This window comes from Carettochelys insculpta, chromosome 1, assembly GCF_033958435.1.
Source record: "Carettochelys insculpta isolate YL-2023 chromosome 1, ASM3395843v1, whole genome shotgun sequence".
NCBI classification, from domain to species: domain Eukaryota; kingdom Metazoa; phylum Chordata; order Testudines; family Carettochelyidae; genus Carettochelys; species Carettochelys insculpta.
This window is the reverse complement of record NC_134137.1, coordinates 270,343,859-270,415,256: the sequence shown is the minus strand read 5'-3', so window position 1 is coordinate 270,415,256 and position 71,398 is coordinate 270,343,859. Positions and strand designations below refer to the sequence as shown.

Below are 71,398 nucleotides of genomic sequence, written 5' to 3'. Positions count from 1 at the left end.
CTCATAAAGCACATAGACAGCACACTGTGAAAAGGTGCTTAAATAGAGCAAACAGGAGCAAGATATTTATGTCTGGATGGGGGAGGACAAAAAGTCTATGTAAAGATTAGACACAACAAAAGGCACAGGCTGAATGCATTTGCAATGAAAACTAATTGATGTACATGTAACACCAATTGATTTCAAGAGTGTGAATGTGCAACAGCTGAAGAGCTTGCTGAACACTACGGCTATGTCTACACTAGAGTGCTAGTTCGAAGTAGCGTATGTCAAAGTAGCAACATCAAAATGCGCTAATTCAACACATAGCATCTACACACCTGCTGCAGCTGGCGTTGTTGACATGCAACGTTGCAATGGTGATGCAGCACGTCAAAAGGACATCAGACGAGAGCATCTACACACATAAGTGGCCCCTTTCAAAATAAGGGGCCATGAAAGTCTGAGGATGGGGTCACAGGGCAGAGAAGCCTTTCTGGGGCAACAGCAAGCCACTCCTTTAAAGGGCCCCTCACAAACACACACGGCCTGCACAGCACGAGGCCTGAGGAGCTGCCACAAGCCCTGCAGACAGACTGCCCGCAGACATGGACCCAGCGCAGCAGAAGCTCGACGTCATGCAGGCTGCCACTCCTGGAGCAGGCATCCTCCTAAGTGCCGCACAGGTGGCCACCCAGCAGCTCCTGGCAGGGGGAACCCTCCCTGGGGGCACAGAAACCCTCCCTGGGGGCAGAGGAGGATGTCCCAGACCATCAGGGCCACCTGGCCCCACACAACAGGTCTGGAGCAGTCCCACCAGCTCTAAGTGGTGGGAGAACCTAGTCATGGGGGAGTGGGATGACATGTGGCTACAGAACTTCAGGATGAGGCAGCAGACATTTCTGGAGCTCTGCCAATGGCTGACCCCCACTCTGAGGCACTGGGACACCCGGATGTGGTGCAACCTCCCTGTGGAGAAGAGGGTCACAATTGCTGCCTGGAAGCTGGCCATGCCAGACAGCTACTGCTCTGTAGGACACCAATTTGGTGAGGGCACAGCCACAGTTGGGTCTGTTGTCATAGATGTAAGGAGGCCCAGGCACATACCCATTGGGGGGTGGAGGGGCCAGGAGCTGGGGAGGGAGGCTGGGGTGGGGGGGGCAGACGCACCCTGCACACCCTCATAGGTGCCTATGTCCCCTCTCAACAGGTGGCCACACATTCAACGCCCTGCTGCTCCAGAGGGTCATCTGCATCAGGGACCTGGATGTGACCATCATGGGCTTCAGCGCACTGGGGCTCCCGAATTGCTTTGAGGCCCTTGATGGGACCCATATACCTATCTGTGTCCTGGAGCACAGTGCTAGGCATTTTATAAACAGGAAGGGCTACCAGTCGGTGGTCCTGCAGGCCATGGTGCACAGCCAGGGCCGGTTCTGGGATGCATACGTGGGCTGGTTTGGCTGTACCCATGATGCCTGTGTGCTCTGGACCTCAGGCCTGTGCCTCTGGCTGGAGGCGGGGACCTACATCCCCCAGAGGGAGATCTTGCTAGGGGACACCACTGTGCTCCTCTGCCTTGTGGCAGATGCTGCATATCCACTCCAGCCCTGGCTCATGCACCCCTACATGGGCTACCTCACTGCCAGCCAGGAGCGCTTCAACACTCAACTGAACCACACCCGGCAGGTGGCTGAGTGGGCCTTTGGGCATCTCAAGGGTCGGTGACACTGCCTCCTGGACCGCCTGGAGGTCAGCCTTCCCAGTCTCACCCAGGTTGTCGGCACCTGCTTCACACTGCACAGCATTATGGAGAGTAAGGGGGAGGCCTTCATGCAGAGATGGGCACCCAAGGCCGGCACAGGTTACCCCCAGCCAACCACAGACCCTAGCCACCAGGCCCACTAGGAGGGGTCCAGGTCCAGGAGGCCCTGTGGCAATATTTTGACCAGGGACCTCAGTGAGCACCATCCCGGCCTCTCCAGTGGGCCTCCTGCACATTATAACCCCCCCCCCCACACACACACACCACCCCAAAATGAGCACATAGTACACAGGGGTTTGGGAAAAATGAAACTGTAAATATATTCCTAACTATTAGAACTTCGTATCAAACATATTGTGGGAAAACAACAATGAATAGAACTATTTACACCATGGGGGGCAATAACTGTATGCAGGGGAGAGTTGACTATTTACTGAGGGGGGAGGGTTCAACTATGTACAGAAAAAGCGGGGAGTAGGTGGCCCCACCACTGGCCCATCACTTCGGTGAGGGAGTGGCAGGGTGTGACCCCCACCAGGTCTGGGCTCCAGGCCCCCACCTTGGGCAAGGTCCCCAGAGATGCCAGGTGGGGGCAGGGAGCACTGGGAGGTATGACCAGGGCTGCTCCTTGGCCTGGCATTTGGCCCCTGCAGCCTCCTTTCCTGGGGGGCTGGCAGGTGGTTCAGCAGGGGCGGGGGGCAGAAGGTGACAGCCAGGCCACTAGCTCCCGGTAGGAGGCAGCAATGTTAACAAAGGTGGCCATAAAGGCCCCCCTAAGGCCTCCCGGTGCCAGGTGACCTCCTGCTCCTCAAACTGCACCCACCACTCTGCGATTTCCACCTGGTGCCGGAAGGTGGCAGACATGTTGGAGTCCATGCCCATTCACCCCTGGCTCTGGTGAGGGTGGACCCATCCCAGCACTGATGGTGCTCCTGGGCAGTCACAGTCTGTGATCTCAGGCCACCAATGGCACAAAAGCATCCTGGCCCTCAGATGGTACAGCTGCAGAAACAGGGGGAAGAGAGAGCAAGTACATGAGTACCGAGCCCTGCCCCATGGCCCACGCTCCCCGTGGGCACCGGGTTCCTGGCGCATGGCCCCATAACAGGCCCTTGGCCATCCGGGAGAATTCAGCCACATTCTGCCTCTTGCTCCCCATTACACGGAGCACCTCCTCCTTGCCCCAGAGCCCCCATGGGTCACAGAGCTTGGCCTCAGACCAGCAGGGGCCCCATTTCCTGCCCTGCTGGCTGGAGCCTTTGGAACCCTGAGGTCCCTTGTGGGGGAGCACCAGGGGCACTCGGGTGGCTGGCTGGCTGCCATCTCTGGCACGGGTCTGCCTGGGCTGTATCTGAGCCGGGCAGGGGCACTGCATGTCACAGCTGCTGCCCGCACGGTCTCATCTTCCTGCTATGGGGTTTCTGGGTCCGTGGAGCTTTAATAGCCACTGCAGGCAGAGATCACAGACCCCCACAGGGGCTGGGCAGTATGCCTCCACGTCCCAGCTGACTGCCGCCATGGCGGACCCCTCTATTTCAAAGTAGAGGGATGCGGATCATCTATGCACATCCTACTTCAACGTTAGACATTGAAGTAGGGCGCTATTCCCATATTCTCATTGGAATAGCAGTTTCACACTTCAGCTTCAAAATAGCGCGTGGCATGCGTAGATGCAGCATGTGCTGTTTTGAAGTTATGCCTGCTACTTTGAAGTAGCGCTGTAGAATAGATGTGGCTTAAATGTGGAGTTTCTGAACAACGTTAATAGCAAATATGAAGCAAAAGGATATTCAGTGCACCTTTTTACAAAGACAGTTTCAGCACAGATAGAGGAGGCAGGAATAACTGAAGCTGTAGTTCAGCAGATTTACTGCTGTTGTATCCTCATGGGTCTTTGGCTCTGCTGATGATAATCAGAAGGCTGCTTGCATGTGTGTATGGGCCCAACAATTGCAGCAGACCCTGCAAGGTTCTCCAAAGACCACAGACCAGATAAGGATGGAAGGTGCCCAGACAGTGTGTATTGCCAAGCAAGGTACAAATAACAGTTGTCAAGTACATGTTACTAGTTCACTGTGCATATGTACCTGCAGCAATGGACTGACATTGTCAGTGGGAATTCCACTGCCTCCTTCAGTCAGCCAAAGACTGTCGCTCCAATACATCACATTACTTACAGTACAAACAAAGCATGCCTTGCTGCTAACATATCAGGTTACCAACCATTACCCTGTAACCCATCATGCTGTCATTTTAGACCTGTTCCTGAACCTATATCTGTGTCTGTGAAGAGTAGGTACCAAGATAGTTTACGATGAGCTAGTGGTACCATGTGATTTCAACTTGTAGCAGTTATTGTTCTGCACCTGGTCTGATTACCAATTAGTGTTTTGTACTCTCAGCCCTGTTGGAGTCAAGTTCTGTTAGCAGAGGCCTGCCTCTTGATCACATGGATAGCTTAGTTCATACTCCAAATATCTGTTAGCTTATATGGTGCAACAGGTAATCACACAAAACCTATGCCCCCCAGGAAAGGCAGGGGAATGAATTAGCCACATCTGACCAAAAGCAGAAACAAGTCAGGATAATGGGGACAGGACTGTCTCTCCTGAAAGCAAAGGAAGGGACTTAGGTAAACAGGGGGTTTTCAGCAAGTTTTTCATAAAGCAGTGGGTCACAACCCTGAAAGTAAAAGTCCCTGCCTGGTATATAGCAGGCCAGACCAATGGGGCAATTGCCCTGAGACCCAGTGATAACAAAAGGGTCAGGAGCTCCCAGCCACTCCTTCTGTGCCCTTTAAATCACTGTTGGAGTGCTGCATTGAGGGCTGCCTACCAGGCCATTCCCTTGCCTGGAGTGTGGAGCAGCCCCCACCCATCTGCCCCAGACGGGGCCAGGCAGCATGTAGAATGCAGGACACAGTGTGGCAGTGGGAATCCTGGAGGGACTCCCTGTGCCTGAGAACAGAGAAGGAGCAATGTCCTCTTCCACCCCCTCCTGCTGAGCCCTTGCAGAAATCATTGCAGGAGTTAGCAACTAGACACAGCTTCAGAGGAGTAGCCTGGAGAGTCTGTAGCTTCCAAACAACAAGCAGTCCTGGGGCCCCTTAGAGAATAACACCATTAGTAGGTTGCAAGCTTTTGTGGGTAAACCCACTTCCTCACCCCAAACAAAGCTTGTTTGTGGGGAAAGACCCCTACAAACAAGTACACACCTCCCCACACACACCTTCCTTCCAGGGACAGCTGGATGTATAATTTCTGGTGGTGCCCAGAATGATTCCAAGTCCCCCCACTACCTACCTTGTAAGCTGATTATATATATTTAAAATAACAAACGTGGACTGGAAAGAGTCCCCTCCCCCTCCCCCCACAGCACAGCACAGCACAGCACACCCCACCCCGGCATACCCCACACTCGGGTCATTTCCCCACCTGGGCTGTGTTGATGCACCAGCTGCTGCGTTCTCCTCCCTTTCCTGGTGCAGCCCCTGGGCTGCTTTAAGTGAAGCAGCAGCAGTGCAGGGCAGGAGTGAGCAACAAGGCCAGCTGCTTGGTGCACCTAGCAGGTCGCGTTCCCTAGTGGCTGCCACAGGAGGGGTGCGTGAGTTAGGGGTGCAAAGGGTCGGAGCGAAGGGGCACGGAGCAGGGGTTGGGGCGGTGGAGGAGTTAGGGGCAAAGAGAGCATAGTGCCTGGGGGGAGGGGAGTGCAGGCAACCTAGGGGGGGCCGGGGGCAATGAGGATCATTTCCCAGGGTGCCATTTGCCCCACAGCCTGGCCGGTACCAGCCCCTTGTCCAAGAAACCCCACGCAGGCAGACGGAAGGTCTAGCCCCTCCTCTTGGGGGCGAGCGGGCTGCCAATCACTTCACATCCTCCTCCTGCCCCGGCAGAAGGCCGCTGACCCCAAGGCGCCAGCCAGCCGGCCGCTCCCCAGCCACTAGGGGCCCGCGGAACGTGCGGCAATGCCCCGCCCCAGCTGCGGCTCCCAATGAGGGCGTGTGGATCCCGGGCCAACCCTACGCGTGGAGCTAGCACCCCAGATAAAGGGGCCTCTGCCCCACGGCCCGGCTCGGACGGGCAGGTGCAGCCGGGCGCGTTCTTCTCCGCAGCATGAACACGGCGACGGCGGCGAACCACCGCACCCCGCTGAGCGATGGCAACAGCGTCCCCCTGCTCGGGCTCGGCACCTATGCCGACCCCCGGCAAGTAAGTCCCGCCGGTCCGCCCGCCCGTTCGGAGCCCCCGCGGCGGGCAGCCTTGCTCCCAGCCTGCCTAGCTCCGAGCACCTTGCCGCGGTCCCAGCCACGCGGGGTCGGTCCACACGAGGTCGTCCTCCGCCGCTTCCCTGGGCGCGCTTTGAAACCTGCCCTCAGCCAGGGGGCGCTCGGAAGCAGGAAGGGCCCCGCTCTGATGGCCGCGGGGAGGCTGGTCCTCGCTTACTCCCACCCAGCCCCGACTCGGCGTTGCGCCCCCAGCACGCCCGAGCCGAGCTGCGGCACTCGTAGGTCTCTCCTGCCGCCGCGAGGGATGCTCTCTTCGGCGCTCCGGAGTCAGCCCTGCCACTGCCCAGATCCCACATCCCCACCTCGGCCCTCTTATGAGCTCCAGCCTGCTCCCAAGCAGCCTCCTCCTATACGCTGAACCTCTCGGTTTTGGACCCACCCCAGAGCCTCCAGGGGGCTGCAAAATCTCCTAGCCTGAAGCTCCTAGGAGAGTTTACCTGGACTGGGGGTAGCACCGAACCTCTGCCCTCTCCCCTCAAGGGGCTGGAGCATGAAGGGGGTGAGGTGTCTGTCACGGGTTGCATAAGTGACGGTTTGTTGCTTCTAACTTCTGTGTGGTCCCCAACTGATTTTTTTTTCAGCGGCCCACCAACCCCCCACAAAAGATTCCCCACCTCTGATTTAACAGACGCAGTTATAAAATAATTTGGGGCCTTGCTTCTTCCTGTGCCTCTAAGTATCATTGAGGCTCCACGTGGGACTTCCTAGCTGCCTTTGGTTTAAGACGTTCTCACTCACCTCACTTAACATACTATTGGTGCTTCCCTTACCATCAAACCGAGCTTCTGCCAACTTGTTAGCTGAGTTTTGCTCTTGGCCAGGCACTAGGAAAGCAAAGATGCTGCCTCATTTGAGTTAGGTGGGAAAGAAACAGAGCTGTGCCCTGTGCATCTTGGAACTATATCCCAAATTGTTTTGTCACACTGAGGAAAGCATGCTGGAGGGGGGGAATCAGAATCTATGTGGCAGAATGTGCATGAGATATGTCTCTGGACAGGAAAGCAACTGATCAAAATCATGTTCTCTGATCTCTTGTGGGCCAAATCCTGTTCCCAATGAAATCAAAAGGAGATCTGCTATTGAATTCTGGGGACCAGGCTTGACAACTGGAGAAGAAAGAACAAAACCATTGAAGCCTGGAATATGTGGCTTATCTCACAAAGATCAAAATCTGTTGACTCGTGAGAAAGTCAACAGACAGAGGATCTTTGTCCACTGTAAATGAGCAATTAATGAGGCTAGAACAGTCTCTGTACTGCATTCAACATCACACAGTACATGGTAGGCTGGTGGAACTCCTTGCCAGAGGAGGTTGTGGAGACCAAGGCTGTTTCTACACAGGCCACTTGATTTGGAAGTGGCATGCTAATACACGGAGCAAAAGATGCTAATAAGGCAGAGATGCAAATTCCCTGCTCCTTATTAGCATAACATTATGTGATTTGGAGTCCAGAAGACCGTTCTTCCGGACTCCAAAATGCCATGTAGAAGCACAGCCCCTAGCAGGGAGAGGGCTTCCAGAAGGATGTGCTTCATCTGGAGGCCCCTTGGAAGAAGGGGCCCCCGGAAGAAGCACATCCTTCCGGAAGCCCCTCCCGGGGGCCACGCTTCTACACAGCATTTTGGAGTCTGGAAGAACAGTCTTCCAAACTCCAAATCACTTGATGTTATGCTAATGAGGCATGGGGAATTTGCATCTGCGCCTCATTAGCATCTTTCACTCCATGTATTAGCATGCCACTTGCGAAGGAAGTAGCCTGTGTAGAAACAGCCCAAAACTTTAACAGGGATCAAAAAAGAACTGCAGTGAACACTTTCATATCTGGCGGGACTGGGAGGTCACTAGATACTCAAACATTCTGGAAGGGTATACCTAGCAATGCATAACACTAAAGAAAAAGAATATTTAGATGTTAAGAAACACACCTAAATGTATGCAGAGTACTTTCTTTACCAACGACCGTAATATTGTATACTGTGGACTTACACTGTAAACACTGTATTTATTTGTATTTACTTTCACTATACTTATGGAAAATGTAACTAACATTTACTTATGGTTAAAATGTCAGTTATTTGAGATTTCTGGATGATAGAATGCTGGCTGTGAAAGGGGTTTACTGCAGATAAATTCATGACGGTTAGGTCCATCAATGACTATTAAGCAGGAGAGGTAGGAATGGTGTCCCTAGCCTCTATTTGTCAGAGTTTGGAAACGAAGGTCAGGAGAGGGACTGCTTTTGTGATTACCTGCTCTGTTTACTCCCTTTGGGGCATCAGGCATTGGCCTCTGTTGGAAGACAGGATACTGGGCTAGATGGACCTTTGGGCATACTGGGGTCAGACCATTCTCATATGTCTATCTGCAAAGAATCAAGGAAGTACAAAGGCTCTATATTACTTTAAAGTCCTAGGCCCTTGGTTAGAATACTCCCATCCATGTATGTACATAGTCCAGAGGCAACAGCAACAAAGAAGCAAAATAGAGATGTTTCCAGGCCACAGCCTTTTAGCTTCTGCCACGTAAAGGGAAATCTGTTCCCATTGTGAAAGATGATGTTTGGTGTCATATGGGCAATTTACTTATCCATCACCACAACCCATGTTTTCACTTTTGTGCAACCCCCAAAGGAGTGTTCACAGGAAAAGTCCATGAAGTGTAGACGGGCGTTTTCCAGGGCCCATTGTGACCTAACTGTTCCTTAAAGGGCCATTTAGCTTGACCTGTCCCTTCATGTGCTGGCTAAATACCTTGTGAGTACTGCCACAGGAGCAAACATATTGTAAACATAGCTAATTTCACATACCAACATGAATAGAAACAGCACAATCATTAAGTAGTGGTGATTTCACATCAATGACTATTTCCAAAAGAGAGTCTGAAAAATGACACCACTTACTTGGTATAGGGATATGGTGGTTTTTTTTTTTTTTTTTTTTTTCCTGCAGCCATATTGGAAGGCCTAAGGCCTTCATCCGCAGCCAGACTGAAAGAGCAACAGCTATTGGCTGTGAAGCAGGGAGTCACAGGTCCATATTGCACTTAAATTACATTTAAAATAATGTAATGCCAAGGTGTTAAGAGGGAGGCCTTGTCCTAATAGCCCCCACTATCACCAGATAAAGCAACAGATCTCAAGATGGTTACAGAAAACTTAGGTTAACAGCATTTTGTCTGGCAAGAAAGTCCTCATCAACAGCTGGGGTTGTGGAATCCTCATTCTGTCATTATGGTCCTCACTTCACTATTGTTTGTGTAATGTCTGGTTTTTAATTGTTTCCACCTGCCATATAATTAACTTTGCTAGATGTAAATCTATTAAGGGGGTGGGGTATGACTGGCTAGGTAATTCTCTTACAGTACGATAGGTCTGGTTAGAAAAACAATTGGTCAAGGCAGGGGTCTGCAACTGAAATCACAAGAAGAGCAATTTTTTCAAAATCAGTTACAAAATCAGTCCTACAGGAGCCATAATTAACATGAATAGGAGACAGTCATTTAATGAATAATGTTAAACTGTGCTTTTTGTCACCACTATGTTAAGAACAGCGCAGGTGCACACACAATGATTTGTACTAGTTAGAAAGTTGTTAATCCCATCTCCAGGCTTTACCCGTCTCAGCCCCCAAATCCACCCCAACCTCGCCCCGTCCAGAATTAACTCACTGCTGCATAGTTATGCCATGGCTGCAGCCTCCCCCTGTTGTTCCGTGCTGCCACCGTATCCTCCTCCTCCTCCTCCTTCTCGGTGGGCTGCGAGGCTCAGCTGCCCCTCACCACTGGCGCTCCTGCCAGCTGACTTCCAGCCACATGGGGGCGGGGCTCCCTGCCTGGCTGGCTTTCACTTCCTGCCTCCCAGTCTTGCCACCCCAATGGCTCAGCAACTCCAGTGCTGCCACCACTTAAACAGAATTTATTTTTAAATAAATAAATACATTCTGTTTTAAGCAGTGGCCACCTCCAGAGCGGCAAGAGGGGTCAACGGCCGCAGCTCTCGGAGACGCAAGTAGTTCCTTAAAGAGCTGCAGGTTGCCACCCTCTGAGTTAAGGTATAGCTAAGCAGGACTCAAACTTCACTTTATAAACTGGGGTCCGAGAAGGAGACCAGCAGGGAGTGGAGGGGCAAAAAGCAAGAAAGGAAAGAAGAACTCCCCTCCAAGACAGTCTTAAAACCAGAGCTGCCAAGAAACCTCTGTATGACCATGATGTGTAGCAGCTAGAGTCCAGATGAGACTGACACTGCCTGGCCAACAGGGAAAGTTTGCCTGCCATGGTCAGGATTGATGAGCATGGCACTGTATGCTTAGCATGTATATTTTGCCTGGTTGGTAATTGTCAGAAAATGGAGAGTAAGAATGTTACCATGTGAGGCTTTTTCCACTTGTAAAAGGTCCTGCAACCCCACAGAAAGTTATGTCCTGAGCCCTAAGAATTGGTTCCGGGTGGGTATATAAATTAACACATTGCGCATTGAACCCTAGGAACTGGGTAAAGGTATGTGTGCCTCTAGTGTGGAGGCAACAGAGAATTTTATGTGAGTAATAATACGTAAGACCGTATAGGCCTCTATCAGGTGTCACTGAACTTTTATTCTCTTATGTCGCAATCAAGATGGAGCCAGTGACAGTTTAGGTGTGACTGAGCCGTTAGTCAGCGAGGCCATACTGGCTGGCACACATTCAGATTAATAGTTTAAAGCATAACCAAGGTTTCTAGAGTTGCAAAAAAATCTATAAACCTTGCCCCTTTGAGAGATAATTGCCTGTTCATGATGTAGGAGGGTGATAGCACTTTTCTGAACACCATTTGAAAAGCATTTTGTTTTTCAGTGTGATCTGATTTTTAGAAGGCATGTAACTTTTTCATTAATTAACAGCCCTGGTTGTTTTTTGTGTGAAACTTTCTTCAAACACTATAGAAAATTAAGAGAGGTAGCTGTGTTAGCCTGTATGCCAACAAATCAAAGCAGCAGAAATGTAGCATTTTAAAGACTGACAAAATGATTTATTTGGTGATGAGCTTTCGTGGGACAGGCCCACTTCTTCAGATCAATTTCAGTGAAACAAAGGCAGGTGCTCCTCTGATGATGTGGATTGGATGTGATGCATTATGAATGAACATGCTTCAGAGAGGTAGCCATGTTAGTCTATTTCAGCAAAACCAACCAGGGCTACGTCTACACGTGCACCCAACTTCGAAATAGCTTATTTCGATGTTGCGACATCGAAATAGGCTATTTCGATGAATAACGTCTACACGTCCTCCAGGGCTGGCAACGTCGATGTTCAACTTCGACGTTGCTCAGCCCAACATCGAAATAGGCACAGCGAGGGAACGTCTACACGCCAAAGTAGCACACATCGAAATAAGGGAGCCAGGCACAGCTGCAGACAGGGTCACGGGGCGGACTCAACAGCAAGTCGCTCCCTTAAAGGGCCCCTCCCAGACACACTTTCATTAAACAGTGCAAGATACACAGAGCCAACAACTAGTTGCAGACCCTGTATATGCAGCACGGACCCCCAGCTGCAGCAGCAGCAGCCAGAAGCCCTGGGCTAAGGGCTGCTGCCCACGGTGACCACAGAGCCCCGCAAGGGCTGGAGAGAGAGTATCTCTCAACCCCCCAGCTGATGGCCGCCATGGAGGACCCCGCTATTTCGATGTTGCGGGACGCGGATCGTCTACACGTCCCTACTTCGATGTTGAACGTCGAAGTAGGGCGCTATTCCCATCCCCTCATGGGGTTAGCGACTTCGACGTCTCGCCGCCTAACGTCGATTTCAACTTCGAAATAGCGCCCAACACGTGTAGACGTGACGGGCGCTATTTTGAAGTTACTGCCGCTACTTCGAAGTAGCGTGCACGTGTAGACGCAGCTCAGGAGTCCTGTGGCAAGACAGCAAACTTATCTGGGCATAAGCTTTCATGTGTAGGAACCCACTTCATCAGATGCAAAAAGCGATGTGGGATCCAGCCAATGAAAGCTTATGCCCAAAGAAATTTGTTAACTTTTAAAGTGCCAAGTGCAGGTCATCTGTCTCCAACCCCTTTCCCAGCCAAGCAGAGCTCCAGATAAAATCCCACACCCCATGCCTCCAGCCTGGGGCCTCACTCCCACACCCCAGATGCCTCATCCCCCATCTCAACACAGAGCCTTCACCCCCACCTGCAGCTCACTGCTGTATACTGAACCCCCTCTTTTTTTGGACCCACAAAATCTAATAGCACTAGGCCCCCAGACAAGTTAACAGCCTTGCTGATTGCTATGTGAATTAACTCCTCCATAATGGTTGTGCTTCTTCATAAGTATTTAGCATAAATATTCAGGCAACGGAGCTCACCTGACCTTTCCACTGCAGATTAGGATCAAATCTGAGGAGAGACATGAAGCTATTTGGATATGGAAATGCTGATCCATTTTCTGTGGTAATCCAACATTGGTCCCAAATAGGAGTTACTTCAGGTTGGTGGGTTTGAAAGCTGCCTCACTCGCATCTTCCCATGGTGCCTTGAAGCATTTAGTGCATAGGAAACAGATAAAGCTAGGAGAGCCATTGGCTTGTCTTAACAGGCACTGCTACCTTAGGCTTCAGGGTCTCTTTCCCCTCCCCCCGGGGTCATTAAGCAGTGCCTCAGTGAAGAAGAAAGAACGTCACTGGACTATGAAGGCAGTGCATGAGGGACTTCTGTTTCAGACCTTAACTTTGAGACTCCCTTGCTCGTCCAGGGAAGGGGCTTTGAGGATGAGAGATGCTTCCTCTGCAAGATTAGGCTGGCTGTCAGCCTGTCTTAAAAGTGCAGGGAGTTGAATGCTGTATCTGCCCCCAGACATAAGCAACAGGAAGGAGGTGTAGACCCTGCTCCTGAATCCAATAAAAGTAAAAACAACAGTCCAAAAGCAACGCCATCACACTGGGAGGGGATGACCTGGAAGATGTGGAGCAGCTCACCTATTTGGGGAGTATTATGGGAAGAGAAGGAGGAACAGATAAGGATATCAGTGCTAGGACAGGGAAAGCAACAGCTGTATTCAAGTGTCTGTCCCCTATGGAGCTCACAATATCTGTGAAGACAAAACTGCGGATCTTCAACACAAATGTGAAGAGCGTGCTCTTGTATGGATGCGAGACCTGGCATACTAAAAAGTCCTCAGATCACAACCCACAGACATTCATAAACAGATGCTGCGGGTACATCCTTCACATCAAATGGCAAAGCTTTGTCACAAATGAGGAGCTTTGGAACAGAGCAGGACAAGAACCACTTGACATTCACATCAAGAGAAGAAAGTGGTCATGGTGAGGCCACGCTCTCAGGAAACCATCATCCAGCATAGTCCATCAAGCTCTCACATGGAACCCACAAGGAAGACCTTGAACAACATGGAGAAGATCTATTGAGACTGAAGGACAACTGGGGTACTTGTAGATGTACTCCAAGCAGAGCGTAGGTCAAGGGGTAAGTAATAGTAGTAGTCAGTCTTTCACTTGTTCGTGAGGCCAGGCCACAGTAAACCCCCAGATTATACTACGAGAAATGCTGGGTTTTTTTCTTTCCTTTTTTGCAGGCTTTTGCTGGTTCAGCCTTTTAGTTTGCTTTGCATTGAGGTTCTGCAGACTCCACTGATACCCTCAAACAATCTCAGAAATCTTAATCTATATCTTAATGAGGCATGAACTAACTTGCAAGGCCCTTTCCGTATTCTGGTTCAGGAGGGAAGCTGGTGTCTCTACTTTTCCTGAGACTATCAGGAGGTACTGGGGCGGAGCCACATAGAAAGATTTCCTTTTTAAAGAAGTTCTTGGAGCTTTCCAGTAGGCTGTATCTTTCCCATTAATATGCAGTATAGTCTGTAGCTGTGATAGTCCCAGGATAGTAGAGACACAAGGGGAATGAGGTGATATTTATTATACCAGTGTCCTGTTGGTGAGGTAGACAAGGTTAAGTTTGTCCATTAAAAGATGCTACCTAACCCACCTTGTCTCCCTTCCAATTAATAGACAACACCTGGGTTTGTCAGGCTGCCTGCCTCATGCTTTCCAGTAAACTGTTCTACCTATTTCAGCTGCCAGATAGCAATCTGAGTGGTAGAATTTAAGCAAGAAATCGAACCATAAGCTGGAGGCCTTTTTTTGCTTTTTTGCTCTAGTTATTTTAACCCATCTGAACAGTATGGAGTCACATCTTATGTCCCAAGAGTGGTGTCCTTGAAGACCGTTAGGAATCCGTAACAACAGCAGATGTTAAAGCAGTTGTTGATCTTGCCGGACACTTGCTAGAACTTTTCTGAGAGGCTTCAGTGGTAAGGGGTTTCTCCGAAACTTGGCATCATACGTAGTCTGCCTGTTCTAACAGAGGTTTTCAAGTATCTATGTGAATGTATGGCCCCTAACACCAAGACATTTGACCATCTCTTGAGAATTAATAAATGTCTTCATATCCCCATTTTACAGGAATGGGGGCAGGGGCCAGGAGAGAATGGAACCCTAGAAGGGTTGCACAATTTGCTCAAAGAGGAGCTTGGAACTGAAGTAACATCTCCTGAGTTCCAGTCTGTCCTTTGACCACAGGCCTGTCCTTGTGTGTATTTGCCGCCCCTTAATAGTTGCAGGAGTCTCAAAGGCTGCACATAGTATGAATAGTCTCTGAGTTCAGTTAGAGAAACTGTTATTAAATGGATTTTTCAAAAAAAATCCAACCTGTCAATGTGCCCATTAAAACTAAGCTCAAAAGTGGCTTGAGTATAGCCGGGTCAAGGTCTAAGGTGTGTTTGTCAAACAGTTTTTTATTTTTCTGCAAGGCTGAGTTAACAGGGCAGCAGGGCATTGGCTCATGGCAGATGAACTTACAAGGCTTCAAACACAGTGAGTCTGAAAAGCCTGCCCCCTCACCTCAGCCCCACTCACCACCCGTGCACTGCTCTGACTCACCTCCCAACCACGTGCCCGGCTCTTGCTGCAGCTCACCACCCCTCACATGCAGGTCCAGTTCAACCCGGCTGCTGGCTCACCACCGGAGCACGCCTCTGGCTCAACCCCTCTGCCCCGGTTCAAGCCCACCATGGCACAGCTCACCACCCCTGTAAGTAAGTTATAGCTCCACCCCCCTGCCTGCCCAGGTTCAATCCTGCCCCCCCATGTGTTGCTCTGACTTAACCTCCCCTCCCCAGTTCAAACCCCCCACTGCATAGTTCAACCACTTCCCTCCCGCCACCACACGACTCTGACTCAACTACCCTCCTGGCTCCCTTGCAGCCCCTCCCATGGCCCCAGCCCTCTGCCAGGCTTCACCCTCCTCCAAATACCTCCCCCCACCCAAGGACTTACCTGTCAAAAGGGGCTTCAGGAGCTCTTGCTGCTCTCCAGCTGCAGAACGTGCTTTCTGCCATGGAAAAAGCCACTCCTTGACTTATGCAAAACTCCAGTTACATGAGGGTGCATGGGAATGCAATCCTTGTGTAAATTAAGGGACTACTGTAGTTTGTGTGCCATGGAAAAATTGGAGAGACAACAAACTGCAGATTCTGCAATCTTTGATTTGCTTTAGTAAAATAAGTGAAGCAGATTATGCCATCTACAATAGTAGGGCTTTGCTTAGAAGAGCTTTGGCTAAATGCTAGAAGAACAGCCTAACAGGAATTGTAGAAAGGTTAAATTTAATTATGCATGCTGTTGCTGCTGTTAAGGGAACCAAATCTCGTATGTCAGGGTATACACTGTTGACCCGTTGCATTAGAGAAGAAATCCACTCCTTTTCCTCCCAGTCCAGATCATGTCTTAAGCAATATATATTATGAATTTTACTTTACTTTCTTCAGAAGCATCTGGTACCAACTTTTGCTGGAAGCAGAGTACCAGATTAGGTTGGTAACCAGTGTGTGGCTGTCATCCAGAGTGAATAGTGTGTAGTACATGACTGTTTGCAGTGCTTTTTGACCATAATTTCTGAGCTGTCTGCTTTTTGTAGGAATAGTTTATCTGGATTTTGCTCCCTGATAGTTGGTAATGTTTTCTGAGGACAGCAGCCAGAATTTTCCATATAGAAGTTGGTTATGTTCCAGTTATCAATATTTTTCCAAGAAAAAGTTGCAGTCCAGTTTCTAATCTGTCAAAGTAAACAATTCTAAGAATGTCCCCTTGTGCTACTGGTGCCCTGACTGATCTGACTTTTCTTTTAAAAAAAAAAAAAAAAAAGAAAAAGTGCTTTTCTACAGCCAGTTCCCTATTTCGGACACTTGTTCTCCTGCCACTTTATTCAGAATGGAGGCAAAGAGAAGTAGAGTTTGGGAGACAACTAAGCTTCCGGAAATTTAATATGAAAATCCACTTGCAACTTCAGGCCTTTTTATAAGGGATAATTTGCGTCTTGGGACATAGGTCTTCTTTCAGTATCTAGTGGACCAAGATTCCTAAACAGCAATTTGAAATATTAAATTATGCATTGGAATTTGCATATTTAATCTACAGCTTGACTTGAGCATGAGGTAGTTAAAATCCAGTTCATTCCCTGTTCTTCCCAGCATCCCCATTCTCCTCATGACAAGTCTTCCTCTAGTTTGAGGAGAGCTGGATACCATTGGCCAAACCAGCTGCTCAAGACCAATGCAAACTGCCTCTTTCTGTCAAGTGTTGTCTGTGCAGCTCCCAAACTCTGCCAGCCTGGAAAAAGACAGCAAGACTGACAAGCACACCTACACTTTACTGAAGTGAGAGACATGGCAGCATGTACTAATTCTTATGTGGTTTCCTGGCATTAGTCTATATTTATTTACCTAGTGATCACAAAGTAATAGTCTTTAAAGTGCTACAGGACTGCTTTTTTGTTTCATTAGGATACAGACTATCATGGCTACCTCTCTGTTACTCATAATCATAGTACTAGAACCCTGTAAAGGCATGGCACAAAAGCATGGCCTGTAATGACCTAACTTTGTCTTCTATGCATGTATGCTTGCAAAAAACAACCAAAAAAAGTAATCTGGTACAGTCCACTAAAATTGTCTGAGTTTAGCAGTTAACCTTCCCTGCTGCCCTCACATCTATTGGAAAGCTGAAGAGGTAGGTTGCAGAATTAGTACCCCATTTTCCCACCTCATTATCTGCTAGGAAGCTCTTCAGTGGGAGGAAAGGAACAGGGTGATAATTCTCTCCCTTCCAGCAGATGTAGAGATTTAGAGCGAGACCAGACTTTGTGGACACCCATTAGTTGACGGCTGTTAAGAAAGATGGAAACATTTGGTGTGAAAGGGACATCTGCTGTGGTAAGAATCCCAAAACTCTCCCTGAGATTTCCATCTTCAGTTTGTCTCTGATTAGCAGGATTAGCCTTTTGGCTATTGAGTGGATAAAACAGGCCCATATGCGGGGGGGGGGAGAGTGTTGTACATATGGACCCCCCACAGTGAGCCCTGCCCTTCTCCCCCACCCTCAGATCTCCAGCTGCCCCTGCTTTCCACCACCTCTGGTGTGCACCCCCCATGCACCCTACTCTCCAAACAGCCCCCTCCTCCCCAGCTAGGCCAGAAGAACACTCCCACTCTGACTGAAAACCCCCTGCTCAGCCTGAACCCCGCCCAACTCAGAATGAATGCTCCCCCCCGCCTCAGCACAAGCTCCCTACCTCGATTTGGCCCAAACACATCCCACTCCACCCCTGCTCAGTTTGTAACCCACTCCCCACTTGGCCCAAGGACCCCCAACCCTACCTCAGCTCATCCCTTTGGCCTGGGAGCGGGAGGATTACCAGAGCAGGGAGTGGGCAGGCAGCGGCAGCAGCAGCCCCACAGGATTGCCTCCCTCCCCAGCCCTCACCGTGTGGCGCTCTGCCTTGGTCTTCCAGCCTGCTGAGCCCCACTTCTTTGCGAATGGCTGGGAGGATATGGCGGAGCGCCTTGTGGCAAGCATTGCAGGGCAAGGGAGGCCATGAGATGGTGATCCCCTGAAGCTGCTGCTACCTGCCCACCCCCACCTGGTAATCCCTGGTGGTAAGGGAGGTGTCAGAGGTCGGGGTGGGGACAGAGCACGGAAGGGGTGGGATGGCCCATAGAGTGGGTACATTTGCACCCCCCTCGCTTATGGGCCTGCAAAGGTCCAGTGAGGTGCTGACTAGGAGAGAGAGATGGGCTGTTAGTAGTGCTCTGTGTAAGGACTTCAGTGAGAGAGAATGCAATAGAGAGCTGGAGTGCATGCTGATGTCACAGGGAAAAGACTGTCTCCCAGGCGAGAAAGAAGGAAGCAAAAGTGGGAACAAATGAAAACTGCAGTAAGAAGGCCTGTTTGCATAATCTTTAGGGCAAAAAGCCCTGGCAGTTATCAAAAGTATTCAAACAGTGTCTCTCATAGGGCTCAGTAAATACACACTGAGCAAGAAAAATGCCAGTGAATTTCATTTGTGTAACAAATATTCTTCTCTTGGGTTCTTAATGGCTTGTATTAAACACACTTATAAGCTTGAGCCTTCTTAGGGCCAGCTGTTTTAGAGAACTAACTGGGACTGGAGGATGCACATCCAAGAGTTCTGAAGGAAGTCCTGAATGAAGTGGCTGAGGTGCTATTAATGTGCAGACTTACTGAAATCTGTCCTATTGGTGGACTGGAAAGCAGGAAATAATGTGCAGCTGTAAGGTCTGGGATGACCCAGATAATTAGGTGAGAAACATCCCTCAATGAACCCAAAAATCAGGGCACATGAGGTAGAGTATTGATCAACTGGCTAAATCCAGAGTGAATGTGGAGAGTTGCTGCCTTTTTGCTGTGTCATAAAGGCGTGCACCACATTAAATGGCTATATCTGTGATCTTAGAGCCACATAACTGTAGTCCAGCATAATTACCTCAGTATGCATGAGCTGTGCTGTCCATCAGTGGAAGGAGCTCTCCTGCAAACTGCATTGTCCTCATCAGCACTAAAGATGGCATGAGTTTTGTTGCTCAGTGGGGTGGCTAATTCACACCCTCATATAACGTAATTTATGTTAACCTAGGGCTCTGGCTACTCTACAGCTTGACTAATAACAAGCAGTCCTGTAGCACCGTAAGGACTAGCATATTTATTTATTAGGTAATGAGCATTCATGTGTAATGAAATATTGCCTGGTGCTTCCCACTCACACAGGTGTAGCCCCGTGCCACTGCTGTTCAGATGAGCACAAACGAAGTCATAACCGTGTTGCCCTTTTCTCTTGTCTCATTAGACTCCCAAAGGTACCTGTGCAGAATCAGTGAAGATTGCCATTGATGCTGGTTATCGCCATATTGATGGGGCCTTACTGTACTACAATGAGCATGAAGTGGGACAAGCCATCTCAGAGAAGATTGCAGAAGGAAAAATAAAACGAGAAGAAATCTTCTATTGTGGCAAAGTGAGCAGTTGCCTCAGGCTACTTAATCTTACTCCTGTGATTTATTTTGTGGTTGTTCTAGTGGCCTGAACATGCAGTACATTTCCACAATGTAGAGTTGAATCGTCCAGACATTTCAGTATTCTTTCAAATGCGAGCTCCTGAGGTTTTGCCTATCGTTAGTCTCTTACAATGTGTACAGTAACTCTTTCATCACCCCGCGCATATACATTTTCCACTGCATGCTTTTTGAAACACAACCGCTTGAATGAATCGTTTTAAAGACTCTTAAGCTACATCTACATTAGAGACCTTTTGTTGACAAAACCAGGGTTTTGTTGACAAACTTGTGGCACATCCACATAAAAAATATGTTCAGTTGACAGAATGCAGCACTTTTGTCGACAGACTTCTGCCTCTCCCCAACAAGGCAGAACACTTTTCTTGGCAGAATCTTTCACGAAAAAAAAGCCATGTGGATGCTCCAGGGGGCCCTCTGCCAACAGACAGGGCTTCTGCGACACTGGGCAGCCCTGTTTGCTTTGCTTCCAGTTGGCCATTATCCTTACAAAGCAGCCAGGCAGTCTGGCTGCTCTGTCGACAGAGTAGCTCAACAGAGTGATCTGCTTTCGTGTCTGGCTACAATCTGTCAATAGATGTTTTGTCGGAAGATCTCTTCCAACAGTAACTTCTGTCTACAGATTGCTGTAGTGTAGACGTAGACTTAACATGTTTATGTGGAAGGGCCTGAGGAAAATCTGGCAACTACATGGAGTCTTCCAAAAAGGAAAATGCTACCTATAATTTTAGGTTTAACTTTGACAGTAATTTTATTCACCTGTATTTCCAAGAAAAACTCCAGGTAAAATCCGTTTTTTGTCATTGGATTTATAGCTGAAACTCCATGCAGAAAACAGACTCATGGTGATGTAATTGTGTGCTTGATTTCAAGAGCGGGAAAAGCTCCTGAGAGAGAATCATGAGCTGGTTTAAAATTCAAAATCTTAAATCAGAATTTTTTTCTGAAGTCATCCAAAGTGAAATGGAGAATTTTGGTTCAAAGTATTGATACAGGGATTTAACTTTAGCTGAGTCTTTGGTACAGTGGTGATGCCAGCTCAGTGATGCATGAAAAGAGCTACCAAGCTCAGGCCAATTTCTTACCGGTATATGTCCATGTTATAGAATATCCTAGCATACTTAAAACAGTGCTCCTGCCATCTTCCCTTAGCTGCACAGTGACTGTTAAATGGTGCCCCACAAAACATGGGTTTAATAAATATATTGGACATATATTAAGAGTATGCATTCAGTATTTTGTACTGAACAACTGTAGCTGTTTACTTTCACAGCACCTTCCATTCCAGGGGTGAAGTACTCTGCAAACAAGGATTCAAAGCCACAGTTTCTTCTTCAAGTGTCCCCGTGGGTGCTCCACATTAGGTGTCGGGCTCGCCCGGCGCCGCAGATCGGATCTTCCAAGCAGTTTCTGCCGGACCGCGCATGCGCCGGTGCGCGCCACTCCCCCGCGCGCTCCCGGCCACGTGCGCGATCCGGTCCCCGCCAGTTCCTCTTAACCGCCGTCGGCTGCAGACGGAATCCGAACTAGGCTAAGGCCAAGTAGCGTATTCAATGACTTTAACTGTTTTTCTTAGGCTACTGCAAGTTAGCCGGTTGTTAGTTGTGTTTTTTTTTTTGTTTTTTTGTTTTTTTTTTTTTTTGAAAAATAACTACAAGCGGGACAGCTTCAATCCAGTCCCAGTAACAAGCGCCGGAGGCCAGGAGCATCGGGCCATCAGCCCTCCTGCTGAGGCAGGCCATCGGACGGGGAAAACAGCACAGGGAAGGTGCTAAGTACCCGCTTAACAACTGAAAGACTCACCAACAATGTCCTCTTCAGGATTTAAAAAAAAATGTGAGTCCTGCCCAGAGGCGATTAAGGAGAGACAGGGAGATGCGGCTTAAAATGCTGCTTTTGATAAGGCCCTCCAGCCAGACGTGCCGGAGCGGCCGCAGCAGGAGGGACCCTCCGGGGCCCATAAAAGGACAGCTTCCTCCCTCACTCCATCAGCGCAAAAACGGAGGAAAGTCTCCCCAACCCGATCCCTGCCAGCAGCAACAGCGAGCGGGACGGGAGGAGCGAGCAGCCCCCAGCCACAGCAACAGCTGATCGGCGGCGGCACGGAGAGCCACGTGGAAGCGGCTCAGCCTCCGATAATCAGCCAGCCGCCCCGCACCGCAGGCAGGGCGGCGGCTTAAAACTGCTTTTCATAAGGCCCTCCAGCCAGACGTGCCGGAGCGGCCGCAGCAGGAGGGACCCTCCGGGGCCCATAAAAGGAAAGCTGCCTCCCTCACCCCATCAGCGCAAAAACGGAGGAAAGTCTCCCCAGCCCGATCCCTGCCGGCAACAATAGCGAGCGGGACGGGAGGAGCGAGCAGCCCCCAGCCGCGGCAACAGCTGATCGGCGGCGGCACGGAGAGCCACGTGGAAGCGGCTCAGCCTCCGATAATCAGCCAGCCGCCCCGCACCGCAGGCAGGGCGGCGGCTAAACAAGCGCCGGTACCGGCGGCACCGCAGGCAGCGGCACCGACCCCCGGGGAACCGGCAGTGCAGAGCGCGCAGGCACGCAGCCTGCAGGCACCGGAGGACACCGCACCTGCGGCACCGCCCTCGAGCGTGCCGAGCTCGGTGCGGACGGGGCCGGGATCCCCTGTACGTCAGGGGGCGGAGTTACCTCCTCAAGGGAGGGGGAAGGCTGCACACAAGAGGAGGCATTGCAGCCCCTCTCCGCACAGGGCTGTGGAGTTGCTTTCTCACAGCCCTCCGCTTATGTTGCAGACTCCAACCAGAAGGCAGGGGTCCCCCCTAGCCTACCCGGAGCCCCCTTCTCCATTTTTTGCAACCAGCCTCACCCTGGCTGGGACCACCTTCACCCTTCCTGGGGTTTGAACCGCTGGACTATTATGCAAAATCGCTCTCTCCAGCCCTCCCCCAGACGCAGAGGGTATGCACCAAGGGAGTGGTCTAGGTCACCTTCCCAAGAACAGTGCCTATACTGCCATGGTCGCCCCGACCACGCGGGGCATAGACACCATCGGCTATCTACTAGGGAAAGATCCCCACAAACGATCTCGTACCTCCGAGGGCAATTGCGACCGGGGACAGAGACTCAAGCATCTCAGGGGGGACTGGTTATGGAACCCCGAGATTTTCCCTCGCAAACCTCTAGTGAGAGGGTGTACCATCACCAGCAGGAACCGGAAGGGTCCAGAGAGACGTACCCCAGCGGTTCCTCGCTCTGCTCCCCGGATGAGGCTACGGCCCCGGGGGACGTCCATCCTCCGGACGATCTCAAACAGTTCCAAGAGCTGTTTTACGAGGGTGGCCTTCACGCAAGGCATCCAGACAGCTAAGGTGCAAGAGAAACACCATAAGCTCCTCAAAAATCTGAGACCTCCGGCCTCCTCCAAAATAGCAATACCGCTTGATGACGCAATCTTGGAGTCTGCCACTATGATATGGCAGACTCCTGCGACTATTCCGCCTGTCCACAAGAGAGCGGGGGGAAAAAAACTTCGTGCCGACAAAGGGCACAGAGTTCCTGTTCAGCCACCCACAACCAAATTCCTTGGTGGTGGAGTCGTCGCAATGTGGGGGAACAGACAAACATGCCAAAAAGCTAGAGCTGTTGGGCAGAAAGGTCTACTCCTCCTCCACTCTACTGTTGCAAATGGCAAATTTACGCAGCGCATCTAGCGAACCATAATTTCAATAACCACATTAGGTTAACCTCCCTCATGGACTCGCTTCCAGAGGGCAAGAAACCAGTGCTCAAGGCCATCATGCAAGAAGGCTACGCGGCCTCGAGGACGGGAGTTCAGATCGCCCTGGATGTTGCGGACTCAGCAACAGCGTCCCCAGTACCACAGGGGTTATGAGCAAGGGCGACATCAACAGCACCAGCAGTACAGAACTCCCAGGCGTCGTTCCCAACACAGCCGTGCGTCCTCGGGGCAGGGCCAAAGGCCACAAGTTTGACACACAGATCCAGGGCTGCGCCATCACTACCATCGCAAGGTCATCCGAAGCGGTTATTCCACCATCGCCTCCGACCATTCTATAACGAGTGGCAAAGGATCACCACAGACAAATGGGTGCTGGAGATCATAGCCACGGGGTACGCCATCCCCTTCCAGTCGCTCCCGCCGCCATGACCTCCACCCAGGCCCCACCTCCAGGAGGCCTCCCACGTAGCGAGGCTCAAGCAGGAGGTAGACCATCTCATGCTCATAGGGGCAGTGGAAAGAGTGCCAGAGCAACTGCAAGGGAGAGGGTTCTACTCGAGGTACTTCCTCACGGGGAAAAAGACAGGGGGCGGGAGGTCCATCTTAGATTTTCGAGGCCTCAACCGGTACCTGCGCAAGCAACGCTTTCGGATGATCACAATCGTCTCCATCCTTACGGCACTAGACGATGGAGATTGGTTCGCAGCCCTCGACTTATAAGACGCGTATTTTCACATAACTATTCATCCGGCTCACCTACGATTCTTCTGGTTTTTCATGGTAGGCAAAGAACATTTTCAATACAAGGTCCTACCGTTTGGCCTCTCCTCGGCCCCCAGAGTCTTCACCAAGCCCTTGGCAGTGGTGTCAGCCTACCTGCACAGACGGGGTATTTATATTCCAGTATCCGGATGACTGCCTACTCAAAGGGGCCTCGAAGGAGGAGGTACTACGCATAATATGCGTCACAGCAGGCACGTTCTCTTCGCTCGGCCTGGTTATCACTCTGACAAAATCAAAGATAGACCCCACGCAGGACATAGAGTTCGTAGGGGCACGCATAAATTCTATTACAGCGAGGGCGTATCTACCAGAGACTCACTTTCGGGCCGTCGGCTCCCTCGTGCAAGTCTTCACCTTCAGCCCTACGGTGCTGGTTCTGACGTGCTTACAGCTGCTGGGCCACATGGCAGCAGCGACGTTCGTAGAACAGAACGCCAGGTTACACATGCGCAGCATGCAGCACTGGCTGGCGAGCGTATACAACCCGGCAGCACACACTGTTCACAGGGTGGCGTCGCCCACAACAGAGGTGCGCAAATCCCTGCAATGGTGGGTAAACCCCGAGAACCTGCTAACAGGGGTACCCTTCCACCAACCACACATATTGGTTTTTCTTACTACAGATGCCTCCCTCATAGGGTGGGGAGCGCACATGGGCGAAGAGGTGACGCAAGGGCTGTGGTCCTCCACGGAGCAGTCACTGCACACAAATATACTGGAGCTCAGAGCAGTGTTCAACGCCTGCGGACACTTTCCAGGCCATATAAAAGGCAAAGTAGTCGGGATCAGTATAGACAATACCTCCACCATGTTTTATATAAATCGGCAAGCAGGAGCTCGGTCCCGTGCCTTATGTGCAGAAGCAGTCCGGTCGTGAAACTGCTGCATCGCCAACAATATAACCTTGAAAGCCTCGTACTTCCCAGGCGCTCACAATGTGAAGGCAGACCAGCTGAGCACGCGTTTCGCACTCACGCACGAGTGGCAGATCCGTCCCGATCTGCTGCAACCGATTTTTCATGCATGGGGTTTTTCCCCAGATAGACCTGTTTGCTACTCAGCACAACAAGAAGTGCCCACGATTCTGCTCCAGGGCAGGACTGGGACGGGGGTCCCTGAGGGACGCCTTCGCGATCTCATGGAGGGGCCCCCTGCTTTATGCTTTCCCTCCCACAGTGCTCATCCACAAAGTGTTGCAGAAAGCCAGGAGGGAAGGAGCCTGAATGATCCCGATAGTCCCAACGTGGGATCGACAGCAATAGTTACCCCTACTCCTGCGCATGTCGGACTGGCCACCGATGCCCCTTCCGGTGGCGCCGGATCTGCTCACGCAAGCCCAGGGGTCCATAGTGCATCCGCACCCCCAAGGCCTGCGACTACAAACGTGGTTAATCCATGGCTCAGCTCCCTAGAGAGCACATGTACGGAGGAAGTGCAGCAAGTCCTAGAAAGTAGCAGGAGGACTTCCACCAGGAAGACCTACAAGCAAAAATGGACTCGCTTTACGGCATGGTGTTCTACCAAACAGCTAGCCCCCCTTTTCGGTGCCTATGGCTGTGATATTAGAGTATTTACTGGACCTCGAGAGGAGGACTCTCGCTATCCTCGTTTAAGGTCCACCTTGCCGCCTTTTTGGCATTCAGACACGGAGAGACAGGGCACATGGTGTTCGCCCATCCCATGGTTACCAGGTTCCTTAAAGGGCTGGTAAACCTATACCCCCCTCGGAAACCGCTTCCACTTTCGTGGAACTTGGACCTGGTGCTTAATGCGAAAAGGGGACCACCGTTCGAGCCTTTGGCCACGGTTTCCCTCTGCCTCCTTATGATAAAGACGATCTTTCTTCTCGCAATCACGTCAGCTCGCAGGGTGAGCGAGCTTGCGGCAGTTATGGCAACGCCACCCTGCGCTGTTTTTTCCAAGGAGGCGGTAACCATACGGCTGCATCCAGCCTTTGTTCCTAAAGTTTCTTTCTGAGTTTCATACTAACGAACCTATTGTTTACCCTCGTCTTATCCAAAGCCTCATAACTCTAACAAAGAGGCGCGCCTACACCTCCTGGACGTGAGGAGGAGCTAGCTTTCTATATAGACAGGACCAAGTCCTTCCAGAGAACGGATAGACTCCTAGTCTCTATCGCTCCCAAATCAAAAGGAGAATGTCTCTCTTCGCAGAGAATCTCGAAGCACATCGTATCTTGCATAAAAATGTGCTACAAACTCAAAAAGACTCCTTTCCTGGCCATGCCCAGGGCTCATTCCACTAGGGCGGTGGCAGCATCAACAGCCCTTTTTCAAGGGCGTTGCGCTAAAAGACATTTGCAGAGTGGCGACCTGGTCAGCCTGTGACACCTTTGCCAAACATTACGCCCTTCACAGGGTATTCCAAGAGGATACCCGTCTCTCGACAGCGGTCCTCTCGGGGACAAGCTGCACATAATCCGATTACCCACCTCCTATCTTGGATTACTGCTGGGTAGTCACCTAATGTGGAGCACCCACGGGGACACTCGAAGAAAGAGAAGTTACTCACTGTAGTAACGGTGGTTCTTCAAGATGTGTCCCCTTGGGTGCTCCACTACCCGCCCATCCTCCCCGCTCCGGATCTCTGTTTAGCGTTTTTCAGGAGCATCCGAGGCGGTTGGTCAAGGAACTGGCGGGGACCGGATCGTGCACGTGGCCGGGAGCGCGCGGGGGAGTGGCGCGCACTGGCGCATGCGTGGTCCGGCAGAAACTGCTTGGAAGATCCGATCTGCGGCGCCGGGCGAGCCCGACACCTAACGTGGAGCACCCACGGGGACACATCTCGAAGAACCACCGTTACTACGGTGAGTAACCTTTCTTTCACATAGCTTTAGAGCTAAGGCCACATGTACATGACAGCCCTATTTCGAAATATATTATTTTGAAATAATACAATCAGATACAAAATGCATTTTGAAATAGCACCCTGCTATTGGAGTCCCTAAGGGCCTATTTTGGAATAGGTGTTATTCTTCAGGAAGCGAGGATTACTGGGATCAAAAAAATGCACCCATTTTTTCAAATTTGTTTTGAAATAGCGTGTGTATCGTTTAGGCTGTGGCTACACTACCTCTCCCTTTTTGGAAGGGGCATGTAAATTATGGCCATTCAAAAATGCAAATGAGGCACTGTTATGAATATTCAGCACCTTGTTTGCATAATGACTGCCACCTGGCCTGTTGATGGTGTGGATTTTGAATTAAAAATAGCCATGTAGCTGGGGTTCCTCTGAAAGGGTTCCTGATTTCAAAAGCACTCTTCTTCCCAAACTTTGGCATTTTCGATTGGCCGTAATTTATATGCACCTTCCAAGGGAAGGGTAGTGTAGCCACAGCCTCAAGCGCTGCCAAAGTTATTTGACATAGCCTAAGTGAACTCTCAAAAGGTTAGAGAGCAAGACCGTGGTGAAGTTGTGAACAGACTTCTCATTCTGTGCTCTTCAGCTAGACCAGGGGTGGGCGATAATGTTCACAGAGGGGACAGTCCATGAATTTTGGTCCTGGTTGTGGGCTGGCTGTGGGCCCCCAGGAAGGAGCGGGGTCTCGGGCAGAAGGGGTGGAGCTGGGGGCTACAGAGCAAGACAAAGAGAAACACAGGGTCTGTGCTGAAGTGTATACAGTGCCTTGGATTTTTTTAGGGGAAAAAAAAAAAAGGAGCTGGTGTGCTGTACCGCTGAGGTTCCCATGGCTGGGGCTACTGCTGTGGCTCCGCACCGCTGTGGGGCCTAGGCCCTCCAGCTCCTAGCCCCGCAGTGCTGCGGGGCCAGCAGGGGATCTGGCAGCCCTGCAGCTGGGAGTTGGCTGGAGTATGGAGCCCCACCGGCAGCCACAGCTTCAGGAGCCCTGTCCAAGGGAAGGATTGGTACGAAGGTGCTGGTATGCAGTACCAGCACGTGCCGCCACAAAAAAAGCCGTGTGTGTGCGCGCGCGCTTCTACTGGGTAAGCTTCTGAGAGAAGCCTCCCTCTGTCCCTTTGAGGGAAATCTGTCCTGATCTGTTTGTCTCCCGCTTCCCTGCTCTGCAGTCCTGAGTCGCTCACCATCCATGCTTCAGACTGGAGCAGCCCTACCATCTGTCTCCCACTGCTCTGCAGAGAAGGGGTACAGAGGCAGAGGAACACCCTGACTTCAGCACTATCCTTTCCCTTTCACCCCTTCCCCCCCTACACAGCTAGCAGGAGAATCCTAGGAGCAACTTTGCTGTGTGTCTCCCAATCCCTGATCCCTGCTCTGCAGAGAAGGGGTACTGAGGCAGGGAAACATCCTGACTTCAGCACTATCTTTTCCCCTCCACTCCTTCCCCCCGCTATCAGGACAATGCTAGGGGCAGCTCAGCCAGCAAAAGAGCCAGGTGGGGAAGGGACAGCTGAACAACCCCTTCATGCTAATGGGGCATGAATGCAGCATATGTCTTCGCAGTTTTGAGCTTAAACAAAAACTTCACTGGATCATACAGTGAGACAGTGGGTCTGGCCACATCAGAAAACTACAGATTCTATGCAAACCTACCTGTTCCATTCTTCATAATATCATCTGACATGACATAGCCTCATCATGATAAAACTGATCAGACATTGGACAATTTGAACAAAACTTCAGTACCTCAGATCCCTGACTTATGTGGAGGTTGTATTCTTGGCAACTTCTACATAAGCTGAAATCTTGGGTAACTCAGGAGCTGGGAAACTAACCTTCACATTACTGGCCAGTTTCCTGGCTCCTGCCAATGGTGGCTTTTCCCCGCCTTCCCCCATCTGGGGGAGCTGGGAAGAGAGGCAGCTGCACAGTGGCTTTGAGTTGCACTTAACACATGTTAATGCAAGTTAAATGCAGCTCGAAATCACACATTTCAGGGGTTTACTGTATATACAAAACGAGATGAATTTAGCAAGTTCATTTTTTCGTTTCCAAAGTAACTTGCTCTACTCTGAACAGATACTCAGTGGCCTCCACTTGAAGTGGCAAACCTGCAGTTTTGTCCATGTGTAGACTTCAGAGCTTGAATACAAGTGTTCAGCAAGCCCCTTTTTTGGTGGGGGGTGTCAGATCCTTTTGCTAGACAGGGAAGGGGAAGCCTCTGGTGGAAATAAGGAAACTTCAAAGGGTTCAGAGTCCAGCTGTGGCTTAGATAAGTATTTGAACTAGTTTCAACATGTGCGACCTCTCTGAAACCTTCCTTTTCGTGTTCTCTTAGCCAATCCTTTACAATCATGGGGCCCTTGTCAAACATCAAGCCAAATTTAGGAAGTAGAAAGGTGTCTAAACTTAAGTGTGTGGGTATGGTTTTTAAAATCTGCTAATTCAGGACAGTTTGAGTTATGAGGAATTCTCTGTGCTGATCTATCTGGGGATAGAGAGGGCTTCCCTTTTTGTGTATGCAAGTATTTAAACAGTGCATTGACTTGCATCCTGTGCTAACCCAACATAAGCTGCGTCTACACGTGCACGCTACTTCGAAGTAGCGGCACCAACTTCGAAATAGCGCCCGTCGCATCTACACGCATCGGGCGCTATTTCGAAGTTAACTTCGACGTTAGGCGGCGAGACGTCGAAGTCGCTAACCCCATGAGCGGATAGGAATAGCGCCCTACTTCGACGTTCAACGTCGAAGTAGGGACCGTGTAGACGATCCGCGTCCCGCAACGTCGAAATTGCCGGGTCCTCCATGGCGGCCATCAGCTGGGGGGTTGAGAGATGCTCTCTCTCCAGCCCCTGCGGGGCTCTATGGTCACCGTGGGCAGCAGCCCTTAGCCCAGGGCTTCTGGCTGCTTCTGCGGCAGCTGGGGATCTATGCTGCAGGCACAGGGTCTGCAACCAGTTGTCAGCTCTGTGTATCTTGTGGTGTTTAGTGCAACTGTGTCTGGGAGGGGCCCTTTAAGGGAGTGGCTGGCTGTTGAGTCCGCCCTGTGACCCTGTCTGCAGCTGTGCCTGGCACCCTTATTTCGATGTGTGCTACTTTGACGTGTAGACGTTCCCTCGCTGCGCCTATTTCGATGTTGGGCTGAGCAACGTCAAAGTTGAACATCGACGTTGCCGGCCCTGGAGGACGTGTAGACGTTATTCATCGAAATAGTCTATTTCGATGTTGGCTGCACGTGTAGACGTAGCCATAGTGTTGTCTAAAGGGGAGAAATGCAGGGAACAGAGTAACTGAATTTCTATTTTTTTGTTCCCCTTCCCTAGCTGTGGAATACCTGTCACCCACCAGAGCTGGTGCGTCCAACTCTGGAGAAGACACTTCAGGCTCTGCAGATGGATTATGTTGATCTCTATATTATTGAATTGCCAATGGCTTTCAAGGTAAGGAAAAGTAGCCTAAAGCTTATTATGGTATCTGTCTGTGTGAACAAAGTCCCCTGACTCAGGTAATTTGTCAAACCTGCAGATCAGTGTGTGCTTAAAATGGTTCTTTGCTGGCAGCGTCATGCTTGACGTCCATGGCAGGTGCATATTGCTTGTCATTGGAGAAGACAAAGCACAATCACATCAACTTTGTTACAGGGAGAACCCTGGTCCAGTACGCACAATTGCCAACTAGAATAAAATGGGTCTTTACTGCTGATGCTAGGGGAGGCCCCTTTCGCTGGGCTGACAGAGAGAGGCTATAGATGGCTTCACAGGCGTCTATGAGCCTAGTAGTGAGTTATCCCTGTTTTACAGTTTGACCCAGCTGATGCTCTTAGTCGAGTCCACTGCTGACAATCATGTCTAATCCATTTTGTTAGCTGCATCTTAAAATCTCTTATGTTTCTCGTCCCCCTGTTGGAAGGTTATTCTAAAATCAAACTCCTCTGAGGGTTAGAAACCTTCTAATTTCCAGCCTAAGTTCACTTGTGGCCAGATGGGAAGATTAACAAGAGATAAGTGACTTGAAGGCAAAATTGAGTTAGTGGTGGATTTAGGGAATAGATGCACTCTCCCAGCCATTGTTTCAGCCACTCGACAGCCTCAACTGAATGTGAAGGTTGTGTGGCAAACCATTTTCACAAAATCTTGCCTATCTGCTCATTTGTGCCAGTCAGCTAGACAGACAGCTTCGGGAGCAGAGACATAGCATCTGAACATGGCTTCGCAGAGGCAGAAGTTTAAACAGTCATGGCTTCCTGTTTCCTCACGACGGGTATCGTCTCTTCCCAAGTGTTGCAGCTCTTGCAATTTTATCACTGGTCCCATGCAATTTGGTGCTTTTCTCGAAGCCCCAGCTCTTCACATCACTTACACAATCTCTGAGGGGTGAGGGAGCATGTTCTAAAAGGAAGTCACTAGCTCTCCTGGCTTCGCAGAGAAGGTTGAAGACCCAGTGCAAAAGCTGCCCAGAGGGTTAAACCAGAAGACAAGGAAATAGAACTACCCCCACCCCCAGACACACACACTTTTTTTTTTGAATGGAGACACATTTACATGCTCTTAGTGGACAATACTGCTTCCATCAAGAAAGCAATCTCCCTGAATCCTTTGGTTCCTGAGAATTCTCAAAGCTCAGGTCTTCCTGTGACGAGTACATTCAAATACCACTACCTCTAGAGAGCAGAACCCAACACGTGGAATTTACTCCACTAGAAGTTCCTTTGTCTTCTCTGGAAATGGCATCCTGTTCCTTCCAGAGGAGTAATTGACCTCAGATGTGGAGGATTATATAAACAAAGCTCTAGTATGGAACCCTTTAAGGTACACTTTAGAAAGTATAGTTCCCACAATCTGCAGTTTCCGGTTTCCTGTTACTTCTGTTTGCTTTCTTCCCATAGTTCATTCTCCCATGTGGAGAAGGTCAGTGTCCCACCAAATAAAGATATTGACAGCTGCCTTTTAAATAAATCTACATCTGATTCTCTGAGGCCTATATCAACACACTCTCCAACTGTAATAGCAAATCAGTCCTAGAGCTCCACTGGTGCTCCCCTTTAAGGAGGGGGAAAAATCCCTTTCTTTCTAACACAATATGCAGTGGAGTTGAAGTGTGGAGCAATGTCAGGACCAAATCTGGGAAGCATCTCTTGGAACTCGAACAGTTGTTTCTGCAGAAATCACACGCAAGGCAGGATTTTGTTGAGACAGCTTTCCAGCTCTCCCCATCTGCAGCAGCTGTTACTGGGCTAGATGCTGTTTAATCTCCCTAAAACATCTCCCACATTGAGCTTTACATTTGTGAGTTAAGAGTACTCTGTCAATTGGGGCACAGATTTGTGTGTTTTGTGTAGTAACATTCGTGCCAGCACACATTTTGCCTCAGAAAGAGGTTGCATCAGGCTACCAAAAAAACTAATTTTGCTCCAGACAAAGGCTTGCTGCTGGAAGGAGATTTCCTTTCTTGCTGCCAAAATACTCGCCTGCATAATTTGCTTCTTGTTAATATGTAAAAGTAGTGAAGCTTGAGGCAAAATCCACAATCCTGCAATTTCTGGAATTTGTGAAACTGTAAACTCCTCTCTTCTGATTTTACTGGAAGAGTTCTGAATATATTCAGAAAGTCTTGATATCTGGGTTCATCTTCTAGTGTCTCCTTCTGCCATAGTACCTGAGTGCATGCCAAGAAGAAAATACAGACCCACTGGCTTATTTTGATTAACTTTCTGCCTTCTTCCCTGGATATGTTACTGCAGGGGTGAGCAGGCTTTTTACCTTGGGTCTGACTTTTTGTTCCTGAAATTAACAGCAAACCACACGCCCCCCACCAATGTAACCCAAACCAGTGGGAATTTTGGTTAAGTTCATATGGGAAAATAAACCCTTTTGGCATGTGTAAGAAAATAAATATGTTGAATGTAAAAACTGAGTCAGTATATAAATGTGAATACGCATGCATAAAAACAGTAACATTTTAAATGAGATGGATGAGCTGGAGACCCAGCAGCTAATTGTGCTGTTCCCCCACCCCCACTTACGAAAGTCATGGTCGTCCCCCGCCCCGATGGGGCCCGCCCCCCACTTTGTACACCCCTACATTAGTGGCTAGGGGCTGTTAAATAACCATATCTCTCTTCCTTTGTTTTTGTTTGCCAGGTCAAAGTGGCTTTGACACTTTGTTCTGAAGGCAGTGAGATCTGCAGTCCTTGTGGGTGGGTGTGGTCTGTTTTAAGATGGACCGGTTGTAGGTGGGAAGTGGAACCATTGCTGTATGTCCTGCAGCCGTAAGAAGTCTAGAAGAATCCCAGTCTATGGCCTAACTTGACTAGCTGTGGGAAGTAGTTTCTGAAAATCTAATAACCATAATCCACTTCATTCCTCAAACCCTGCGCCTCTTCCTATCAGCATTGCCTCCATCTTGTCTGATTCCTATTCAGATCTTTTCTACAGTTGCGTTCTCTGGTAGCCAGGTAGCTGTGAGATGGTCCTATGTGCGTCAGTAATAAGGGGAATATAGCTATGGGTACCATCCACTTACTCTGGGGTTTTGGGACACTGGCATCTCAATTTCCTACAGTAGCTTCATGTAGATTTTATAAAAGATGGGAGAAGGGATTAAACTTTGTAGAAATCCACAGGAGGACACTATGGATCTTGCCATATCTCTGAATGTGTCTCTCTGCTGCCCAAAATACTAAAAGTAGAGGGAAAGGGACTTGGTGATGGTGGCTGGAGTTAAACATTCCTTTTCTATCTACTGGGAGGGGGCCCTGAAACGAAACACCTGAATCTTGATCCAACCCATCAACTCTGGGTTGGCTAGAAATCCATACCTGCTTTGCAATGATCCTTAGCTTTTTAATGATCTATGTAGAACACATCGAAGGTCAGAGTGAGCTGCTTCAGAATCTCTGAAGGTTCTGGCTAGGATCCTATTTTCATAAAGAACTCCAAACTCCTCTCTCCTCTTCTCTTGCTCTCATGCAATTTGAAAGGCAAAAGACCTCACAACCATCTTATTTTTTCCTGACTGTGCAGGTCTCTTCCAATAAAAAATGATAATAGTAACAGGCCTATGTCCCGGTACTTGCTTTAAGGAATGTTCTCTTTGTTGAGGTGGGAAACTTCTGCTTAATGCCATAACATTTTCTCATCTCTGAAATATGGGGATGTTCTGTTGTACTAGAGTTCATTTTCATCTTCCAATACCTTGCAGATGCATGTGTTGAATTTGGTGGCACCAGCCGCTGAGCACGAGTCATAGCTGCATATTCCCCAGGAATTAGACTGTCAAAGTGGGTTACCACGCACTTTTTGAACTGTGGTTGACCACAAAAGACATTTACAAAAATAAAGTGAAATTAATATCAAGTTAATGATCAGTTTTTGTCATTTTGAAATATACTGCCTGTAGTAGCCACAAATTGACCAGCAAATAAAAGAAAGTAGTGCACTATGTACCAGGCCTAAGGATGCTTGCAAGCACCCTTAAAACTCTCTCTAGGGTATCAAGGGAGAAGTGAGAGCGTGGAGCATGAACCTGAAAGATTCTTGACACATCCTGCCATGTGTCATATTCACAGAACTCTCACAAATATCAGTGGGAGCTGGTCACTCAAGATTGACTTGCAATATGACATGTTTAACTTGCACCGTTCTTCAGTGTTCCTGGGTGGTAAATAGCATGAACAAGCAGTCTTGGAGGGGAAATTGGCTTTTGCGGTACTCTAGCCATGGGCTTTTGCAGTAGTCTAGCCATGAGGAAATGTTTGGTTGCCACAACGGAACACCTGGTAAATTGGGGTTTACTCTCTTGAATGCCATACCCCCTTGCAACCTTGAGGCATAACTTGAGATGGAACTTTTTAGTGCATAGACCCATGAAGGGCATATTTGAGGAAAAGCATTAATGACTGTAGCATTAACATGCTGCTAGATGAAGGGTGGAGACTGTAAGCCCCCAACACAATTAACTTTTTTGAACTTATAGGGTCAGAAAGCCTCTGACTTATCCCCACCCCACACTAATTAAATGTAGAGTGTGTGTTTAAAAAAATAAACCTCTGTTCTGAGTAGTGAAAGCTGATAACTGGGACTTTGTTCTTTCAGCCTGGAGATGCAATGTACCCAAGAGATGAAAATGGAAAATACATCTACCACAAGACAAACTTATGTGCCACTTGGGAGGTATGTAGTTGTAACGTTCCTAGGCACTTAAATGCCTGAACACCTGGAAAGGTGGTTCCTCTGTACTTTGGCTGAAGAACCTTGACAAGGCAATGTAGAGAACCTTGTACTTCCACGGACCATGCTGCTGACTCCATGGATAAATGGTATTTCTGTGTTCAGGGACGTCTCCTTCCCCTAGCATTTAACCTGATACTGAGGGTACATCTGTGCAGCAAACAAAGGGTTGACTAAGGGTATGTCTTCACTGCCCAGATTAACTCCATCAGGGTCTATCTTCTGGGGTTGGATTTCATGCATCTAGTAGGGGTGAACAGAATTGAATGATCTGGGGTTGACAGCTGACCTGTGTACTCCTCAGTATTGCAAAGCATTTACCCTATCAACCTCCCCCAGTGATGATGGCCAGGTAAGTTGATTGTAGATAAGTCAATTCCAGCTATGCAATTGCCATAGCTGGAATTGCATATCTGCAATCGACTTTAAGGTCTGGTGTAGACCTGGCCTAAAGCAGACTGGCATACCTGTGCTAGCTTTAATCTAGCTCATGCAGGTGACAAAAGTGAAGATGGAGACGGCATGGAAGCATGAATTAAGGTACATTGACTCCAGCTGTGTAACTAATATAGCTAGAGTTGCATATCTTCATTTGATCTTCCTCATTAGTGTAAACCTGGCCTTAGAAGGAGAAACTTTGGCTCAGGTAAAGGGAGTTCAGCAATATACAACCCCTCCTTAGTCACTTCTAGACGCCCACACTTTATTTTTTCCCTTACACTACAGGCAAAGGGAGTCTGGATCTCAGTCTAGTCCTTGCTTTCACACATCGGCCGTGTCTACACGAGCCCCAAACTTCGAAATGGCCACACAAATGGGAATAAGGGGACTTCGAAGTAGGCGGGGTCCTTTCGAAAAGGAGCCCTGTCGGGACGAGCCGTGCAGCGGCAAGCCACGTCAATTTCGAAGTGCCACGGCCGCCCGCATGCTAATGAAGTGCTGAATATGCATTTCAGCGCTTCATTAGTAAACTTCGAAATGGCCATTTACGTGGCCATTTCAAAGTTTGGGGCTAGTGTAGACGTAGCCATCCAAAGCCATGTGGCTTTAAAGTGTTCAGCATAAATACAGACCCCTTGAAAAGATGGGAAAAGTCAAGGGTACTATAAGTCTAGACTGAATCTGCCCTTGCAAAAATTGCATCATGATGATGCCCTGTACTGGCTTAGCACATGGTGTAGTGGGTCAAGGTTTGGGTACAAGGGCAAAATTGAGCGGGGGCTCCCAGGAGAGGAATAATAAGGGGACATGTCCTGAGAATTGAGCCAGATGTGGGACTGCCTGAGTAGTTGCTTGTACTGTGCCTGACTCAGACTAGTGCTTTTTAGCTCTGCAGATTCACAAGTCAAATTGGCTGAAACAAAAAGAAACATCTGCCTAACGCAGTCTGTTCAGTGCATGTAGCTTGCTTACCTCAATCTGTTCTTAATGCAAGTCTGTAGTGTAACATGACAGCCCCAGTAATGACAGGCAGGAAAAAACCCAGCTGCTGCTGCTGATAATGAGGTCGTCGCTGCCCATAAATATTAGGATCTGTCTATACGCAGCTGCATAAATGCCTCCCTGGACTAATTCTAATTTTTTCAGTGTGGCTTCAGCAGTCAGTGCTATGGCTGTTCTGGTTGCCTCACCACTGAATGATGAAAATCATATGACCAAAAGGGGCTAGTCAGAGGCCATAAAATAAATGGAGGCTATGTCTTTCCCTAATGCCCCATTAATTTAAATCAGAAAGAATAATAAAACTGACAAGCAGGACATTCAATACCCAGAAGTTGGAGACAAATAGGGAAACAGTAACTCTTCTTCATTGCACCCCGATCAGCCACTGCATTCAGCAGAGAGGTTTGGGAAGAGAGAAGACTTTCTCTAAGCATAGATACTGTTGAAGTGGTTCTTACCCATGAAAGCTCTTTATCTAACAAATGATAATGTTGGTGGTTAAGGTGCTCCAGGACAGTTTGCTGTGGGTTTTTGTGAAACCACAAACTAACCTGGCTACCACTCTGAGATTACTTCTGTTAGTGAAGGAGAGCACCAACTAAAGGAAAATGTCAAAGCATGCCAAATTAAGGATTTATTATATGTTACCTTGTTCTTATTCCTTAATTGCATGGCTATATTTGCATTTTAAACTGACCCTGTATTCTCTTAAACCCTATTTTCTCCTTCAGCTACTTTATTTTGCAATGAAGTCTTAATGCTAGTTTTTGTGATGCTCCTTTTTATGGCAATGTCTTGGTGTTAGTCATAAAGTTCTGGCTTACCTTTAGATTCTGGTATGGACTAATGCTGGCACAGCAGAATTAATAGCTGGGGTGATTCAGAAAGTGTCAGATAGGCAAGGGAAGGAATTTCTTGTTCAGGTGCTGTCTTCCTTTCCCCAAAAGCTGAAATAGTGTGAAAGTCCATCTAAATTTTGAAATAAAACTCTCTGGAAGGGAACATGTGAAATTTATAAGTGCTGTGTCTAAAATGTTCTTCTGACTTCTAGGAAAACTCTTCCCTGTTATATCATAACATTGGGATGTGAGGTGCCTTAGTTTGGTCTTCTGCAAAGATGAGGTTGTATGAGCTTTGGATTTGGAACAGGAAAATTTAGCAACAATCATCTCCATGGAGGAGTGCCAGCTCCGAAAGGCCACTCCTGAAAGGCCTGCGCACTTAGCTCCCAAAACAGAGTCCTGTGTCGCCTATATTTCGTCTAGTTAATCAGACTGATTTACGTTTCTCTGGCAGGTTTCTGCTGAGGCTTTTCCCCTCTAATTCTCTCTGTTATCTTTGCAGGCTTTGGAAGCATGTAAAGATGCTGGCTTGACCAAATCCATTGGAGTCTCCAACTTCAACCGGAGGCAGCTGGAAATGATTCTGAACAAGCCAGGGCTCAAGTACAAACCTGTCAGCAATCAGGTATGGTCGCAATCAGAATTCTATCTCCACCTGCGAGTGGCACTGTGGTACAGTGCTCTGAGGGAATACAGATACTTCTGCACATGATGACTGCTATCGAGACTGATGCTAATGGATGTACTCATTGGCAGCATCAGAAGAGAAGCCAAAGACTACATGGGAAAGAGAGGAAACTATCCTTTCACCCTCTGAGGCTGGCCTTAGAGGGATACTGGCAAGATACTGTTGGGGGAATCTGCCACTGAACAGCCAGAGAACAACTACAAGGAGTTTCCTTGTCTCCAGGGCTGTCATTCTAACACTTTCCCCACCCATCAGCACTAAAGTTTAAGTTAAAAACGATTTATCAAATGAGCACAAAAGGCCATAACTGCTTCTGGCTGGATTTAAATGATTAATGCCAGGATGAAATGTTCCTCTTCTTCAAACCATTTTCACCTATAATCTCAAATTCATCTGAGATTGATTGGTCAAACATATAGAAATGTCTGAAGAAATTATTTGTATCTGTGACTTTTATTATTGTAATGTAATTGGCTCCTCCCATTTCACTTTTAGGTTGAATGCCACCCATATTTCACCCAGCCCAAGCTCTTAGAATTTTGTAGACAACATGACATTGTCATTGTTGGATACAGTCCACTAGGAACCTCAAGGGATGCAAGATGGTAAGTTTTTGGGCTAGCCTGATTGTGGGATGAACACTGCCACTAGAGGGTTGGAAATCTCCTTACAGGAGGGAGGGATCTAGCAACAAGCAGTAGGAGCCAGAAGAGAGGAAGGGCCGGGGAACAAAACACCAGCTAGCCATGGGGAATTGAGCCCTGAGGGAAGGGTGAAGGAGACATAGAGGCAAGATGGAGTGGCCCAGAGAGGCGTAGCAGCTTTGGTAGTGAAGGGAAACACTGCCAACATCTGATGCCACCAGAGTACCTGCTCTGGAACCTGGAGTAGAGGGTGGGCCTGGGTTCTAAACCCTCCAGGATCCACTACAGAGACATCTCTTGCGAGAGGAGATGGGCCCCTGTTGGGACAGGAGGCTAAAGTGTTCCTACTAAGCCTGAGGGCCTGTGATGGAAGCAGTTTAGTAGGGTGTAGCCTTTGCCTCCTAGGTGGAGGTGGGGCTACACCAAGGGTCATAGTGAGCCTCTCAGGCAAGTGCTATCTGCCTGGAAGCACAGGACTTCTCAAGATAAGGTAGGAGGTTCATCTGTCTCTCCCTTATCACCCTGCCTGTCACTAGAGCAAAATCTAGGGAGCTTTTCTGAAAACTTGATGCATAATCAATTGGTCTATTTTTGACTTAGAAGAGAGGAGGAAAAAACTTTTTTTTCCCCTTTCTAACAGCCCTGAGTCAGTGGCTCAGCTGGTGTACATGAGTGGAGCTGTGCTGAGTTCACCAGGCTATGCTGATTTACAACCGTTGCCTGGTGTCTCAGCTATGGTGCTCGTTAGAAGGATGACTGGAAATGGCTTGTTTGGGCGCAACAGACCTTGTTCCCCAAGGCCTGGGAGAGCCTCCTAGGTACAGGAGAGCAAACTGGAGCCCATCTGCCTCTTGCACTGGCCAAATGTTCCCCTCTGTTCCCAAGCGCTGTTTTTGTGGAATGATGCTGGAGACAGTTAGGCCCTAGTTGAGTTTCCAGATACCAGGTAGGGCTTGCAACACTTCTGGTAGCTAGCCAAAGCTGCTCCTGGCTCACGAGCTGGGCATGGTTGCTGTGAAATTTAAGGGCTTGTCAACACAGTTTTGGGAGAAAAGCCCTTTTCCAGAAAAAAGCCCCTTGTGTGCACACTGCAAAGCCTGTTATTCTGGAATAACAGGGCATTTAAGTTGAAATAGTAACTCCAATCAAGCGGCTTTTGCCAACCCCCACTACCCCTTTCAAATCTGAAATTGACTCAGTGTGTACACAGCAGAGGTAATTATAACTTAATTGCCCTCCAGGGAGCCATCCCATCATGGCTGTTGTTTTGAAATTGGGCTCTCTAGTGCAAACGTGCAATTTTGACCTGCTCTTGCAGTGGGAATGCTCTTGTCAGAAAACTTTTTTCGAGGTTCGAATGTGGAAGTAAGTTATTTCTAAAAACTCTGCAGTGTAGACGGAGTCTAAGAGTCCATGTGGAGCCCTGCAATGTCAGTGTGCACAGCACAACCAAGAACTGGAAGGGCTTGAACTTCTTCAGCAGGAGACGCAATTTAAAGTGGGAGAAACAAAGTAGTTAGGTTCTATTCAATATGTACATCAACGATTTAGATTTTGGCATAGAGAGTACACTTGTTGAGTTTACAGACGGTGCCAGGCTGGGAGGGGTTGCGATTGCTTTGGAGGATGGAGTCGGAATTCTGAATGATCTGGACAAACTGCAGAGGTGGTAAGGGGTAAGCGGGGTGGGGTTTAGTGGGGACGGGTGCAGGGTGCTCCACTTGGGAGGGGACAGTCAGCTTCATGTATACAGAATGGGAGGCAGCTGTCTGGGAGGGAGCGCTGCGGATGGGGATTTGGGGGCCATGGTGGATCGTAAGCCAAATGCGAGTCGGCGGTGTGATGCTGTTGCAAAAAAAGCAAACATGATTCTGGGAAGTGTTGGCGGGCCTGTTGAGAGCAGGACATGGGAAGTTGTTCTTCTGCTCTATTCAGTGGTGGTTGGGCCTCAACTGGAGGATTGTGTCCGGTTCTGGGCACGACAGTTCAGGAAAGATGTGGAGAAATTGAAGAGGGTCCAAAGAAGAGCAACAAGACTGATTAAAGGTCTAGAGAACATGAGCTATGAGGGAAGACTGAAAGAACTGGGCTTGTGTAGTTTAGAAAAGAGAAGACTTAGAGGGGACAAGATGGTGGTCTTCAAGTACCTAAAAGAGGGCTACAAGGAGGAGGAAGAAAAATTGTTCTCCTTGGCCTCTGAGGATAGGACAAGGAGCAATGGGCTTAAATTGCAGCAAGGGAGGTTTAGGTTGGACATTGGGAAAATCTACCGAACTGTCAGGATGGCTAAACACTGGAATAAACTACCTAGGGAGGTTGTGGAATCTCCATCACTGGAGATATTTAAGAGCAGGTTATTCAGACACCTATTGGGAATGGTCTAGACAGTGCTTGGTCCTACCATGAGGGCGGGAACTGGACTCGATGACCTCTCAAGGTCCCTTCCAGTTCTAGCGTTCTGTGATTCTGTAATGCCTTCTCTTAAATCCTTTCACTTGGGCAAGTATTACCATTTGGAGCTGGGCATCTCTTTGGCATCGTTGAAGGCTGTTACTGAAGTTCTTAATCTGGGACTTGAGTAAGTTTATCCCACCATCATTTCACTAAGCTGTATAACCTCTCGGCTCTAGCATGGGTATCCAAAATGTGATTCCCAGTATTCCTCCGGCCAGCAGTCAATAGAGTGTCAACACCGGAGCTGAGAGTGATACCTGCAGCTGGGTTTTAACAGACTTGAGTTAGTGCACTAAAATCAGCAGCGTGGGCAGTCCAGCTTAGGCGACAGCTCTGACTCAAGACCACCCAGCCCCCAAATAAGAGCTCACATGGCTCGCCTGAGTATCCACAAGAGCCACAATGTCTACACTGCTATTGTTAGTGCCCTGGCATGTGTCCCTTGACTCATGCTAGGAAGGCTCACCCTCAGCTGAGTGTAGGCACACGCAGCATGGCCTGACCCCCTGAAGGGATTCCCTGGCCTTGGGCCGTGTCTGCACTAGCCCCAAACTTGAAAATGGCCATGCAAATGGCCATTTTGAAGTTTACTAATGAAGCGCTGAAATACATATTCAGCGCTTCATTAGCATGCGGGCGGCCGCGGCACTTCGAAATTGACGCGCCTCGCCGCCACACGGCTTGTCCCGACGGGGCTCCTTTTCGAAAGGACCCCGCCTACTTCGAAGTCCCCTTATTCCCATCTGCTCATGGGAATAAGGGGACTTCGAAGTAGGCGGGGTCCTTTCGAAAAGGAGCCCCGTCGGGGCGCGGCGGCGAGGCGTGTCAATTTCGAAGTGCCGCGGCCGCCCGCATGCTAATGAAGCGCTGAATATGTATTTCAGCGCTTCATTAGTAAACTTCAAAATGGCCATTTGCATGGCCATTTTCAAGTTTGGGGCTAGTGTAGACACGGTCTTGGTCTGTCAATAAGGAATGCCAGCGAGTGTGCCCCATAGAGAATCTTTTTGGCCAGAAGATAGGCAGCTGTAATACAGATTTCTGAGGCTGAAGAGAGGAGCTGTAAGGTGAACAAATATGTAGAGTGGCTGACAGACTTGCTGAGCCCCTGGCTCCCCACCTCTGGAAAGGAAGGAGCCTCAGCCTAAAAAGCTGAGGGTAGCCCCCTGCCAGCCCTTCAACGTCACCCAGAACATATTGCTTAAGGCTTCAGCAGTGATATAAGGGTCTGGGGCTCTGGCTGCTGCAGTAGCAGTGGCCAAGAGCCCCAGGACTTTTAAAACTCTGCAGAGCTGCCCCGTTAATCCCCTTCTCCCTGCCAGCAGCTCTGGAAACACTAGAGCTATGTCTACACTAAAATGCTACGTCAAAGTAGCATATTTCGATGTAGAGATATTGAAATAAGCTACTTCAGCACTCAGCGTCTACACATCCTCTGGGGCTGGCGCCATCGATGTTCAACGTAGACATAGGGATGGGCAACATTGAAAGGGGCCCCCCAGGAGAGCTGCACACAAAAGCACACCCTTTTTCAAATAAGGGGCCAGGAACGCCTGTGGATGGGGTCACAGGCTGGACTAACCCTTCCGGAGCCACAGCAAGCCGCTCCTTTAAAGGGCCCCCTCCCAGACACACTCGACCTGCACAGCACAAGGCCTACAGCGCTGACACATGACTCGCAGACCCAGTGCACTCAGCCATGCACCCCCAGCAGTAGCAGCAGTCAGCAGCCCTCAAGGCTGTTGCTGAGGCAGGAGCTTCCCTGCTTGGCGCTACGCAACAGGCCGCCCAGCAGCTCCTGGAAGGAGAGCCCTCCTCGGGGGATGAAGGGGTTGCCCCAGACTATGGGGCCCTCCTTGTCCTCCCCTGTTCCCCCGCCCCGCACCTGCCAGGTGCTCCGCCGACTCTGAAGCTACCCCACCACATCAGAGTGGTGGGAGCTCCTGGTCATGGGGGAGTGGGACGACGACCGCTGGCTCCAGAATTTCCACATGCGCCGGCAGATGTTCCTGGAGCTGTGCCAGTGGCTCACCCCTGCACTGAAGCACCAGGACACCCGCACGCAGCCCATGCTCCCCGTCGAGAGGAGGATCACCATCGCTGTCTGGAAGCTGGCCACTCCAGACTGTTACCGATCTACAGCACACCAGTATGGTGTGGGCAAGGCCACTGTTGGAGGTAAGAAGACCCAGGCAGAGACCCATGGGGTGGGGGGTGGGGAGTCAAGCAACAGGTCTGGGGAGGGGCCCGGGGGAAGTCCAGGGAGGGGGGGCGGGTGAGGAAGGTGGGGGCTGGGCACACCCTGCACATCCTCACGTGTGCCTATGGCCCCTTCCGGCAGATGGTCCACGTGCTGAACGCCCTGCTGCTCCACAGGCTCGTGCAGATCGGGGACGTGGACACGGCCATTGTGGGGTTTGCCAGCGTGGGGTTCACCAACTGCTTCGGGGCCCTGGACAGAACCCACATTCCCATCCGCACCCCAGACCACAGCGAGGGACAGCTTGTAAACGGGAAGGGTTACCACTTGGTGATCCTCCAGGCCATGGTGGACAGCCAGGGCTGCTTCCAAGACCTCTGTTTGTTGGCCTGGCTGCACCCACGGTGCCCGCGTGTTCCTCCCAAACATCACCCAGGTTGTGTGCACGTGCTGCATGCTCCACAACCTGATGGAGAGCAAAGGGGAGGCCTTTGTGCAGGGGGTGGGCTGTGGAGGCCAGCACAGCCTACCCCCAACCATCTGCTGCCCCTAGCCACCAGGCCCAGCATGAGGGGGTCCGGGTCTGGGAGGCCTGGCGGGCTTATTTTGACCGGGGGCGAGGTGAGCACTGCCATGGCCATCCCTGGCAGGCCTCCTGAATATTGCCCCCACCACCCGCACATTGCCCCTCTGAAGAGCACATGACACACGGGTTGTTGAAAAATAAAACTGGGATTATATTTACAAACCAAACATGTTAACTAATTCTTAAACACAACAAATGTCCTTGGAGAAACTACAGACGGGGGGAGGGGGGCAGTACTTGGAGGTGAGGGGGAAATAACTATTTACAGTGGAGGTGGGGGGGAAACTATATACAGAGGAAGGGGCCTGGGTGGGCCAGTCCTTGGCCCCTCACTGCCCCAAATCCAGGGGATGCGACCCCTGCTGGGTCCAGGTCACCCCACCCCCCGCCACATCCAGGGTCCCTGTCAAGGCCAGGTGGGGGCTGGGAGGACCAGCAAATATGGCTGGGTTGGCTCTGGAGCCCCACAGTCTCCCCCAGCAGGGTCCGGTGCAGGGGGGCTGCCAGGAGGGACAGCAGGTGGAGCAGCCGGTGGGGGCGTGGCAGCCAGTCTGCTATCAGCTCTGGGGTGCCTGCGATGTGGTCGAATGTCTGCATGAAGGATCTCCAGGCTTCCTGGCACCAGACCAACACCCACTCCTCCAATTGAAGGCAACCATCCAACACCTCCACCTGGCTCCAGTGGATGGTGAGGACCTGGGGGCTAACGACTGCTCACGGCTGGCTCCAGTGGTAGCAGGCTGGTCCCTGTGGTGGTCCCCGGCTCAGCTGGCTGCCGCGCTGCAAAGCCCCTGGCGGGCTGTCTGGCATGACTGAGACCACTGCATTGTCGTGGCCCTCGGATGGTTTGGCTGTGGATTGGGGGGGCGGGGGGTGGGGAGACAGGACAGCCATTAGTACTGGGCTCTGGCCCATGCCCCTACTGGCTTCGGGTCCCCATCCCCTGTCCTCCAGCCATGGGCACAGTGGCCCTGTGGGTGGCCCCCTTCAGGTTTTCAGCCCCCATGAGGACGGGGCATGGCACTGTCAGTGGGAGTGGGTGCTGACGGGCCCTGGGGGCCATGCCACTGTCCCAGGGCCCTGGTCTGGCTGGGCCATGCCAGGGTCAGCTGGGAACGTGGGGGGCCCCCTGTTGGGTCCCGTGCCTCTGCCCCATAACCTGGGGGTGTGCGTCCTGTGGGGCACATACCTGATGGTCCACTCCCATAGTCAGGGGACACCTGTCTGGCGGATGCCTGGCTGGAGCTCTGGGAGGGGAGGTCTATTTGGAACTCCCAATCACTGGACCCCTTCCTCGGCAGTCCTGGGGGCTGGCTCCTCTGGGGGCCCCTAGGGTCTGGGACTGGCCTCCGGGCCAGACCCCGCTCCAAGGCCTGCTGGGGCTCCTTGGCCACCATGTCAAGGATGGCTGTGGGGGAAGAGGTGTACCGGGGCCCAGGATTTCCCTGAGCTCCCTGTAATAGGGGCAAGTGGCGGGGGCAGCCCCAGACCGGCTGGCTGAGTCCCAGACCGGAGCATAACCTTGCTGCAGCTCCTTTACTTTACTCCAGACTTGATCTGGAGTGCAGGCAGGGTGACCGTGGGTGGCCAGACCCTCGGCCAACAGGGTGAATGCTTCTGTGTTCTGCTGCTTGCTCCCCATTATTTGGAACACCCCCTCCTCTCCTCAGAACCCCAGCAGGGCTCGGAGTCAGTCCAGGAGGGGTCCCGCTGCTTCTACCCCCCCTCCCACCCCTGGCTGGACACCTGGGAGCTGTGGGGCCCCTCGGGGGGGGGGAGCTCTGGGGGGACTCAGGGGGATGGCGGTGGTGGGTGGGTGGCTCGGGGCCTCTCGAGGGCATGCAGAACTAGCATATGTGGCTGCTGCTTCCTGCACGCTCTCAGCTTCCTGCCACAGGAAATCCGGGTCCAGGGTGCTTTTAAAGGCTGCTGGATGTGGTGATCATAGAGCCTCACAGGGGCTGGACAGAACGTCTCAACCCCTCAGCTGATTGCTGCCATGGAGGACCCCTCTATTTCAAAGTAGCGGGATGTGGATCTTCTAAACGTGTCCTACTTCGACATTGAATGTTGAATTAGGGCTCTATTCCCATCGTCTGATGGGGATAGTGATTTCCACGTCTTGCCACCTAATGTTGATTTCAACTTCAAAGTTGCACGCATCGTGTGTAGATGTGACGCAAGCTACTTTGAAGTTGGGCCAACTACTTCAGAATAGTCGGCTAGTGTAGATGCGGCTTAGATCACTTAAGGCACCGTCCAGAACAGAGGACCTACCCAGTAGAAATTGGTTCCGTGGGGACTTGATTTGGGCTGTTCAAGACCTGAGTTAGAAGCAGCTCTTGAGAGTTAGAAAACAAATATACAGTATCAGGCCTCCCAAAGGTTAGAGGATGCCTGTGTGCTGTGAACCTAATCAGAGATTAGAGATGGGCTATATGATCTCAAAAGTGATCCATCTCTGATTCCCCTGGTACACTTTCGGTCCTGTTTACTTGGAAAAGTTCTAAGCAATGTTGCTTTTGTGGGAGGCTCTGCAACTGCTTTTCAAATCTCCTGGCACGATTTACTGCTTGCCTCAAGAGGTACTGATTGCCAAATATCTTACAAACTCCCAACTACTTGCCATATTGAAAAGGATGAGTTCTAGCTCATGATCTGTAAGCTGCAGGCAAACTTTTGCATGTCACTTCCACAAATCTTATTGAGCAACAGAGGCAGTAGGAAACAGTTCAAATGTAGCACTAACCGATGCATTTAGAATGAAACTCCATTTCATAACCGATGGAGCAAATCAGTTTTTGCTTTGGATTTCAGCTCTCTGCCACTTTCTTTTAAGAACTCAAGAATCAAAACAAATTCTGCGTTTTTTTAATTCAAGGGTGAATGTGTCTTCCCCTCCTTTACTGAAGGACCCTGTCCTGAATGCCATTGGGGAAAAATACAACAAGACAGCAGCACAGGTTGCTCTGCGCTTCAACATCCAACGAGGGGTGGTGGTTATTCCCAAAAGCTTCCATCCACAGCGGATCAAAGAAAACTTCCAGGTAAATTTATAGCTTAGTCTCTACTTTTACTGATATTGCAGATTCTACTTAGGGTGTCTTCCCCTTCTTTCCTGGGCAGACAAGAGGCTTAATACCACCACAGTCCTTTTCTATGTTGCCTCTCTTACGCACCATCATTTCTGCCACCTGGCGATAGCAACAGAGGGGAAGCTAGTATGGACAGGAATGGGAGTCTTCATCAATGCCATTTAGACCTATTTGGTGTAGGTCTAAAATTCCAGCAAGGAATGCACACTAGAGCTCCCACTTATAGTAGTGCAATAGTGAGAGATCAAGTAATCACAGTGTAGATGGATCAGTTAGTTTTAATTGTTTTTAATAACACTAAATGCATGTGCTGCTTGTCTTCTCTTCCCAGCCAGTGCTCAGGGCTTGTAGTTCCAAGACCGAGAAGAGGTGTTCTAGATACTTCTGCCTACAAGGTCAGAAGGTTTTCCACCTCCCCTAGAGAGTATCAGGCATGACTTACAACCTCTTCACTCTCTTTCTCCCTTATTCCTCCCGTTTCCAGACAATCTCAGTTCCTTAAGAAACCAAAGGCCCAGAGCAGTTAGCAGAATTGTCATTCTGTTCTTGAGACTGAACTTGGCAAATATGGCTGGAATCAGGTCACGACTGTCTCATCATTAAAATGTTCAAGGAATTTTGCATTTGTTTCTGAAAACTAGATGAAATTTCATAAAATTGCAGAGCTAGAATGAGTCACAAGAGCTGTGTCTACACGTGCATGCTACTTCGAAGTAGCGGCACTAACTTCGAAATAGCGCCCATCGCGGCTACACGCATCGGGCGCTATTTCGAAGTTAACTTCGACGTTAGGCGGCGAGACGTCTAAGTCGCTAACCTCATGAGGGGATCGGAATAGCACCCTACTTCGACGTTCAACGTCGAAGTAGGGACCGTGTAGACGATCCGCGTCCCGCAACGTCGAAATTGCCGGGTCCTCCATGGCGGCCATCAGCTGGGGGGTTGAGAGATGCTCTCTCTCCAGCCCCTGCGGGGCTCTATGGTCACCGCGGGCAGCAGCCCTTAGCCCAGGGTTTCTGGCTGCTGCTGCGGCAGCTGGGGATCCATGCTGCAGGCACAGGGTCTGCAACCAGTTGTCGGCTCTGTGGATCTTGTGTTGTTTAGTGCAACTGTGTCTGGGAGGGGCCCTTTAAGGGAGCGGCTTGCTGTTGAGTCCGCCCTGTGACCCTGTCTGCAGCTGTGCCTGGCACCCTTATTTCGATGTGTGCTACTTTGGCGTGTAGACGTTCCCTCGCAGCGCCTATTTCGATGTGGTGCCGCGCAACGTTGAAGTTGAACATCGACATTGCCAGCCCTGGAGGACGTGTAGACGTTATTCATCGAAATACCCTATTTCGATGTTGCTACATCGAAATAAGCTATTTCGATGTTGGCTTCACGTGTAGACGTAGCCCATATCTCCTTGGCTACGTCTACACGTGAAGCCAACATCGAAATAGCTTATTTCGATGTAGCAACATCGAAATAGGGTATTTCGATGAATAACGTCTACACGTCCTCCAGGGCTGGCAATGTCGATGTTCAACTTCAACGTTGCGCGGCACCACATCGAAATAGGCGCTGCGAGGGAACGTCTACACGCCAAAGTAGCACACATCGAAATAAGGGTGCCAGGCACAGCTGCAGACAGGGTCACAGGGCGGACTCAACAGCAAGCCGCTCCCTTAAAGGGCCCCTCCCAGACACAGTTGCACTATACAACACAAGATACACAGAGCCGACAACTGGTTGCAGACCCTGTGCCTGCAGCATGGATCCCCAGCTGCCGCAGCAGCAGCCAGAAGCCCTGGGCTAAGGGCTGCTGCCCGCGGTGACCATAGAGCCCCGCAGGGGCTGGAGAGAGAGCATCTCTCAACCCCCCAGCTGATGGCCGCCATGGAGGACCTGGCAATTTCGACGTTGCAGGACGCGGATCGTCTACATGGTCCCTACTTCGGGGCGCTATTCCGATCCCCTCATGAGGTTAGCGACTTTGACGTCTCGCCGCCTAACGTCGAAGTTAGTGCCGCTACTTCGAAGTAGCGTGCACGTGTAGAGACAGCTCTGAAGTCCTCTGCACTGAGGCAAGACCACATAAACCTGGACCATCCCTGACAGATGTTTATCCAAGAGGAATTCCACAGCCTCCTTTGGTAGCTTATACTACAGCTTAACTACCCTTGTACAGGTCGAACTGCTCAAATCCAGAACTCTCTCATCTGACAACATCTGTAATCCAGCATGATTTTAGTTAGCTGGATGACCACTTTTCATGGGTGTGTCCAAGTTTCCCCATGATCCTATAAAGTTTGTTTACAGCCACCAGTCCTGGCACTCAGTGTTCTGTGCCATTACTTAGCTTTAATTCACCCCTAAGTGGCATAAGGGACTGGCGACAGAGGGCGGATTTAGCCGGCAGAGGCACACCCACATGGCCTCTGCTGCGCTATGGTAATGAGTTTCAGGAATAGGCAAATGACAGGCCATTTGCAGTGCCAAGAAGCTCATGGGAGCGCCATGTAGACATAGCCCATCAGAATATGAGGCTTTCTGGTTTATTTGCAACTAACCCACATTGATTCTCATTCAGTTTGTGATCCACTACAATCCCCCAAACCTTAGTCAGTCACCCTCTATTTTGTAGCAATGCATTTAATTTTTCTTTAAGTATAGTACTTGGCACTTGTCTTTATTGAATTTCATTTTATTGTTTGTTTTTTTGTTTGTTTTTTTTAAGACCAGTTCTCCAGTTTATCAAGGTTGTTGTGAACTTTAATCTTGTCGTCCAAAGTGCTTACAACCCTTTCCAACTCGCTGTTATTTGCCAGACTTATAACAAACTCTGCTGCATTATCTCAGCCATTACTGACAATATTGACTAGTACTTTACCCAAGATTGACCACAGTACTGACCGCTACTCAGTATGGGATTTCAACCCTCCCCTAAGGTAATTTAATCTAAATCATATCAACCTAGTGTGCTTGTGAGACAGTCATGTGGGACTGTATCAAAAGCCTTCCTGAAATCCATTTACCACATCCACTGACTTCCCCTCCCCACCCATTCACTGAGCCACTCATTGGCCATTTCTACACATGCCACTTTTCTTCTAAAGTGGCATGCTAATAAATGGCCCAAAATATGCTAATGAGGCACATATGCAAATTCCCTATGCCTCATTAGCATAAGGTCACATGGTTTGGAGTCCAGAAGACGTTCATCCAGACTCCAAAATGCTGTTTAGAAACATGGCCCCCAGGGGCAGAGTTTTCAGGAAGAAGGAGCCTTCAGAAGAAGGACTTCCTTCCGGAAGACACCCCCCCCTCCCCCCCCCCCCCGCACCCGGGGGCCATGCTTCTAAACGGCGTTTTGGAGTCAGGAAGAACATCTTCCAGACTCCAAACCACGTGACCTTATGCTAATGAGGCATGGGGAATTTGTATCCATGCCTCATTAGCATATTTCAGGCCATTTATTAGCATGCCACTTGGCATGTGTAGAAATGGCCACTCTGTCCAATAAGGAAGTTGGGAACAGTGAGCATGAATTTGTCAAACAAATCCTGTCAAACCAGCCTTACGAACCCTATTATCCTTACAAATGGACTTGTAAAAGCCATGTTGTCTGGCACTTGGATAGCTGGAAAATTCGATTGACCAGCTGCCTGGCTAGTTTGTCTAACCAGAACATCCGATTATCTGGCACCCTCCATTTCCCAGGGATGCCAGATAATCAAGCTTGTTCTGTAATTAGTCCCAGTATCTTTCCAGGTATAAACATTGGGCTGATTGGTCTACAGCTTAGTCTCTGGGTTCTCATTAAAAGAGATGATCATTTAACCCTAATATCCTCTTTCCCTAGATTTTTGACTTCTCACTCACTGATAAAGAAATGAAGGACATCGAAGCCCTGAATAAAAGCATCCGCTACGTGGAGCTGTTAATGTAAGTCCAAGCTGAATTTCAGCCAGATAGTACTGTTCAGAAGCTTCCATTCACTGGCTGACTTCTCAGTGTAAAGCCTGCTATGGCAACGCTTCCATACACAGTCAGGTCTACCTTATTTTGAGAGCTTATCTCAAGGTGACAAAAGGGCATCTGAACTTCAAACACCAACGCATAGAGGGGTTCAAGTCTAGTGGTTCAGACCAAAGTTGAAGTAAGTTTTTCTAAGCAAAAGTTGCAATTTCACTGTAAGTTTCAAATATTAGGTGAAGGATTCCACTATCTACTTTGCATAAACCTATTTGTATTACTCTTAATGACTCTCTATTCCAGTAGCAGACAGAGGCCTCAAGCATGTGCTGCTGCTTGGTGTGCCAGGCTCTGTGTATATACTATTTTTGTCTAGTGTAGCTTTTGTAGTAAAGCCTCTATATCTGAATTCTCTTTACAGGTGGCGTGACCATCCAGAATATCCCTTCGATGATGAATACTGAAAATAAGCATCGCAGCATATACTCAGCTGAGTTTTGGAAGGCTCCAAGCACTCTTTCTAAAGGTGATTTCACAGGAAGGGAGTTTTTTTTTCCCAGAATACCAGAATTTAAAGCTTGAATAAAGTTACCTTTAATTTTTCTCTTCAAACTTCCTTGTCCTACTTGTCAACTGCTGTTTAAGTTACTGACAGGTGCAAACCCTGGGAGCTGAGCACCGTAATATTTTATTTGAGGCTGGGGTAGGGAAGGGGAGTGTGCAGGATCCAAAATACACCATTCCTAAATGTTTGCTCTAGGTACAACAAAAGCCAGAGTGTTCCTAAATTTTAGGGGCTTTGAGATGCAATCAAAACTATGCAGTGCTGGGCCATATCTACCTCCAGCTGAACCCTGCATGTCAGCTGAGTGTCAGCTTTGATCCTGCAATGAAGCAGTCACATTGAATTTTGTGACATTAGAAGAATAAGCTGCCAGCACAACCACAGCATTACCAAGAGCCAGTGAAAGGCTGGTTGGTAGCAGACAAATGTTTGCTTGAGGTTTCTCTTTTGCACAGAGTTTCTTCTGCTTGAGTGAAATATGGTGGGGAAAAAACCCACCTCTTTAAAGAGCTCACACTTAGCTTCTCTTTCATTCTTTACATCAAGATGAAACCATAATGTTTGGGCTTTTCAAGAAAAAAAAGTATGTTCCCTCAAACTATTCATTTCAAAACCCTGAAAGCATTCCTTTGTGAACAACAAGAAGTCTTGGGGCACCTTGTAGACTAACAGATATTTTGGAACATAAGCTTTCGTGGGCAAAGACCTGCTTCATCACATGCATCTGATGAAAATCTGATGAAGCGGGTCTTTGCCCACGAAAGCTTATGCTCCAAAATTTCTGTTAGTCTACAAGGTGCCCCAAGACAACTTGTTGTTCTCAAAGCTGCAGACTAACATGGCCACTACCTCTCTGGTACTTGTCACCATGCAAGGCATTCCTTTGTGGTGTGCTTTCAGTGGCTACAACTTCCTGAGCTAGCCTTTCCTGCTCTAGGAAATGTGAACCTAGAAGGAGTATTCCCTAAAAAGTCTTAAAATCACAGGCTACTTTACGCTAGCGTGTATCTGAAAGGGTTTTATTGCCAATAGTTCACAAAGGACTGTCGGTCACATGACGATGACTCTCTCTCAGCACCAGGAACAGCACACTAACCTCTTCATGTTCAAAGTGGGACATGCAGATAAGGGAGTTCATGGACTTCATAAAGGAAAGTGAAATTTTGCACTCCTAAAGTTATTAATATAGCAAAGTTCAGCAAAAGCTAGTGGTGACCTTAGCCTGCTCTTCACTACAAAACTCTTATGTCTGAACATTTGAACCATAGCATTAGCTGAATCTGACAACAGGCATCAAACACTACACCAAAGAGTGATTAACTAGCCGGAGGCTGAATATTAACAAGTCGCATCCAGCCCAGGTTATGATGTTATGTATGTCAGACCCCAGCGGTGCTCTACAGGGGCCAGTATGAAAAAGGCTGTTTTAGTGGACATATCCACATTGGCAAAAGCATCCCCACTACTGGCTTTGTTCTCTAGAGGGTTGCTATTCCTGAACAGGACCTGATGCGCTGCTGCTATGTACAGACTTCTGGGTGCAGGGCTGTGAAGCGGAGTGTAGAAAACAAATAAGCAAATTAGAAAGGTCTTAGAAACAAACATCTTATTGATCCCGATTATATTCCCCTGGAGTAACAAACACATGGTATGCATAAAGTATTAATTATGTATTATCATTTTTCTTCAAAGATGTTTCCTGTAAAGAGAGAATACCACAATCCTTTTTCAGTGAGCAGAGCACCTTTTCCCTCTTTGCTGGATTGTCTGCCCCCTTCACGTTAGCAGTCATGACATTAATAGACTCTCCCAGGCATACTATGTCTGCTCTCAGCTAATATATTACCCTTTGTTCAAAGAAGTGAGCCCCTTTCCCTGCCCCAGCCAGATGTGAGCTCTCCATTACATTTGTGCCTGTTTAAATAAGACATCTGGGAGTGGTAACTTAGACTGCTTGTGCCCCTGCATATATTAGATTAAAAGATTGGAGCTCTCTGGAAAAACAAAGGGCCTGGGAGTTGAATGGAGCTTTGTTGTAACAATCCCTTTAGACTGCAAGACCAGGATGAAAATTTCCAGCATGATGTAGAAAAAAATATATATATGTAATCCTTCTGCCGGAACGAGTTGGCAGCAACCAGGGCCGGGTTCAACATTTAAGGGTTCCTTTTCATCCGTCTCACATAGAACCAGCTCAAGCACCCAGCCAGTCGTCTGAGACATTCACACACCCCTGGGTGCCTCAGAGAGGCAAAGCTTCCCCACTCACAAGCACAGCGTCTGAGTGTAGAAAAGAAACTTTTAAGGAACGAGGCAGAAAAGTCACATGGCATAAGCTTGGGAAAATACCACACCCAGAGTTCATAACCAACCCTCAAGTAACTGTCCCAGCTCAAAGGGATTGAGCAGTGTCCTTTGCCTCTCGGGCTCACCAGTCCCATACTGTAAACAGGCAATCAGCGCACCTAAACTTTCTTCATACCCACCCCTTCAAATGTCCCATTTACAACTCTGTCCAGTCTGCGCAGGCCCTGATACATCACCCTGATGCGTTCCCTCATTGAGCCTGAGACAATGCCACCTTTGTGCTGGTCCGGTGTTCTGCTTGCTCCCTGCCAGCGACCCCACCGGCTGGCCACTGGTCACTCCTGCCCACTGCCCGCTGCTCCTCCTACCAGCCAACTGCCAGTTGTGCCTGTCAGCCTCCCACTGCTTCTCTTACTGGCCATCCTCCAGTCACGCCTACAGGCCGCCCACTGCTTCACCTACCAGCTGGCCTCTGGTTGCCTGCTGCTGTCTTTTGAATTTTGCTGTCGGCAAAACCCTGTAATTTGAGCTCTCCGTAGCTTCAGCTACCTGTGATTCCAGCTCTCAGTGATTTCAGCTCATAGTGGCCTTCATCTCTGGGCCTAGCCACATCATCACAGTATCCACCAAGGTGGATTCTCACAGAATAACTACAGACCTATATTTAGATCTACCTTTGAATGGCCGGGGGTGGGGGGAGGAACTACTCAAACCAAGCTTACAGCTGTATAGCTAAAAGGCTTCCAGCCAGCTGGTTCAACTGTGCTTAGATGGAGGGAGCCCTTTGCAAGCCACACCTTACACATCAGAGATGACTTCCCTGTACCCCCACAACAACTTCAGGCATTGGTGAGACTCCACAATTCTTACACTGGGTGAAAGCATAAATTCTTCCTCGAGTGTCCCCATGGGTGCTCCACGATAGGTGTTGGGCTCGCCCCGGCACCACAGATCGGATCTTTCCAGCAGTTTCTGCCAGACCACGCATGCGCCGGCGCGCACCGCTCCCCTGCGCGCTCCCAGCCATGTGCGCAATCCGGTCCCCGCCAGTTCCTTCTTAACCACCATCGGCTGCAGACGGAATCTGCTCAGGCTGTGGCCAGAGTCAGCATATTTAGAGTTTTTAGAGTTTTAGAGTTTCTTTTCAGAGTTCTTAGTTAAATTGTTTGTTTCTTTACTGCAAAAAAAAAAAATATATATATATATAAGTAGAAAGTCTTAGTAATGAGAAGGAGGAGTGGAGGCAACCCAGGGACGTGAAGGCCAGTAAGCCTCCTGCTGCGGCGGGCTGGAGTCCATGAGAGGGGAACAGGCACAGAGAAGGTGCTAAGTACCCTATTAACAGCTCAAAGACTCACCACAATGTCCTCTTCAGGATTCAAGAAGTGTGAGTCGTGCCGCGAAGCTATGCCGGCCTCTGATGGGCACAGTCAATGTATTAGGTGCCTGGGGGAATCACACGTCACCCAGAAATGCTCCTTCTGTGCAAAGCTCACGGCCAGAGCCAGAAAGGATAGAGAAATGTGGCTGAATATGCTGCTGTTTGATAAGGCCCTCCAGCCAGACGTGCCGGAGAGGCCTCAACCGGAGGGACCCACAGGGCTCCATAAAAGGAAGGCGGTGTCCCTCACCCCCTCGGTGCAGAAACGGAGGAAGCTCTCTCCAGCCCGATCCGTGTCGGTGGTCACAGCGAGCGGGACGGGCGTAGCACACAGCCCCCAGCCGCAGTCACAAGCAAGCGGCGGCGCAGCAGCGCACGTGGCAGAGGCTGAGCCTCCGATTACTAAGCAGCCGGCCCGCACATTCAGAGCGGTGGCCAGGCAAGCGCCGAAACTGGCGGCACCGCCGCAAGTGGCACAGACCCCCGCGGCACCAACGGTGCAGGGCCAACAGGCACGTAGCCTGCAGGCACTGGAGGAGACCACCTGCGCAGCACCTCAGATGAGCATGCTGAATGCGGCGCCAACAGCGGGGCCGAGATCCCCAGCACGGGGAGGGGCGGAGCCAGCCCCGCAGGGGAGGGGAAAGGCAGCAGCGAAAACCCAGCACCGCAGCCCTTCTCTGGACAGGGCTGCAGGGCTGCTCTCAACAAGTCCTCCCCTTATGCTGCATACACCAACCAGGAGACATGGGTCTCCCCCAGCCTACCCAGAGCCGCCTCCTCCATTCCTCCAACCAGCGTCACCATGGCTTGGGCCACCCTCGCCTTTTCTGGGATTTGACCCTCTGGAGTACTACCACAAACCAGTTTCACCATTGTCTCAGTCACCCAGACGATCTTGCTCCCCCAGACATCGGGGGTATGCACCTCGAGAGTGGTCCAGGTCTCCATCCCAGGAACCATGCCCGTGCTGCCACGGTCATCCTTATCACAATGGGCATAGACACCACAGGCATACACCCAGAGGCAGGTCCCCCTCGACCGCTCAGTACCCCCGCGGGCACTCACGGACAGGGACGGAAACACAGCTGTCTCAAGGGGAGCTGATTTTGGAACCCCGAGATTTTCCCTCGCAAGCCTCCAGTGAGAGGGTGTACCACCGGCAGCAGGACCCTGAGAGTTCAAGGGAGGTCTACCCTAGTGGTTCCTCCTTGTCCTCCCCCGACGAGGCTACGGCTCCCAGGGATGTTGCCCCCCGCGGGTGACCTCAAACAGTTTCAGGAGCTGTTTAAAAGGGTGGCTTTCATGCAAGGCATCCAAACAGCAGAGGTGCAGGAGAAGCCCCACAAGCTCCTCAAAAACCTGAGGCCTCCGGCCTCGTCCAAAATCACTATCCCACTCGATGAAGCAATCATGGAGTCTGCTACTACCATATGGCAGACCCCGGCTTCCGCTCCACCTATAAACAAGGGGGCGGATAAGAAATACTTCGTCCCGGCGAAGGGCATGGAGTTCCTGTTTAGTCACCCACAACCAAATTCTCTGGTGGTGGAATCATCTCAGCAGAGATCGAAGACTTCCCAGTACAAAGTGGGGGGAATGGATAGAGATGCCAAGAAGCTAGAGCTATTTGGTAGAAAGGTATACTCCTCCTCCACCCTGCTGCTGAGAATGGCTAATTATGCAGCACATCTAGCGAACCACAATTTCGACAATTACTCCAGGCTTACTTCTCTCATGGATTCACTTCCAGAAGATAAGAAGCCGGTGCTGAAGGCCATCGTGCAAGAGGGCTATGCAGCTTCAAGGACGGGAGTCCAGATTGCCCTGGACGTAGCGGACACGGCGGCATGCTCAACGGCTACGGCCGTGGTCATGCGCAGGGAATCCTGGCTCCAGACATCGGGTATCCCGAGGGATCTGCAGGCAAAAATTGTCAATCTCCCTTTCGACATGTAGAAGTTGTTTGCAGAGTCAACTGATTCGGTCCTTCATTCCAGTAAAGACTCAAGAGCCACACTCAGAACTCTGGGTATTTATACTCCTCCATACAGAAAGAAAAAGTATTACCCTCAACAAAGGCGATACCTGTACCAACCTCAGCGTGCTCAGTACCAACGGGGCTACGACCAAGGGCGGCATCAACAGCAACAACAGTATAGAACTCCTAGGCGACGTTCCCAACAAGGCCGTGCATCCTTGGGGCAGGCCGAAAGGCAACAAGTTTGACGGACAGGTCGAGGGCTGCACTATTACGACCATCGCGCAATGTCATCCACAATTAATGTTCCATCATCGCCTCCGACCGTTCCACTCACAATGGCAAAAGATCACCACAGACAAGTGGGTACTAGAGATCATAGCCATGGGTTACGTGATCCCCTTTCAGTCGCTCCCACCACCAAGACCTCCGCCCAGGCCTCATCTCAGAGATGCCTCCTACGAGGTGAAACTCAAGCACGAGGTGGACCACCTGATGCTTATAGGGGCGGTGGAAAGAGTGCCGGAGCGACTCCAGGGGAAAGGGTTTTATTCACGATACTTCCTCACAGAGAAGAAAACAGGAGGCTGGAGGCCCATCTTAGATCTTCGAGGCCTCAACCGCTACTTGCGCAAACAACGCTTTTGGATGATCACAGTCGCCTCTATACTCACGGCACTGGACGATGGAGATTGGTTTGCAGCCCTCGACTTACAAGATGCGTATTTTCATATAACGATCCACCCGGCTCACAGACATTTTCTCCGGTTTATGGTCAGCAAAGAGCATTTCCAATACAAGGTTCTGCCGTTCGGCCTCTCCTCGGTCCCCAGAGTCTTTACCAAGACCCTGGCAGTGGTGTCAGCCTACCTGCACAGACAGGGGGTATTTATATTCCCATATCTGGACAACTGCCTACTGAAAGGGGCCTCGAAGGCGGAGGTACTACGCATGATACGCGTAACAGCAAACACGTTTTCTTCGCTGGGCCTGGTCATCAACCTTGCGAAGTCAAAGATCGACCCCACACGGGACATAGAGTTCATAGGGGCACGCATAAATTCTATCACAGCAAGGGTTTATCTACCCAACGCTCGCTTTCACGCCATTGGTTCCCTGGTGCAAGTCATTACATACAGCCCCACGGTGCCGGTTTTAACGTGCTTGCAGCTGCTCGGCCACATGGCAGCGGCAACGTTTGTGGTACAGAACGCCAGATTGCATATGCGCAACCTACAACATTGGCTGGTGAGCGTTTACAAGCCGGCATCCCATACCATCCGCAGCGTGCTGTCGCCCACGACAGAGGTGCGCAGATCCCTGCAATGGTGGGTAAACCCCAAGAAGATGCTAACAGGGGTACCCTTTCACCAACCACAAATCTCTATTTTTCTCACCACCGACGCCTCCCACATAGGGTGGGGAGAACACATTGGCGAAAAGGTGACGCAAGGACTGTGGTCCCCTACGGAACAGTCACTGCATATAAATATACTAGAGCTCAGAGCGGTGTTCAACGCCTGCAAACACTTTCAAGACCACATACAAGGCAAGGTAGTCGGGATCAATACAGACAATATCTCCGCCATGTTTTATATAAATCGACAAGGCGGAGCTCGATCCCGTGCCTTATGTGCGGAAGCAGTCCAGCTGTGGAACTGGTGCATTGCCAACAATATAACGTTGAAAGCCTCGTACTTACCAGACGCTCACTATGTGAAGGCAGACCAGCTGAGCAGGCACTTTGCACTCACACATGAGTGGCAGATCTGCTCCGATCTGCTACGACCAATTTTTCATGCATGGGGGTTTCCCCAGATAGACCTGTTTGCCACTCAGCACAACAAGAAGTGCCCCCAATACCGCTCCAGGGCAGGACTGGCGTGGGGGTCCTTGGGGGACGCGTTCGCAATTTTGTGGAAGGTCCCACTGCTTTACACGTTCCCCCCCACGGCGCTCATCCACAAGGTCCTGCAGAAAGTCAGGAGGGAGAAAGCCTGCATGATCCTAGTGGTCCCCACATGGGATTGACAGCAATGGTTCCCCTTGCTTCTCTGCATGTCGGATCGTCCACCGCTTCCCCTTCCGGTAGCTCCGGACCTGCTCACGCAGGCCCAGGGGTCCATAGTGCATCCACACCCCCGAGGCCTGCGCCTACAAGCATGGTTAATCCATGGCTCAGCTCCCTAGAAAGTACGTGTACAGAGGGAGTACAACAAGTCCTGGAAAGTAGCCGAAGGACCTCCACCAGGAAGACCTACAAACAGAAATGGACTCGATTCACTGCATGGTGTTCTGCCAAGCAGCTAGCTGCCCTTGAAGTGCCTATGCCTGTCATACTAGAATACTTACTGGACCTCAAGAGAGGCGGGCTCTCCCTCTCCTCGTTGAAGGTCCATCTCGCCGCTATATCGGCTTTTCGGCATGAAGAGGAAGGGCCCACAGTGTTTGCCCATCCTATTGTTACCAGGTTCCTGAAGGGGCTGGTAAACCTGTACCCCCCTCGGAAACCGCTTCCACCATCGTGGAGCTTGGACCTGGTTCTCAGCGCGCTAACGGGACCACCCTTTGAACCCTTAGCCACGGTTTCCCTCCATCTCCTTACGATAAAGACAGCCTTCCTTCTTGCAATCACGTCAGCTCGCAGGGTGAGTGAGCTCGCAGGAGTTATGGCAACGCCGCCTTGCACGGTATTCTCAAAGGAGGCGGTAACCTTACGGCTGCACCCAGGCTTTGTTCCAAAAGTTTCATCAGAGTTCCATCTTAACGAACCTATAGTTTTACCCTTGTTTTACCCGAAGCCTCATAGCTCCAGCAAGGAGGCACGCCTGCACCTCCTGGACGTGAGGAGGGCATTGGCCTTCTACATAGACAGAACTAAGTCCTTCCGGAAAACAGACAGACTCTTAGTCTCTCTCGCTCCCAGGTCAAAAGGAGAGGGTCTTTCTTCACATAGAATCTCGAAGCACATTGTGTCCTACATAAAGATGTGCTACAAACTTCGAAAGACTCCTTTACTGGCCCCGCCTAGGGCTCATTCCACCCGGGTGGTGGCGGCATCAACAGCCTTTTTCAAGGGCATCGCGCTAAAAGACATGTGCAGAGCAGCGACCTGGTCATCCTATGACACCTTCGCCAAGCATTATGCCCTACACCGGGTATTCCAAGAGGATACCCGCCTCTCGACAGCGGTCCTTTCGGGGGCAAGCTGCACATAACCCGATTACCCACCTCCTTTCTTGGGTTACTGCTAGGTAGTCACCTGTCGTGGAGCACCCACGGGGACACTCGAGGAAGAAAGAGAAGTTACTCACCGTAGTAACGATGGTTCTTCGAGATGTGTCCCCGTGGGTGCTCCACCACCCACCTATCCTCCCCACTTCGGATCTCTGTTTAGTATTTTTCAGGAGCATCCGAGGCGGTTGGTCAAGGAACTGGCGGGGACCGGATCGCGCACGTGGCTGGGAGTGTGTAGGGGAGCAGCGCGCGCCAGCGCATGCGCGGTCCGGCAGAAACTGCTGGAAAGATCCGATCTGCGGCGCCGGGGCAAGCCCGACACCTAACGTGGAGCGCCCACGGGGACACATCTCGAAGAACCATCGTTACTACGGTGAGTAACTTCTCTTTGTAACTTTACAACAACATGTTGTTTACAATAGACAAAACCTTATTGCTTTACCTGCTCCTATCTGGCTTTGTTTACAAGGCACTACATATGCACACCTTTACATTTTCATGCAAATGATCTCTGAAGGCCACATCCTCCAGCTCCTTCAGCAGTATTGAGCTCCTGCTGGCACATTCCTTCTGGCACATTCCTTACACACACACACACATATATATATATATATATATATATATATATATATAGGGAAAAGAGCAAGAGAAGCATTTCCTGGTAAGCTGCAGAGGCAGCAATGAAGATGATCCCTACAAATAAAGCATCTTTCTGCAAAAAGCTGAGAGCCCTTTAAGAGGAACAGCTGGTTATTCTATTATGGAACGGATACATAATCTACCACAACTAGGACTATATAAGAAAATGATCAAGAGGTAAGGGAAGAATAACCTGATACAAACAGCGGATGCAAACATCAATACAGTAAACAAAAAGATGATGAAAAGGGCAGTGAACCAGACAGGCTTTCAGCCAGAAAATTAAAAGAACTCAAAAAATCATCCAGCCTCTTGTAAGAAATAACAGGGTGGTTTAGTAACTGGCAGTAAACAGGTCTCAAACTGCTGCTAACTTTTCCCATACATTATAAGTGTCAGCGCGTCCGAATTCTGAACCTGTAAATAGCTATTTGAAAAGCATGAGCCTTGCTCAGCTCTCAAAGGGTGATGTGGCAGCTCTTGAGGGGCAGATTGCTGCAGGGATATTTGAAGATGTAATTAAGACATTAAAAACCAATATAGCTCTGTGTTTTATGGGGCATATAATAATGCTCTAAAGCTGAAATGTTTAATGGTGTGTACCAGGGAAATGAGTTTCCAGACTCATGCAGATGCTAAAATATACACAAAGGTGCTAGCAAATAGATTGACTGATATTGTTCCCAAATATGTTCACCCACATGGGTTCATTGCTGGTAGACAGCTGTTTGATGATATCTAAAGAACTCCGAATTTGATCCACAAATGTTATTTCTAGCACGTCTCTCTGTGCTCTACTTTTTTTTTGGGCGGGGGCGGGGGAAAGAAGAGCTACTCAGAAAACCTACAAGCAGCTGGAGCTGGAGTACCTCAGGCAGATTTTGGTAAGGTTAGGTTTTTGAAATCTGTTTCATAGGGGCATAATGACCCTAGATATTCATTCTCAAGCCTCTGCTTTGGTTAATGGCTTTCAATCCCCTACTCTTAAATTGTCTAGGAGTATAAGGCTATGTCTAGATTGGAGGAATTTGTTTGCAGAAGTTTTTGTTGGAAGATATCTTCCAACAAAACTGTTGACAGATTGTGACCAGACTGCCAAAGAGGATTGTAAGAACAATCCACTCTGCCAACAGAGAGTGGCCAGAATGCCCAGCCACTCTAAAATGGCCAACCAGATGCACAGCAGACAGGGCTGCCCAATGTCTGGGCCCAATGCCCAGAAACCCTGTCTGTTGGCAGAAGGCCTCCTAGAACACCCAGACTGGCTTTTTGTTTCAGATCTCTGTCCACAGAGGCGTTCTTCCTCGTGGCAAGTGGGGTACAGCTGTCTACAAAAATGCTGCATTCTGTTGACTTACTGTCAACAGAAAGCCCTTGGGAAACTGGACACTCCGCGGGTTTTATCAACAAAATGGCTGTATTGTCAACAAAACCCTCTTGTCTAGGCATTGCCCATTATCCCTCTGCTTGCTTTGGCCATATCCCTCATGAGGGATATGGGGTGTCTGGGGTAGAGGTAGTACCTTTGACTCTCCGGCAGCTGCGCCTTTTCAGGCGGAGGAAGCACTGGTCCTCACCCACCAGTCAGCTCTCACTGTTGGCTCCTAGAAGCTGTTGTACATTACAGCGACACCATCCCCCAGGCAACTGCGTCAGCTCGCAGGCGAAACACAGTGAGCGGGCTCTGGTCTGTCTCACATACTGACCTTATGGAGGGGCTTCTTCCTTCTCCCTTCTAATGCACAAAGTCTCAATGGCAGACCAGGAGGCGTGGTGCTGCAAATAGACAACTCCTGTGAAGGTGGAGGAAGATGCCCCACTGCCTTGTGGGTTATCCTGGAAAGGAGTAAGGCTAAGGGAGTAAACCCTGACAGAAAAACCGGAGGGGAGTCCTAAGGCGGTTCTGTGTCAACTTCTGGCATTGACCCGGCAACTCCTGCAGCTGAGCTGGTACCAAATGTAGAGGTTAGCCTTTTCTTTGGACTATATCAGTAAAGCCAAGAAGGGGGGGCCTGGTATCTGGGCAGCCCAGGGTCTCCATAAAAATTGCCCAGGCTCACGCTTGGAGAGGTACTCCAGCATTGCTTAACAGCATTGAACCAACACGGGAGGCAACAGATACCAGTTATAAGCTCTTGCTCGACTGGCGTAGAGAACGAGTGCTGGGGTTGCTTCCGACGGTGGGAGAGATCATCGCATCTCATTGGACAGTCACCGCCGACCTTAAGCTGGGCAGCCCCCAGCCAGTAGGGTATTGTCTCACCACAGTTCACCTGCCTCACTGGGTGCATGAGGCTTAAGGTTCCCAAACCTGACAAGTGACTGAATGAGCACCAGACCAACCAACAAGAAAATTATTAAGAAAAGGAAATCAAAGTTTCAAGCTTGCTTGTTGGAATGTATGGACCATGTTGACCGGTTTGACTGAAGATCTTCAGGACATTAGCAACACCCGAAAGACCGCTGTCATCAATGGGGAACTGAAGAGGCTCCAAGTTGACATCACCACTTTGCAGGAGATGAGACGCACAGCTTCGGGATCCCTAAAGGAAAAGGACTACACCTTTTTCTGGCAGGGCAAAGCCCAAGAGGAACCCAGGGAGCACGGTGTCGGCTTTGCCGTCAGAAACACGCTTCTGCAAATGGTGGAACTAGTCACGGGCAGATCAGAAAGACTCCTTCAGGTCAAACTTCAAACCTCCGCTGGTCCCATCCACCTGATCAGTGCTTACACTCCAACCCTGAACACCACACTAGAAGCAAAGGACAAGTTCTATGACGAGCTCAGTGCCGCCATAGTGCAAATACCTGCTCGTGAACAATTGTACCTTTTGGATGACTTCAATGCAAGAGTTGGAGCCGATTGTGACTCATGGCCCTCTTGCCTAGGTCACTTCGGTGTGGGAAAAATTAATGACAATGGACAGCGTCTCCTCGAACTTTGCATGTGCCATTATCTGTGCATCACAAACACATTTTTCCAAACCAAGCCACAGCACAGAGTGTCATGGAGACACCCACGCTCGAAACACTGGCACCAATTATACTTGGTCATCACCAGATGTGACAACCTCAAAAACATTCTCCTGACACGCAGCTACCATAGTGCTGACTGCAATACAGATCATTCGCTAGTCTGCTCCAAGCTCAAGCTGAGACCCAAGAAGCTGCACCATTTGAAACCAACTGGAAGGCCCCGCATTGATGCCAGAAAGACGGCAAACTCAGAAAAAGCTGAAATGTTCAGAGAGACCCTTGAGGAGAATCTGCGCAGCAGCCCTGGGGGTGCTGATGCGACATCCAGATGGCAACATCTGAGGGACACAATCTACAACACGGCCTTGTCAGTGTTTGGAAGAAGAGCTGGAAACACAAACAACTGGCTAAAAGCTAACTCCGATGAGACGATTTCAGTCATTGAAAAGAAGCGCGCTGCACTTCTGGAGTACAAACGCTCACCGAGTCAGAGTACCCAGCAAGCACTCAGAGTAGCCAGAAAAATAGTACAGCAGATGGCCAGACGCTGTGCCAACAACTACTGGCTTAAGCTATGCAGCAGTATCCAGACCTGTGCTGACTCTGATAATCTCAGGGGAATGTATGAGGGCATAAAGAAGGCAATGGGACCCATCCAGAACAAGACGGCACCTCTGAAATCCAAATCTGGTGAAGTCATCGCTGACAAAGCGAAACAGATGGAGTGATGGGTTGAGCACTACTCTGAGCTGCACTCATGCGAGAACACTGTGGCTGATACAGCCTTCAACACCGTCAAGCTCCTGTCAGTCATGGACAAGCTGGACCAGGAACCAATTGTGGTCGAATTGAAGAAAGCTATTGACAGCACTGCAGTAGGAAAGGCCCCAGGCCAGGATGGTATACCACCAGAGGTAACAAAGTGTGCCTTGGACACACTCCTGGAACCCCTACTTGAGCTGCTGTGCCTGTGCTGGAGAGAGGGTGAGGTTCCACAGGATATGTGGGATGCCAACATTGTAACCTCGTATAAGAACAAAGGAGACAGAAGTGCCTGCAACAATTACCATGAAATCTACCTCCTCAGTATCACTGGTAAATTGTTCTCTCGTGTCATCCTCCACAGACTCCAGAAGCTCAATGAGAGGGTGTATCCTGAATCCCAGTGCAGATTCTGCGCCGAGAAATCTACCATTGACATGATCTTCTTCCTGAGGCAGCTGCAGGATAAATGCAGGGAGCAGAGGAAGCCACTCTATGTCGCTTTCATCGACCTGACCAAGGCTTTTGACTCGGTCAGTAGGGATGGACTGTTTAAACTGCTCCACAAGATAGGCTGTCCACCATGGCTACTCAAGATGATCCAGTCTTTCCATGAAGACACAAGAGGAACCATCCAATATGACGGCATATCATCAGATGCCTTCAGCATCAGGAGTGGCGTCAAACAAGGATGCGTCCTTGCTCTGACATTGTTTGGGATCTTCTTCGCGCTCCTCCTGAAGCATGCCTTTGGGTCCCCAACAGAGGGCATCTTTTTGCCCACAAGATCTGATGGGAAACTGTTTAATCATGCAAGGCTGAAGGCTAAGTCTAAGGTGCGGGAAGTGCTCATCAGAGACATGCTGTTCGCAGACGACGCTGCTGTAGTGACACACACAGAAGGCCAGCTTCAAAAACTGCTGGATCAGTTCTCCAAAGCGTGCAAGGACTTCGGGCTTATCATCAGCCTAGAGAAGACAAACACACTTGGTCAGGACGTTGCTGAACCTCCATCAATCACCATTGACAATTACATGCTAATGGTCATCCACAAGTTTACTTACCTCAGGTCCACCATCACCGACACCCTGTAGCTGGAGTCTGAGCTAAGCAGGAGGATTGGAAAAGCAGCCACAAGTCTGTTCAGACTCAGCAAGAGAGTGTGGAACAACAACAAGCTGTACACTCAGACCAAAATGCAAGTCTACAGAGCCTGCATCCTCAGCACCCTCCTTTATGGCAGCGAGACATGGACCTTGTACACCTGCCAGGAAAAGAGGCTGAATGTCTTCCACTTGCGCTGCCTCAGGCGCATCCTTGGGATATCGTAGAAGGACAGAGTGACCAACACCGCCGTCCTCGAGCAAGCTGGAATTCCAACCATGCACACTCTCCTCAGGCAGTGGCGGCTCCGCTGGCTTCGCCACATCCACAGGATGAATGATGGAAGGATCCCAAAAGACATCCTGTATGGCGAGCTAGCCTCTGGCAAAAGACCTCCCAGATGCCCCCAGTTGCGCTACAAGGACGTCTGTAAGAGGGACCTCAAGGAGGTAGACATCAACCCAGATAGTTGGGAAGAGCTGGCAGATGACCGCAGCAGCTGGAAGCAGAAACTACACAAGGGCCTTCAGAAGGGCGAGATGAAGATCAGACAGCTGGCAGAGGAGAAGTGAGCCCGTAGCAGGACAGCAAGGACCTGCCAGACACCCACTACATATGCAGCAGATGTAGCAATGACTGTCACTCTCGTGTGGGCCTCCACAGTCACAGTCAACGCTGCAAATGACGATCTTAAAAGGAGTTACGAAGGGCGCGATCCATAGTCTATGCAGACTGAAGGATGCCTTGGACCTTGGCTTTGGCCCTGGAACCCTTTACAATAAATGTGAAAGGTGACCATGTTAGTAAAAGGCATCAGAATGTTTTCTGTCTTAGCACATCAAATAGCTTTTTATGTTGACGCTGTCCTGTTATATTTCACAGCAGGAGCCAGAAGCCTTATTACAAACCAGTTGACTCTGGCCTTTGAGCAGGTATCAGTCTTCAAAATAAACTATTATGAATGTGCAGTTTTAGGAATTAATATTCCCCAAAGGGTCAGAACAAATGATTGTCCACCACATAAATGTAAATGGGTAAAGGAATATTTCAAATATTTAGGAATGAATATTGTAGTGAAACATAGGCATATTTTAAAGGCAAATTACCTTTTACTGTGGAATAAAATAAAGAGACATAGCAGAATGGAATAAATAAGAGTCTTCTTGGCATGACAGGGTAGCTGTAGTAAAGAAAAATGCCACCCCAAAGTTATTTTTTTCCAGTGAATTCCAGTTGGTAACCCTGATAAAACAATAAAATCACAGCAGTGTGCACTTTTAAATTCATATGGAACTATGCAGTGCTTTTTTTGTAAAAATAAGAGGTTCTCGTACTTGGCCAGCTCCCTGCCTCCCCACCCACAGCCAGTCCCATGGCTGGGGTTCCCAGGTGCTGGTACTCAGCAATTAATGCAATGTTCTAATATTGTCAGTGCAAAGCAAACACTTCTGAGCTGCTCATTGAGCTGAAATCAATTCAGACCAACAGACAAGTACCCCCGAGAGAGATTTCCATTACAAATCCCACCTTAATTTGTAACAGCAACAAAGGGTCCTGTGACACCTTATAGACTAACAGAAAAGGGTGCCACAGGACCCTTTGTTGCTGTTACAGATCCAGACTAACACGGCTACCCCTCCGATACTTGACACCTTAATTTGTATGCATTTGTTCCATTACAGAAAGCATCAGGGAGCTGGGACCAGGTTTGCATGGCACTGTGTGTGTGAGATAACTTTGGTTTGAGAAATTAACAAAAGATGAAGTGTCTGCATCCCATAAAGTCATAAACAGAATAGCCTTTCGTGTAATAGTGAACCTTTCATATCAATGCTATCTCAAACTGTTTTGCAAATGCATGAAATATATGTTATTTGCATGCTTATACATGGAATTTACTGTCATCCTAAAAGCTGTACAAATGCAGGAAGACAGGGACATCTTACAAATGAACTAGAGCCAAGTGAGGGAAACATATGTGACAAAGGGTAGGAGGACAGGAAGGATAATGATAACATTGGCAGTTATAGGTGCAGCTGGATGGGCTACAAATCACTTGAAAGGTGGTTGGGTTTTTTAAAAAATATTTGATAAAGCCAGCACTCTCTGACTGCTGCTCAAGCCAGATAGCATTTGAATGATTGCTTGCAGGCATCACAGCAAAAGCATATCTAGAAGAGAAAATAGGGGCCTCACTGAATAATTAAGGGTAAAGGAAAAAAAAAAAGAAATCTGAGAGCTGTTTTTTTCCTATCCATTGGCCCAATTCCTGCACCTTCTATGGACCTTTATTTCCCCTTCAAGTCTTAGACTACTAATGAATTGCAGTTTTTGTTCTTTTTCCAAATCACTTGGAAGGGCAGGTGCTATTATCTGTGAAATGCTAGCTGATTTGCCTGGCTGTGGGTTTCCTCCCCTGAGATATTTTTAAAATATATTCTGGTCTTCTATTCATATAACTATGCTTTGAAGGGAAATCTCCTCTCTCTGCCAGGAACAAAATTTTGATAGTCCTAGATGGGCCCGAGCAAGCTAGACCCTGCTCTGAAGTCTCCCAATATCTGGGCGTTCATCTCCTGGGGGTTGGGACCAGCTTATTTCCCAAAAGCACCTTTAAACAGGTGCCCCTGTCTGCAGGTTTGTGCTTCTCATTTTCTTTTTTCTTAGAAAAAGGGCTATTTCCACACAGCATTCGGCAAACTCAGAACTAGTTATGGACAGCTACCGGTACAGAACATGATTAATCCCCAAATCTCAAGACCACCATCATAACCTCAAGAAAACCAGAGCCCTGGTTTGAGCAGCAGTAAAAAATGGGAAAGCTGAAGAACACCTGTAGCAAGGAGACAAGCAGAGGTGTTAAATGCCTATGAGAAACAGAGTGCAATGTGATTCCTTATGAGGGAACCCATCAGATTCAAATTCTAGCAGGCTTACCTTCTGGCGTAGGCTCCTGGAAGAAAAAAGCTCATACTGAATTCCCATAAGAACAAACTGATCTGTTCCTAACAGGACAAACTTGTATTGTTTGTTCTGGGACAACCTAGAAGAATTCTGGCAGGACAAACAAACAGGATGACAGGAAGAGTCAATTATTTTGCTAATTGCCTTTTCTGTCATTTGCCCACCCATATGCATTAGCAGAAAAGGACTTGTGATTTTTATTTCTGTGTAACTCTGGCTTCAAATTAAAACCTTATAATCACGCAGCAGCTGCATAAGAACTTTCAGTGAACTCCCATACAAAAGTACTGAGTTTGCTTTGATTCCACAAATGTGTGTGCACAAACTCATGTTTAGGGAAGTGAATGTTAATTAGCATGGGTCTAAATCAGGGCTAGTGTGGACAGGCTGGTGGCTACATGTTCTGCACAACTGTCAATGCTTCGTGAGCAAGTCATGAAACATGCTGATTTTAGATAATTTGAATCCAGCTATATAATTTTCATAGCTAAATTTGTGTATCTAAAATTGATTTTTACCTCCTAGTACAGACCTGGCTTCAGCATTATTTATCCAAAATTGGGATTACATATGTGTGCCACTTTGCAACAGCTCTGGTATGCAAAATTTGGAAGAGGGAATTCCTGGACTGTATATTCCTTGGGGCAGGAAACACAGGCCTGATTCCGTTCTGTGATGCTGGTGTAAACTTGATTAATTCTCCTAAAATCAGTAGAGTTAGAGGTTGAACTTTTCTAATCCAGAACTCTCATCTGGCTAACTCCATAATCTGGCATGATTTTAGGAAGAAGGACAACCACTTATCATGTATGTGACCATTTTCCACACACCCGAGAAGTTTGTTTGCAGCCACGGGTCCTGACTCTCAGCATTCTGTGCTGTTATTTAGCTGTAATTTAACCATAAACGTCTTCTAAGAGCCCAGTAAGCAGTGGAAGTGTTGGTAATGTGCTAGACAATATTGACTTCTCATAATCTGGCAAATTCTCTTGGGTGGCATCAGTCAGGTCCCGAGGGTGCTGGACAAGAGAGGTTCAACCTGTATTCTGAGTTAGAGCAGTATAGCAAAGAGCAAAATTTTCTCCAGTGATATAGAAATGTTATATTTGCACAAATGACCTTGTTTCATGTATGTGGCCTATGTGAGAGATGTTTTAGGTTATTGGGAATCTTCAGGTCACTTGTAAGCAGTTGTGTATTTGCCACAAGATAGGATTTTCATCATCTTCAAACTCTGATTGGTCTCATATTCTGTTAGCTTTGAAGTCTGTGGAGTAAAACCCTGTCTCATGTACAGCTGTGCATGTGCGTATAATTCTCTTCCATAGAATCATATAATCATAGGGCTGGAAGGGACCTCAGGAGGTCATCTAGTCCAGCCCCCTCTTCAAGCAGGATCAACCCCCACTAAGTCATCCCAGGACCTTGTCAAGCTGGGACTTAAAAACCTCAAGGGATGGAGCATCCACCACCTCTCTAAGCAATACATTCCCATGCTTCACCACCCTCCTGATGAAGCAGCTTTTCCTAATATCCAGTCTACTCCTCTCATTCTGTAAATTCAGACCATTGCTCCTTATTCTGCCGCCTGTCACCACTAAAAACAATTTCTCTTCATCCCCTTTAGAGCTCCCCTTCAGGAAGTTGAAGGCTGCTATTAAATCACCCTTCAGCCTTCTCTTCTGTAAACTAAACAAGCCCAAATCCCTCAGCCTATCCTCATAGGTCTTGTGCTCCAGACCCTTAATCATTTTTCTTGCCCTCCACTGAACCTGCTCCAGCACATTCACATCCTTTTTATACTGGGGGACCCAAAGCTGGACACAATATTCCAGATGTAGCCTCACCAGTGCTGAATACAGGGGAACAACCACTTCTCTAGCTCTGCTTGCAGTACTCCCTCTAATGTACCACAATATGCTCTTAGTCTTCTTGGCTACAAGGGCAACTGTTTACTCATATCCAGCCTTTCATCCACCATAACCCCTAGGTTCCTTTCCACTGTACTGCTGCTTAGCCAATTGGTCCCCAGCCCGTAACAATGCTTGTGATTCTTCTGCCCCAGGTGCAGGACTTTACACTTCTTGTTGAACCACATCAGATTTCTTTTGGCTCAATCCTCCAATTTATCCAGGTCACTCTGGATTCTCTCTCTGCCTTACAATGTGTCTACCTCTCCTCCTAGCTTTGTGTCATCTGCAAACTTGCTGAGGGTGCACTCTAGTCCCTCATTCAGGTCATTAATAAAGTTGTTGAACAACACCAGCCCCAGAACCGAGCCTTGCGGCACTCCACTTGAAACCGACCACCATCAAGATATTGAGCCATTGACCACTACCCATCAGGCCTGAACTGTCATAATCCATGGATGCAATTCATACTTCCTCAACTCATGGGCAAGAATGTTGTGGGAGACTGTATCAAAGCCTTGCTGAAGCCTTGGTAAATCACATCCACTGACTTCCCCATGTCCACAGAGCCTGTTACCACGTCACAGAAACTAATCAGAGTGGTCAGGCAGGATTTGCCC

At 49.3% G+C, this 71,398-nt stretch overlaps 1 protein-coding gene across 5 annotated transcripts; it reads left to right on the top strand.

Annotated features, from left to right (window-relative positions):
• Positions 1-15,013: 15,013 nt before the first annotated feature.
• Positions 15,014-51,558, top strand: AKR1D1 (aldo-keto reductase family 1 member D1). 5 transcript variants are annotated; one of them, XM_074983813.1, is made up of 9 exons: positions 15,014-15,111; positions 19,222-19,389; positions 30,142-30,258; positions 34,912-34,989; positions 37,834-37,956; positions 38,515-38,624; positions 46,785-46,950; positions 50,840-50,922; positions 51,374-51,558. In XM_074983813.1, exons 1-9 carry the CDS (start codon positions 15,091-15,093, stop codon positions 51,414-51,416), a joined length of 909 nt encoding a protein of 302 aa, XP_074839914.1. In that variant the 5' UTR covers positions 15,014-15,090; the 3' UTR covers positions 51,417-51,558. The 5 variants fall into 5 exon arrangements, with proteins under 5 accessions (XP_074839914.1, XP_074839915.1, XP_074839911.1 ...); XM_074983814.1 differs by lacking the exons at positions 50,840-50,922; positions 51,374-51,558 and adding exons at positions 39,069-39,153; positions 43,121-43,295 and having other exon boundaries at positions 46,785-46,895; XM_074983810.1 differs by lacking the exons at positions 46,785-46,950; positions 50,840-50,922; positions 51,374-51,558 and adding exons at positions 39,069-39,153; positions 43,121-43,295; positions 43,459-44,050.
• Positions 51,559-71,398: the final 19,840 nt, after the last annotated feature.

Excerpts from the sequence above, each read along its gene's own strand:
- AKR1D1 (XM_074983810.1), top strand. The coding sequence starts at position 15,091 with ATGGCACAGCTCACCACCCCT. Across the intron at positions 30,259-34,911 it reads AATTGCCAATGGCTTTCAAG|CCTGGAGATGCAATGTACCC; the intron begins GTAAGGAAAAGT and ends TTGTTCTTTCAG. Across the intron at positions 43,296-43,458 it reads GGGCAAGGCCACTGTTGGAG|ATGGTCCACGTGCTGAACGC; the intron begins GTAAGAAGACCC and ends CCCTTCCGGCAG.